The following is a 72089-nucleotide window of genomic DNA, read 5'->3' as shown; positions in this document are numbered from 1 at the left end:
ATCTCATCCATAAAACACTTCCATGTCTCCCTAGTTCTTTCCTCAAACAACGAATAATACTAACAAACCCAAAAAACTATCAAACCAACCATTGCAAGTGAAATCGAATTGATTAACACTATAAAAAAGAGACCCCCAAGTGAGTGTCAACTTACGTTTGTTTCAGTAATGAGCATTTAGCTACCACATCCAAAAAAGGCAGCAAACACGCAAATTACCTAATCTTGACATGGGAAGGTAGTAACAATAAATAGCTGCTCTTCAAGCTTAGTAATTAGGATGAGTATAATCTAATTCCTTTAACGAGGATTTATTAGAGGGCAAGTCTAATGTCAATAGCCACGATAATTCCAGCTCTAATAACTTATGTTTAAGTTATTGTAGTTGGACCTTGGGTTAGGTCGACCAGTCTGCTTTGTGGTGCACACTGGTCGGCTTGTCCCTTCTACCAAAGTAATTTGGGGATGGTTTTCCTCCCCATCCTCTCCCTATGCCTAAAAATTTGGCTAAAATCCCCTTTCTGAATGAGGCGGGAATGTGCGGATACCAGTCCCTACGAGGAAAATTACCATCCTTGATTATGAGATAGAGTTGGGTATAGTCGCTGAGGCTAGGGGTGAGGGGTAAAAGGAAATGGTGGGTGTAAGCGAGTCTATTAAGCTTGTAATAGGGGTGGGATGGTATTTTCCTTTTGTCTCTTTAAGTTGCTGGAAATTTCCTTGCTCTTTATTTTATGCAGCAAGATTTCAAAGATATGGGACCTAGTGGTACTTAGTCTATAACAAAGAAAAATAAGTGAAGCTTTTGATTTTTCTAACTAACGTCTAGGGGGAATGGGAAAATTAATTAAAGCTGGAAACATCAAGGAATGAGCAAATGAATACGGATGGCAAATCTGTTATTTAGAAGTTTGATAAGTTGTTATTCGTCTAGAATGATTTGAGGATTCATGATAATCTTATATATATTTAATTGAACTGATTATTGGGTTGTTAATTAAACTTTGATAATTGCATAAAGAGGGCTTTAATTTCTGAGTAATGGATACTCGTCTCTGTCTAGAGTCTAGAGGAGACTATCAATATCAATTGAACATGCATGATCAATAATCAAACTTTGGAAAAGTTATAAGTAAGCTTTGATTTTTCGAGCTTCGTACCATTCAAGATTCCATAAACAAATTCAGGGAGAAAATAAAAATAAAAAAAAGTTTCTATTCAGTCATAAATTTAATAGAAACTTATATGTTTCATAAATAAAAGGCACCTAAGTTTAAAAAATTAAGAACTAAAACCATAAAGATTGTAACTTCCAACATGAATAAAAAAGAATTGATTAACAAATGTGAATCATGATTCTGTTTCGATCGAAAAATCTGCTCTTGAAAGGAAAAGCCAATTAGAGCCGGAAATTTTTTTAAAACATTGAGGGTGGTTTTTGTAATATACACATATTCAGCATCTAAACTTCAGTTTATGAAAATTTTAGGCATATGTTCAACTTACGCGCAAATAACGAAGACAATAATTGACGTGGATGTGGTTCCATTTCATGGTGGAGATTGAAGAATAAAGCTCAAGTGTTGACTTGACTGGAATGAAGCTTTCAGGCATTAATGACCGACTTGTGAGGTTGTTAGATGTTTGTTTCTTAAAAGATCACAATATCAAACACGGTTTAATTTACCGATCCATCGGCAGTTTAATGTCAGCTTCGTAGCCTTAATTTGGCACTACCAATGGGTCTGATTTTTAGCATATTATGGATATCAGCTATGTTTCTTTTCCCATTTTGTTTTTTTTTAAATTCCATCCAAGGTCAATATGTTCAAATCCTTAAGAACACTAACATTTCGTGGCCAATTGATGCGAGTGGATGTAATCCTTCTATTATATTACTGTTTCACTCCATGGTTGATACAAGTCTCTCTGGAAAATGGTCGTTTGCTTGCGGCTTCAGATCCTCCTCTGACCCTGACTGTAACACTTATCTTTTCGGTATTTTTGCCTTGAATGAGGAGAGCACTCCTCCAAAATTAGTCTGGTCTTCCAACCGAAACAAGCCGGTTAGAAACAAAGCAACTTTGCTGCTAAGCCGAGATGGAGATTTGATGTTACAGGATTTTGATGGTACTTTGGTTTGGTCTACTAATACAAAGGGCAGATCAGTCGCTGGGTTAAAGTTGACAGAATCAGGGAATCTTGTGCTCTTTGACACAAACAACTCCATTGTTTGGCAATCTTTTGATCATCCAACTGACACTTTACTTATTGGACAGAAGTTATATTCTAATTCCAGCCAAAAGCTAACAGCAAGTACTTCACAAACTAACTACTCCGAAGGAGGTTTGTATTCGCTTTTTTTTACGATTATCGGTCTCTCTGCTTTTATGGAATCAGTTTACCCTTATACGGCAATTGAAAGCGAGGCACTCTATGACATGCAACCCTATGTCATTCTTTTGAATGGGAGCTTAGTTCTGTTCAGTTATCTCTCTGGAGAGCCGGTTCGTATTATTTCACTTCCCAACACAACTCCATTGCAACATGTCACGTTGGATTATGACGGGCATTTTAGAGCTTATGATTTAGTAGAGGACAATTGGCGAAGTGTTGCTGATATTTTTATAATGGATAGTTGTGATTATCCTTTGGTTTGCGGAAGATATGGACTTTGCTCGAAATCGGGTGAGGACGATCCCGCATGCACTTGTCCCCAACCAGATGATACAAAATTAAGCTATTTTAGGCCGATTGATGACAGACATCCCAATCGTGGCTGTTCTGAAGTTAATTCCTTGTCCTGTGACAAATTTAAATATCAAAAAATGGTGGAGCTGAAGAATGTCAGTCATTTGAAAGGGCTGGTTCACACTGAAAATACAGATGTCGAGAGTTGCAAACTAGATTGTTTAAAAAACTGTTCTTGCAAAGCTGCGATGCTTGATTCAGTCGGGACTTGTTATTTGGAATCACAAATTTTTTCACTCAAAAATGTTGAGCCAGGTAAGGAAGCAGACACCTTCCGCTTCTTTTTAAAAGTTCAGAATGACTCAAATGTATTGATGGATATCGAAGGGAAAAAAGGGAAGCGAGTAACCATATTAGGATGGAGCCTAGGCGTATTCTCTGGTCTTCTTCTTATCATTGGCATCATCTACATTGCTTTTTCAGCGAAGAAAAAAGATGGTGATGACTTAGAGGAAGAATACTTAAAGGAGGTACCAGGGATGCCCAAGCGATACTCCTATGAAGACTTGATAACAACGACTGATAATTTCAGCAAGAAACTCGGTCAAGGAGGATTTGGATCTGTATTCGAAGGGACTCTTAACGATGGCACCATAGTTGCAGTGAAGTGTCTTGAGGGCCTGAGCCAAATCAAAGAGTCATTTTTATCCGAGGTTAAAACCATTGGTAGTATCCACCATGTCAACTTGGTAAGATTAATTGGATATTCCACCAACAGGTCTCATAGGCTTCTGGTTTATGAAGCTATGTGTAATGGTTCATTAGACAAATGGATCTTCCATATAAACCAACGCTCTGCTCTTGACTGGCGAACCAGAAGAATGATCATTCTAGACATAGCCAAGGGATTGGCGTATCTTCATGAAGGGTGTAGGCAAAAAATATTTCACTTAGATATCAAACCTCAAAACATTCTTCTGGATGAAAATTTTCATGCAAAAGTTTCCGATTTTGGTCTCTCAAAGCTAATTGACAGGGACCAAAGTCACGTTGTAACAAGAATGAAAGGAACACCAGGTTATTTGGCTCCTGAATGGCTCAGCTCAGTTATCACTGAGAAAGTAGATGTTTATAGCTTTGGGGTTGTGGTCTTAGAAATCTTATGTGGTAGAAAGAACTTGGATCGATCTCAACCAGAGGAGGATATGCATTTATTAAGTGTACTTAAGAGAAAGGCAGAAGAGGATCAGCTTTTGGATATGATTGATAAGAAAAGTGAGGATATGATTTCAAATGGAGCAGAAGTGTTGGAAATGATGAAGGTTGCTGCATGGTGTTTGCAAAGCGAATTTTCTAAGAGGCCTTCTATGTCAGTGGTGGTAAAGGTGTTGGAAGGTGCGGTAGATGTTGAAGAAAATTTAGAATATGACTTTTCAGTTCCTGCTACGGCTAGAGCAAGTGTGATTCCAGGGCCAAAGAATGGTGCAGCTGATGTTGCTACACCAATGCTGCCATCGACATTGTCAGGGCCAAGGTGAATGCATAAAACCTCCCCAATGTAATTTTCATGGTGTGTTATAATGCAGTTGTAATTCATTGTAGTTGCAATCTGTTCGCTTTTTTTTTTTTTTTTTTTTCTTTACTTGTTGGCACTAGTTTTATTTAAGTGTTTGTCTGTTTATGGTATTATGGTGTTTAAATTAGTAGTAGGTGTAGGACCAAGACTGAATTTGAATGTAATGCAAGGATGAAGGATCTGGTTGATGACATTATATTTATCAACTGTGAGGAATAGACGATTTCACTTGCTTCTTTACTTTTTTTAATTTTTTATTGTACCAACTGAAGCTAGCAGATTAAATAAATACTCAATCCCAATCTAATTATGCTTAGAATAAGACTTTATTTTTTTATTCGGGTCAGCTTGCACATACCTTAAATAATCCCTATGACTCATTAAACACTTTATAAGTCTAATAAGTCATATAAACTACAAATGTGGTAGATGACCTTAGGGTTATTTGAATCAAAGAAGTCAATGAAGGGAGCAAACTTTCTTGACAACAGGGCTAATCCTTTTGGGGTTAAAGATGAACATCTTAAAAGCTTAGAATAGAACTTAAAATCGACATAAGACTGAGTTCTGTGTTAGGAGCCGTCGTACAATTAAAAGGAGTGCTTTCTCTTCGATTTGCTATGGTAATCATATGATCAAATGGCTTTTAATAAACAAATATTAATTAAGATGACGAATATCAATTTTGATTTAGCAATAAAACAGAATCGATCATTTCCAAAATCACAAGGAACAAATACAATATTTGATGTGGGTGCGGCTCCATTTTATAGTGGGGATTAGTGAATAAAGCTAGAGTGTTGACTTGAGTGGAATGCAGCTTCTACACAGACTTAGTATATTATTTCAGGCATTAAGCCCACTTGTGAGATTTTTTAGATGTTGGTTTTTGAACTACTCAAAATTTCCAAACACACTTTAATGAACTAATCAGGCCAGTTTAATCTCAGCTTCGTAGCCTTAATTTGGCATTAGCAATGGGTGTGATTTTAGCATATTATGGATATCTGCTATGTTTCTTTTCCCCTTTTTTTTTTTTCATTCCATCCAAGGTCAGTATGTTCAAATGGTTAAGAACACTAACATTTCGTAGACAATTGATGAGAGTGATCCTTCTAGTATATTAGTTTTTGGCTCCATTTTTGATACAAAAGTCTCTGGAAAATGGTCGTTTGCTTGCGGCTTTCAGTGCTCCTCTTACCCTGACTGTAACATTGGTCCTATTGGTGTCTTAAGCTGGAGAATGCTAAGGAAAAGAAAGTAAGAAAATGAGTTGAGAGAAAGGTTGTAATTCATTGCATTAACATTACAAATTTATACAACAAAACAGCCCACTGTTATACCAACTTTTCAGCGATATGTACAAATTTGAAATTTAAAACAAAGCTTACAACTAATACAACCTTAATCACAGCTGAGTACACCTAAACTCATCACCAAAACATATCAACTTCAGCGGCTCTTACACGGTAGAATGCAAGGCAAAAACAGGGGACCTCTTGGTGCCAAAAAACTTTCAAACTTCTAACTGAAATTCAGTTGAATTTCCAGCAAAATATCACTGCATCAACAGGTTCGACTTATCTTTTTGGTATTTTTGCCGTGGATGAGAAGGGCATAGTTCCAAAAAACAAGCCGGTTAAAAGCAATGCAACTTGCTGCAACTCGAAATGGAGATTTGATGTTATAGGATTTTGATGGTACTTTGTTCTGGTCTACTAATACAAAGGGCAAATCTGTTGCTGGGTTAAAGTTGACAGAATCAGGGAATCTGTGTATTTTGACGCAAATAACTCCACTGTTTGGAAATCTTTTGATCATCCAACTGATACTTAATTTCGCGGACAGAAGCTATATTCTGATTCTGGCCGAAAGCTCACAGCAAGTACTTCCTCAACAAATTGGTCTGAAGGAAGTTTGTACTCACCTTTTCTTACTAATAAAGGTCTGTCTGCTTTTATGGAATCAAATCCTTCACTAGTTTACTCTAAATATACGGGAATTTGGGGAGAAGGAAATAGAAGAGAGCCACTATAAGCCACTCTTTCTAATGGAAGTTTTGCTGTGCTCCGTAAAGTTTCATACATAGTCCAGTGGAGGGCAAATGTCTCACTTCCCCACGCAACTCCATTCCAACATGTAACGTTGGATATTGACAGGCATTGAGAATTTATGATTTAGCGTTATTCAATTGGCAAAGAGTTGCTGATGTTCTTCCAATGGATAGTTGTGATTATCCCTTGACTTGTGGAAGATATGCAATTTGCTCAAATTGGGGTGAGGATGGTAGCGCCGTATGCAGTTGTCCTCAACCAAAAATACAAAATTAAGCAATTTTAGGCAAACAAATTACAGGTATCCCTGTCTTGGCTGTTCTGAAATTAATCCTTGTCCTTGACAAAATTAAATACCAAAAAATGTTAAGAGCAGAATGTCACCCATTTGAAAGGGTTGGCTCACACTAAAAATAAAGATGTGGAGAGTTTCAAACTAGATTGTCTGAAAAATTGTTCTTGCAAAGCTGTCATGTTTGATTCATCAAGGAATTGTTATTTGGCATCATCAGAAATTTTTTCACTTTAAAATGTTGAGTCAGATTGGGGTGTTGACACCTTCCATTTCTTCTATAAAGTTCAGGATAACTCAAGTGAATTGTCTCCCCCATCAATTGCTGCCTCCCCTCATATCAAAAGGAAAACCAGGTAGCGTGTAAAAATATAGGGATGGATCCTCGGAATATTCTCCGGTCTTCTTCCTATCATTGGCATCATCTACATTGTTTTTTCAGGGGAGAAAAAAGGTAGTGATGACTTGGAGGATGATTACATAGATGAGGTACCAGGAATGCCAAAGAGGTACTGCTGTGAAGAGTTGATAGCAGGAATGGATAATTTCAGCAGGAAACTTGGTCAAGGAGGATTCGGATCCGCATTTGAAGGGATTCTCAGCAATGGCACCATGGTTGCAGTGAAGTGTCTTGAGGGATTAGGCAAATCAGAGAATCATTTTTATTAGAGGTTAAAACAATCGGTAGCATACACCATCTCAACATGGTAAGATTGACTGGATATTCCACCAACAAGTCTCATAGGCTTTTGGTGCATGAATTTATGTGTAATGGGTCATTGGACAAACGGGTCTTCCAAGGTAACCAAGGCTCTGCTCTTGATTGGCAGATCAGAAGAACGATCATTCTTGACATAGCCAAAGGATTGGCCTATCTCCATGAAGATTGTAGGCAAAACATAATCCACTTAGTGTCAAACCTCAAAACATTCTTCTGGATGAAAATTTTCAGGCAAAGTATCTGATTTTGGTTTGTCAAAGCTAATTGACAGGGACCAAAGTCAAATTGTAATAAGAATGAAAAGAACACCTGGTTATTTGGCTCCTGAATGGCTCAACTCTGTTATCACCGAGAAAGTAGATGTCTATAGTTTTGGGGTTGTGGTCTTGGAAATCTTATGTGGAAGAAGAAACTTGGATCGATCTCAACCAGAGGATGATATTCACTTATTAAGTGTATTTAACAGAAAGGCAGAAGAGGATCAACTTGTAGATATGATTGATAAAAATACTGAGGATATGATTTCAAATGAAGCAGAAGTGATGGAAACGATGAAATTGGCTCCATGGTATTTGCAAAGCGATTTTTCCAAGAGGCCTTCCATGTCTGTGGTGGTAAAGGTGTTGGAAGGTTTGGTAGATGTTGAAGAAAATTTAGAATATGAGTTTTCAGTTCCTGCTGTGCCTAGAGCAAGCGTGAATCCAGGGCCAAAGAATTGGTGCCACTGATGTTGGTACCTGTTATGCCTGGGAAATCAAGGGCTGACGTGGGAAGTCACGTGATAAAGTGTGACCTACCCCCGTCAGAACGGTAAGCGCACGTCAAGCCTGCCAGACGTTGTGGAGCTCCCACGTATCCATTTCCCTGCTCCAAATCGCGTGAAATCAGCTTGGGACGTGGGCAATGTGACGTAAAGCCGGATTGTGTCCTGACATTCACACCAACCCATGGATTTAATGATGATTACATGCATTCATCTCGTTATAAAAAGAGGAAGACCCCTTTATTAAGGGGATTCGGCCATTTTACACTTATACTCTCTCTCTCTTGCAAACTTTGTATTTACTTTTTCCAATCATTTGTAAGTCAGTCCGCTGTTGCGACCTGACCCACCATACTAATACAAATCAGTGGACGTAGGACTTGCTACCGTAGCTTCCGAACCACTTTAAAAAGCTCTCATTGCAGTTATTCTACATTCTCTCCATAATCACGTGTGTCCCTTGATCAATCAACGTTACGCACGTGTCGATTAGTTGGTGTTAAAATCACGCATCAACAGTTTGGCGCTAGAAGGAGGGCCTGATTTAGCGTTCATCCTTCATCAGGAGAATCTCTAACCTACTGGTCCTACAGCAGCAAATGGCCCGCCAATCTGAACCTGAGCAAGCCAACCAGCGCGCTGAAGGAGTCCCCTTGACCCAAGGGGATACCTCTTCCAGAATACTTTCAGTTCCGCAAAATGCTGCGGTAGATATCCCAGCAGCTTCGCAACTTGACCCCACCATCAGAAGCTACCTGGAGAGGTTCGACAACGCCCTCCAAACGGTCAACCAAAGGCTGGACCGTTTGGACCAAGGCGTGCCATCTAGAACAGTTGGGGCGGTGCAACCGCCAAAAACGCCTACAGGTCACGCAAAAGCGCGGCAAAAGGAAATAGCTTGTACCGCGAGCACTGCAGCGCGTAGACGCAAGGGTAAGCAAGTGGCAAAAAGCAAGCCTACTGGCTTCAAAGGGTCAGCGAACACAAAACATGCTCCAAGCAAGGTGCCAGCAAAGCTGAGACTCAGTGAAAAAGTGAATCCCGAGCTGTCCCATGCCACGTCGCAGATGAACCCAAGCAAAAGTGCCGAGCGGGATGATTCTTATCACCGCCAGTAGAGCGATCCTGATCGCTATCATGCGGGAGGTCCCCACACCTCGGGGGGCGGTTCATACCACCGCGAGGGTCGTGAAAGTACCCCGCACCATCTATCGCCTTCACACGCCTCTAGTCAGCGTGTGCCGAAAGCAGCCGGAAATGCTGGCCGAGGCGAAGAGGAGTCTGACCTCCAGACTTTCCTGAACCGTAATCGCGAAGGCCAGACTCACATGGGTGAAAGCAATCCCCAATTGGCTCCGTTACCGCAGATTGAGGAGCTACAGCGAGCTCTGGATAAGCTGAGAGAGCAGCAAAAGGAGCAGGCCCAGGTCGCTTCTACATCTCCCTTCTCTCCCGAAGTGCTAGCTGCTCCACTCCCACCAGGGTTCAGAATGCCCGACATGCGACCGTTTGATGGGAATCATGACCCGCATGATCATTTGTACGAGTTTAACGACCTGATGGAACTCCACCAGGTATTGGATCTTGCAAAATGTCGTTGTTTGGCCGTGACACTGACTTCTCATGCCAAGCGGTGGTTGAGGTCGCTCCCAGCGGGATCGATCAGTTTGTGGCCTCAGAGGAGCACGACATTCCTACGACATTTCCAAGCAAATCGGAAGTTTTCGATGCCTTTGAGCTACCTCAGCAATATAAGGCAAGAAAGAGACGAACCCCTACAATCTTACATCGACCGTTTCCACAGGGAACTCAACAAAGTGGCTCATGCCCCCGAAGAGTCCATCAGAACACTTATAATAGCTGGAGTTCGCCCGTAAACCGACCTATGGAAAGAACTGCAGGCTGAGGACGATGTTTCCCTCACCAGATTTTACAATCTTGCAGAAAAATATCTCCGAATAGAGAACTCATTGGCGGCACTCCGCCGTCGCAACCACGACACTTCAAGCAGTATGTCTGGTCGGGGAGAAAATAGGAGAGCTGATCGCAAAGGAGACATTGATGATCAGCGAAAAGGGAAGAAACCCCGCTACGAACACAAAAAGTCCTATGCTCCTATTCCTCGTCGCAACCGGGACAGAGCTCAATACACTCCGCTGAACGTGTCCATATCTGCAATCCTCGATAAATCCGAGGAGGCCAGCCTGCTCGGTGAGCCAGAACCCATGAAAACCCCTGCTACGGCCAGAAACTGTAACATCTACTGAAAACTGTACAATGCATGCATAATAATAATAGAAAAGTTGGACCCAAAGTTTTCTTTTCATTACAATTCATGTGTCTTTTATACATAAAGAGTACTGTTTACAAAAATGTATTTTAAAAGACAAAACAGGGGAAACAGTGTAGCTATTCCTCATTGCTTGCCGACGCCCCTCCGACCGCAACATCACCTAGAACCTGCATCCACAAAGGAAAATAACGGGGTGAGCACAAAATAATGCTCAGTAAGTAAAACTCTCTATCTGTCTGTCCCCGTATGAATAACTCTTAATTCTTTCCTTATGCTATCTCTGATTCTATTTCTGTTTCTAAAAACATCATGGCCTCATCTTACCGGAGGTACGGCCGGATGGCGTTCACACAGCACCATCTCACTCTCCATAACTATCGGGTGGAATTCACATAGTACCAACCCGTTCTTAGTGACTACCAAGTGGGGATCACAAAGCTCCTACTCGGTTTTCCTAACTATCGGGTGGAGACCACTTAGCACCTACCCGTTCCTCATGACTTTTGGGTAACGATCACCAAGCATTAACCCGTCTCTAGTCACTGTCGGGTGATGATCACAAAGCATCAACCCGCTTCTACTAACTGTTGGATGATGATCACAAAGCATCAACCCACTTATCTAATAACTAATCGGATAGTGATCACAAAGCATCTACCCCATTTCTATTACTCATTGGGTGACGATCACAAAGCATCGACCCATCTCTCTAAGGGCTATTCGGATGATGATCACAAAGCATCAATCCGATTCCCATAACGGTCGGGTGATGATCACAAAGCATCATCCCAACTATACTACTCTTCTAATTCATTCTATTGTAGCATTTTTCAATGCTCTCTACCCTTAGAGTAATTTTACCCACTAAGCTCTCTACTCATAGGGTAATTGCATAAACCATTTCCTTACACTTTCTTAGGTCACTTTTCCATGTACAACTAGTGCCTATGGATGGTTCATCTTCACCAATGCACTTATGAGATGCCAACATGCAATGTTGCAAGAATTAAGGTTCATTACTCACACTCAAACCTCTATTAGGCATTTCATCAAACAACTCATGTGCACTATAAAACTCTATCATAGCCATGATTCTAAAACTTTTCTTAACCATCCAAAATGGGGAAAAACCCCTTCACAAAGCCACAAAACCTGCCATAGAAAACACTTCCAAAAAGGGAATACATAATACCCCTTAAATTCCATCTCAACTACCTTGCCAAACCAACAACCCATTTCTCAAATTTGCAAGGTATAAACAATCACAAAGCATAGAAATCTCTATTTAATCCTTCATACATGCTATATTACATGCACATCACATACATACATCCTTTCTATCAAAACCCTAATCAAGAAAATTCATATATCTCAACTTGGGTTGGGTTTTACTTACCTTGTTAAGGAGAGACTTCACAAACTCTTCCTTTCACTTGTTTAGCTTGACTTCTCCTCTAATCTTAACCAAAAGAATGAAAACCCTCAAACTTCAATATGGGTTAAAACTCCCAAATCACACAACTTAAGAAGAAATCCTTACCTTAGGAAGCCTTAGGTTGCTTTTCTACTCTAAATCACTTCAAAAACCCCTTGAAAAACCTTGATCAAAAGAAAAGAGAAGTTGAGAGGAGAAGAATGAAGGGTCATGTTTGAGAAGAAGAAATGAGGGGTTTCTTTGATTCTAATTCCTTTTAATGAAATATAAACACACTCATTCCCATTTTGCCCTTGTTCTACTTTGGGAATTCCATCCAAATCCTTTGATTCATTACAAACTCACCCCTAACTCAACCTATTCTCCATGAAATATCCTTACAAATAACTCCCCACTTTTCCTGCTAATTAGGGGTAGAAAGGTCAAATTGTCCTTAAGGAAGAAAATATCTAAAACTCAATCAACCTTTTATTCGGCCTGTCACCGCGGCGAAGAAACCTCTGTCGCCGCGGCGAAACTGTCCAGGGAGCTTCCCTTGGTTTCCACTCATCTTCGCCGCGGCGAAGCTTCTTCTTCGCCCCGACGAAGAACGGCAGACTGAACTTCTTCTGTTTTCAACCAATTTTCAGGGCAAACATTCAACACAACACTCAATCAAACAATAATAACAAAACCAACTCGATTAAGGGCAAAAGAGGAAACAATAACAACGTACCTCAAGCGGGGCGTTACAGAAACAGCAAAAATTATTATTGTTTCCATCGGGATAACGAGCATCACACTGATGAATGCCGAGCTCTAAAGCAGGCAATCGAAGAGCTCATCAAGAAAAGGCACTTCAAGGAGTATATTGATGACTCTGCTCCGAAAGAGAACCAAGGGGAGCAAAAGAAAAAGCGTCGTGATCGCAGCGGATACAGCAGTGTTAACATAATCTTCGGAGGCCCGCACCTCGCGAGAAACACGTGAGGTGTACAGGAAAGGTACGCTCGCAAAGCATATCACGACCCGATCAGGGTAATGAACACTTCGTAGCGACCGCAAAAGGCTCGAAAGGAGGAGTCGATCACCTTCTACAAAAAGGAAGCAGCTCACTTGCACCATCCTCACGAGGACGCCCTGGTGATCACGCCCTTGATAGGGTGCCATAATGTCTGCAGAATGCTTGTGGACAATGGAAGCGCTGTGAACATCCTGTTCAAGACCGCTTTCGAAAGAATGAACCTAGACAAGGCTGACCTGAAGCCCACCTTGATACCTCTTTACGGTTTTACAGGGGACCACCTGATCCCTAAAGGAATGATCCAGCTACCAGTTACGCTCGGCGGCTATGACGAGGTGACTAGGGTTACCGAATTTTTGGTCGTGGATTGCCCGTTGGCCTTCAACGGAATCTTGGGGCGACCTCTATTGAGAAGCTTTAAGGCAGTCACTTCCATATATCACCTCAAGATGAAGTTTCCCACTCCAACTGGGATAGGGGAAGTGAGCGAATCGTAGAGCACATCTCGCAAATGCTACGTAAAAGCGGTACAGATGGCAGACAAGGGCATTTCGCGATGTATGCCTCGCCAGACTATGGCGACCAGCCGGATCGAGCCACAGCCTGGTCCAGCGGAGGATAACATAGACCCGCAAATCCAAGAAATCCCTCCCAGCGGCCCGGTTGAAGATCTGTCCGAGATTTCGGTTGATCCAAAAGAGCCAAGCCGAGTGTTAAGGATTGGAAGCTGTCTCAACCCTCAGCTCGCTTCCGAACTGATAAGCTTCTTAAAGGAAAATATTGACGTGTTTGCCTAGTCGCATGCAAACATGGTCGGGATCAGCCCGAACATTATTTGCCATGCATTAAACATCAACAGTGAGGCCAAACCTGTTCGCCAAAAAAGAAGAGCAATGGATCCAGAGCGGTACGCTGCACTAAAATCAGAAGTGGAAAACCTCTTCCTAAATGGGTCCATCCGAGAGGCACTCTACCCGACCTGGGTTGCCAAACCAGTCCTGGTAAAAAAGCCAAACGGCAAGTGGCGGACCTGCGTTGACTTCAGCGACCTCAATAAGCCTTGCCCAAAAGACAGCTTCCTTCTGCCAAGAATCGACCAGCTCGTTGATGCCACCTCGAGGCACGAGCTGCTAAGCTTTATGGATGCATACTCGGGATACAATCAAATCCCGATGTATGGGCCAGACGAGGAGCATACGTCCTTCATTACAGACCGGGGGTTATACTGTTACAAAGTTATGCCTGTCGGCCTCAAGAATGCGGGCGCGACCTATCAGGCTAGTCAACCGAATGTTCTCCAACCAGATCGGAAAGACAATAGAGGTCTATGTGGATGACATGCTGGTCAAATCCCAGGTCGCCTCAGAACACATTGCACATCTCGCTGAGATGTTTGACATCCTCCGACTATACAGAATGAAGCTGAACCCTCTCAAGTGTTCGTTCGGGGTATCGTCAGGAAAGTTCCTGGGGTATATGGTTAATCAGTGGGGGATAGAAATAAACCCCGAGAAAATCCAAGCTCTGCTCGATATGGAGAGCCCGACCAACAAAAAGCAGGTCATGAGTCTAAATGGGCGGATAGCGGCACTTAATCGCTTCATATCGTGGCTAACAGACCGCTGCTTACCATTTTTCAATGTTCTAAAGGCCAACAAGAAATTCGAATGGACTCCCGAATGTGAACAGGCATTCTAGAGTATAAAAGAACACCTCGGGAAGCCACCGCTCCTCTCTAAGCCTCTTCCACAGGAAATCCTGCTCATCTACCTGTCCGTCTCTCAGTTCGTGGTCAGTGCAGCTCTAGTACGGGAAGAGGAAAAGGTGCAATGACCAGTGTACTATGCGAGCAAGCGTCTGTCGGATGCCGAGATGCAGTATCCATAAATGGAGCGACTAGCCTTTGCTCTGCTGATCGCATCCAGAAAGTTGCGACCTTACTTCCACGCCCACACGATTCACATAATGACTAATTACTCCCTCAGGCAGGTCCTCCAGAAACCAGAAGCCTCGGGTAAACTGCTCAAATGGGCCATGGAATTAAGCCAATTCGACCTGAAGTACAAGCTCAGGTCGACCATTAAGGGGCAAGCTGTTGTTGACTTCATCTCAGAATTTTCCTATCTCCCAAGCGAGCAATAGCCTAGCGAAGTCATGCAGGAAAGTACTCAGAACCTGTCGACCTGGAACCTCCACGTCGACGGGTCATCGAACAGAAAAAGAGCCAGTGCTGGTCTTCTCCTTGTAAGCCTCGAGGGGGCTCGAATTCATGGTATTCTCCAATTCGGGTTTAAGGCGACCAACAATGAGGCTGAGTATGAAGCCTTGCTCGCCGGGTTGCGACTTGCCAAAGATATGGGCACAACCACGATTAATGTCTACAGAGACTCCATGCTGGTCGTCAGCCAAATTTTAGGGGAATATCAAGCAAAGGAAGAAAACATGGTCCGCTACCTGAAAGAAGCTAAGACCGCTCTTGGGTCGTTCAAATACTTTGAAATCACTCAGATTCCCAGAGATAGCAATTCTATAGCGGACACCCTAGCAAAGATAGCCTCATCGTTGGATTCAGAGGCTCCAGATAACATTCCTGTTCGTTTCGTCGCTGCTCTAACTATCAACACAGTCGAACAGGCCGTAAATGTGACTCAACCGGATTCTTGGATGACTCCCATTTTTCAGTACCTCAAGGATGGGACCTTGCCAAGCGACAAGGTCGAGGCAAGAGTCCTACGAGCAAGAACTGCTCGTTACACACTCATCGAGGAGCAACTATACAGGAGAGGATTCAGTGCCCCTCTCCTCCGATATGTAACCAGTGAAGAAGCAGACTACATCATGAGGGAAATTCACGAAGGGATCTGCGGCAATCACACAGCTGCTCGATCTCTTGCGAACAAGGTTGTTCGACAGGGATATTATTGGCCCCGGATCCAGAAAGATACACACAATTTTGTCAAGAAATGTGACAAGTGCCAGCGATTCGCGAACATTCCGCGAGCCCCCTCTCATGAGCTGATAACGATGTCTAGCCCCTGGCCATTTTCCATGTGGGGGATCGACCTTATCGGTCCCATGCCAGTCGGAAAAGGAGGGGTCAAGTATGCCATGGTCGTGGTAGATTATTTCACGAAATGGGTGGAAAGCTGAAAGACTTCGTTTTCAAGAATATAGTGTGCCGCTACGGAATTCCTCACACCCTCATTTCGAATAATGGAAAGCAATTCGATAACGAGGAGTTCAAGCAGTTCTGCGACGAGCTGGGCATCCATAAAAAAATAGCCTCAATCGACAGACCGCAAGCAAATGGCCAAGTTGAAGCTGTCAACAAGACCATCAAGCACACTCTAAAGGCCAAACTTGGGGCAGCCAAAGGAAATTGGGCTGACGATCTCCCCGAAGTCTTATAGGCGTACAGGATAACTCCGAGAACCACAACCTCAGAAACCCCTTTTTCGCTGGCCTATGGCTGCGAAGCCATGATTCCTGTGGGGGTAGGAACTGGTTCTCTTCGGAGAGACTTGTACGATGAGGTTGAAAACAAAGCACTTATGAGGGCGAGTCTGGATCTTGTTGAAGAGCACCGCAACAAGGCTTTGCTAAGGATAGCAGCCTACCAACAACGTGCCAAAAGGTACTTTAATTCAAAGGTCAGGCGAAGAGACTTCCAAGTCGGAGACCTTGTGCTAAAAGAAGTTCTCCTTGGAACCAGGGAGCCAAGTGCGGGGGTACTAGGACCTAACTGGGAAGGTCCGTACCGGGTCGACAAGGTGATCAGACCGGGGACTTACCATCTCAAAAGGTTGAATGGTTCCAAAGTACCCCGAGCTTGGAACGCCGAGCACTTCCGACCATACTATCAGTAATCCCGAACTCAGCTCATTATAAATTAGTTTTTGATTTTGTTAGTTCCCTCTTTGTTGTAAAGTATTATTCTGTTCTCTGAAACAGTTCACATTTATTCTGTTCGCTTGTAACAATTCGCATGTAATATTGCCTATGTAAAACTGAATTGTAAACTGCATTTATGTATGATAAAGCGAACAGAAATTGAAAGCAAAATGTATGTTCATTTATTTACAACAAAAATTAAGACCCTATTCCAATGGACTCGGTCTCATTGCACTATGGCTGGTCGGGGGGATCCTTCGAAGCAAGACCCGAAACCTCTGCCTGGTCAAATCTTTGGGTGGCCGCCGCTGCTTGATCATCTTCCTCCGCCAAGATCCGCAAGGTCTCTTGCCACCCCTCTGGGAGGTCGGAAATATCTAGATCTGGGTTCTTTGGTCGCAAGGTATAAATGGACCCGATTGCCCAGTCGGCGGCCTTATCCTCGATCTCCTCTGACTGGACCCGCATTTCTTCAGTCAATGAAGCAATTTTTTCCCGACTCTCCTGTAGTTCGGCCTCGAGAGCTAGCCTTTCCTTTTCGGAGGCCTCCCTTTCTTGTTCAGCTCACTGAGCCCATATGGAGGTCGTCTGGAGCTCCTGGTCCTTTTCTCCGACCTCCTTAGAGAGCCTAGCGGTTGTCCTCTGAAGCTCCTTTACTTCCTCCGCACGTCGTTCAAGCTCCGCCTTTTGGAAGTCCACCGTCTGCAAAGCGGCATCCTTTTGGTTCAGATACCTGTTCGCCACTTCAAATGCTTGCGTTCTTTTTACTTCGACGGTCTCCAGGCTCTGTTTGAGCTTCGCGACCTCCTCCTTTAGATCACTTGCCCCCTTCGCGGCCCCTAGCCGAGTCTTCTCCATGGACATCCTCATCGTAAGCAAAGCCTATGATCAAGAAGTGAATTAGAATGAAAATGGCGGACAAACATTAAGAACAGTTCATTTACCTTGCATAGATGCTGGAACGATGTGGTCATCAGGTCATCACCCGTATCGGCGAACTGATCATATGACTCCGATAGCCCACACTCAAGCAGAAAATAGACTATCGGCTACAGATATTCGAGCAGGCTCCCCAACGAGTCCAGCACAGGTGTGCCCTTCGTCTTGTCGACAACAATCGTCTCGTCCGCGAGTTCCTTGCCCGACCTCTTCCTTAAGTCCTGTCGCGACCTTAAGGGTTCCTCCTCAGACTCAGTCTCCGACTCGTCGGCCTGAATTTGCTTCCTCTTCTTTGACTGCTGGGTCGGAGCCTTCCGTCTCGGGCGAGCAGGCGGTGGCTGAGCGACCTATCCTGTCCTGGTCGTTTCTTGCTCAAGACGGGGCTGGGAGGGCGCAGATGTTCGCACCGGTTGTGCCATTATGGGGCGAGTAGCTTCGGCCCCCCTTTCTCTCCTTGATCGAAGGAAGACGAACGGTGCTTGCCGGGGCTGCTCGGACTCTTTCAGAGGAATGGTCGCTGCATGCAAGTACATTAGTAACTAGACAAAAGTTATTCTGCGACCAGAAGGGAATCAGTGTAACTTACCTTCTGGGGGCTCCAAAGACGCATTGCTACTAATGAAACCGTACTTCCTCAAGTTCGCGATCGTCACGAGCTTCCTCGGGTCCCGACTTTCCTTGGGAAGGACTCCAAAAGACACGAGCCTGTCTGGGTCAGCGAGCAGGTCTTCGCTGGTCGTCTTGTTAACTGCAAAAGAAGGTAGGTCATTATAATAAAGGAAGCGAACAGACAATGAACCTAGCGAAGAAAAACCTACTTGGTTTCTGAAAGTGGCAGTAGCCGTCATAGTAGAAAAAGAAGAACTTTGTCTCGCAGGCCCCCGCATTGCTGGGATAGCTATGTATCCCTTCGGCGATGGTAGGTCGCTGGGACAAGTAATAGGAATCCTTGTCCTTACTCTTTTTAAGATAATAGGCGATGCCGAGCTCCACCGCCATCAGCTCGCCCAAGCCACTCTTGCGGCACGCGATGTACATCGCTACGGCGATGACATACGCGTTTGGCATCAACTGCATCGGTGCGATCCCGAAGTGATCCAGGACCGACCTAATGAAAGGATGGAAAGGAATCATCCCTCCACCCTTGAATATCTCTTCGGAGATCGCAGCTAGGCCATCGGAAGGATGCCGCGACGACCAGGTATTGTCAAGGAACACCTCTGCACAGATGTCGAACTGTCTTTTTATCCTATCGAACTCTTCTCGGGTGAGAACCGAGAAGACATCAAGGGATGCGTCCGCGGGAACGTCCTGCGAAGACGAACTGGCTCCTTCCTCAGGTCTGGACATTGACGGTTCCATTCCAGAGTCTGCAACACCGACAGACAGGTCATTTAAGCCATCGCATGTTGTCCCGCACGGCGGCATGGGACAAATTCCTTAAAGCCTAACAGTAACTCGAGCCGCCATCCATGGCTCGAATCCAACGACAGCGTCGCGTCTCTGATGAAACACCAGGAGACCCAACGCCGTTGCCCACCAAAAAAAAAAAAAAAAAAAAAAAAAAAAAAAAGAGGAAGAAGGGAAAGGACCTTACCTTCTGGGGCACGTGACTGAGGACAGATCTTGTTTTGGATACCGGAGAGATGCCAATCGGAAAAGAAGAGCTTCCGGTTTGCAAAGATTTTTCGCTCAAGGCAGAAAGGATTCTGGTGGCATCATTTGAAAAATTTGGGCTTTTATATGGACTGTGAACCGACGGTTACCACCTCTTGGAATCGAAACGACAGCCTTCTCTCTCTCCGCATTAAATTCGCCCCACGTCGCATTCAATGTTGTGATAAGGGTCGACGTTTCGAATGTGTCATGCAATTAATGCTTTCAAAACAACGCCGGGTCAGCACACAATGCATTTAATGCGCCTGCCAGACGCTTTAACACGTGCAGAGGGCCTGACAGCGCGGAAACAGGCTCATTGAATCTCCAACCCTAAGGCACGGTAAGAAACATCTAATGAATCCAGGTCATTAAAACGATGACTGTCAGGTCGTTTGTGCAAAGATTGTGCGAGGTCGTGTTCGCAAAAGGCCCTGTCCCGAGCTTCTTCCATTCAGGTCGAAATTACTAGAACCTCCAATCGCGGCATGACTTAGTTTCCAAGGTTCAATCCTCAAACCTTAAAAACTAGGGGACTTCTGTTATGCCTGGGAAATCAAGGGCTGACGTGGGAAGTCACGTGATAAAGTGTGACCTGCCCCCGTCAGAACGGTAAGCGCACGTCAGGCTTGCCAGACGCTGTGGAGCTCCCACGTGTCCATTTCCCTGCTCCAAATCGCGTGAAATCAGCTTGGGACATGGGCAATGTGACGTAAAGCCGGATTATGTCCTGACATTCACACCAACCCATGGATTTAATGATGTTTACATACATTCATCTCGTTATAAAAAGAGGAAGACCCTTTTATTAAGGGGATTCGGCCATTTTACACTTTTACTCTCTCTCTCTTGCAAACTTTGTATTTACTTTTTCCAATCATTTGTAAGTCAGTCCGCTGTTGCGACCTGACCCACCATACTAATACAAATCAGTGGACGTAGGACTTGCTACCTTAGCATCCGAACCACTTTAAAAAGCTCTCATTGCAGTTATTCTACATTCTCTCCATAATCACGTGTGTCCCTTGATCAATCAACGTTACGCACGTGTCAATTAGTTGGTGTTAAAATCACGCATCAACAGTACCCAATTGCTGCCATCGACATTGTCAGGGCCAAGGTGATGCACTACCTTATATATAATTTTCTTAATTTAATTGTAAACCATCTGTACAGTGTTATGCACGAGTAACTTCTGATTATGAGATGAGTCATAAATGGCTTCTAAAACTAGAAGTTGGCAAGAAATTTAACCTAAAACATTATATTTCATTCTATTCCCTCCATAAGATAATCACATTCCATTCTCCTTTATTCTGAATCTCGTTCCGTTCATAGTGGAATCCATGAAATAAACATGGCAATAAGTGTTGACTTGACTGGAATGCCATTTCCATACTCGAGCCAACATTGTGCATTTACCACATTTACAATTTCAGATACCGCTTTAATTTACCAATCCATTGCCAGGTTGATCTCACCCTCATAGCCTTTGGCATTAGCAATGGGCGTGATCTGGACTCTGGAGTATATTATGGATATCAGCTGCATATCTTTTCCCATTTTGTTTTTTAATTTCATCCAAGGTCCAAGTGTTCAAATGCTTAAGAACACTAACATTATTTGGTGTATTAATCGGAGTTTGCTTGCAGTTTCCAGTGCGACTCTTGCATTGAGTATTTCCCTCGTCAGACATATCTTTTTTGGTATTTTTGGCACGGTTGAGGGGGTATGGGGTAGAAGAATAGTCTGGTCTTCCAACTGCAAGAAGCTTGTTAGAAACTATGTGACTTTGGTAGTAAACAGAGATGGAGATTTGATGTTAGAAGATTTTGAAGGTTTTGATGCTAAAATTTGGTTGTCCAGGTCTTGGGATCTTTTCCCACCCAGAATTCACTGTCGTTCATTCCAATTGCATGGAAATGACATGGACTCTAACCTGTAGTGCAACAACGGAGTCAAAGGGGGCCAATGAGGGTGCCACCGAGGAGAAACACTCCACACCCAAGTCAATAAATCAAATTTATATCAGTCAAAAAACCTACTCTGAACTAGCTGCTTGTGCACGGGACATTCAACTCCCTATGACACTGGAACCGTCCCCATCCCCGTCCCCGCCCAACCCCCCTTTCTTTTTTTATATGTATTTAATTGACAATGATTAATTAGAGAATATTCTTGTGAAAGCAACAATAATTATGTAGAGAGAATGGGCTAAGAGTAAGCTATTGTTTCATTACCCCTTTTACCTTGTGGAAATTTCTTTATATAATGAGTAAATACTTTGCCAAGTATTCCATTGCATTGGTCTGGTTTACCAATACAAAAGGTAAATCCGTTGCTGGCTTGAAGTTAACAGAATCTGGGAAACTTATGCTCCTTAACACAAGCAACTCCACTGTTTGTTCAATCTTTTGATCATTAAACTGATACTTATACTTCGCGGAATGAAGTTATATTCTGATTCTGACCAAAAGCTCACAGCAGGCAATTCCCCAAATAACTGGTTTCAAGGTTTGTACTCACTTTGATCTCTTACAAATGAAGTCTCTCTGCTTATGGAATCAGATCCTTCACTTTTATGCTAAAATTACGAAACCTTGGGGAGAAGGAATAGAGTCACACTGTGCCACTCTTTTGAATGGAGATTTTGCTGTGTTCTCTGGAGGTCCAAACATAATCCAGTGGACGCCAATGGTCTCACTTCCCCCGGCAACTCCAACTCCATTGCGACATGCAACATTGGATTTTGACGGGCACTTGAGAATTTATGATTTGGTAGAATCAATTTGGACAAAGACTGAGATTCTTACAGTGAACAGTTGTGATTATCCTTTGGCTTGTGGAAGCTATGGAATTTGCTCAAATTCGGGCAAGGATAATCACGCAGCCTGCAGTTGTCCCCAACCAGAGCTATTTTAGGCAAACTAATGATACCCTCAGATTTAAAAATAAAAAATAAAAAATAAAAGGCTAATATATAGGTATATAAAAAATTATTATTAATATATATATCAGATCTGTACTCAAATTTAAAAAAAAAAAAAGAAATGAGAACTATTATATATATATTTAGACCCATAAAATACTTACTACTGTATTAATATATATATTCTAAGTCAATATCATATTAAAAATTTAAAACTCTCTCCACTCTTTTTCTATAATTTTATTCAAAAAATTCTTTACTCTCTCATTTTCTCATTTCTTTCTCTTTCTCATGCTATTCGCTATTAAAACTTTTGATGACTGAAATTGTTGAAGCTTTCGCTACTTAAGTTATCACAATTAGCTCTGTTTTTTGTTTTATCAGTTTTAGATATTTGTATTGCTCATTTCAATTTAGTTTATTTTAGGGTTGAACTATGTTTCTTTTTTTTTTTTTTTTTTGGAGGTTTTTTATTCTAATTTGAGAGAAAAAGACGGGGATCTTGTGAATTTATTTTGTGTTTTGTGTTTAAGAATGGACATACTTTCCCATATTAAAACCTTAACTATATTTTAAAGGATGTTATTTTTCACCATTTACTCATTATTTTCCTACATTTCAAACGTCACCGTTCAGTTACTCAAAATTATTATAAAAATCTAAGTTATTATCTATATTTATACTAAGAAAATTCTTTTTTTTTTATTTTTTATTAATTCATATTAAAAGTCAATGTAACGTTCACTTGATTTAAGTTTTAGTTGACTTTAATTTAAGTTATGTCTAATCAAAGTCATGAAAATTTATATTATAATCTTTATAAGCCAAAAATAAAAGAAGGTTTTGCTCAAGTTTACTTAACATATTTATTCAAAATTTTGCTTCTCAGTAGATTTATTCAAATGTGAAAATATTATGTTATTTTATTCTTTTCTTCCATGCTCTTGATATTGTATTATTTTTTTTGCTTAAGGTGTGATATTTTTTAAAATTTTTACTGGTTATTTGGTAAATAACAGCGGAACCGCGGAGGCTCTCAATCAAAATACTGGATCCGCCACTACAGACCGATCTTGGCTGTCCAGAAATTAATAACTTCCTCTGGCAGATTTATATATCAAGAAATGGTAGAGCTGAAAAGTGTCATCCATTTGAAAGGTGTCGCATGTACTAAACATACAGATGTGAAGAGCTGCAAACTAGATTGTCTAGAAAATTGTTCACGCAAAGCTATGATGTTTGATTCATCCAGGAATTGTTATTTGGCATCAGAAATTTTTCCACTCAAAAATGTTCAGTCAGATTTGAGTGCTGACACCGACCCTTTTTTTTTTTCAAGTTCAGGATGAAAGGAAAACAAGGCAGCTTGTGATTATATTGGGATCGAGCTTTCGGGTGTTCTCTGGTCTTGTTCTCATCATTGGCATTATTTACATTGTTTTTTCAGGGAAGAAAAAAGATGGTGATGACTTAGGGTCTGTTTGAGAGTTTTTTTTTCACTGGTTTTAGGGAGTTTTTAATTAGACTGGTTTTGAGGTGTTTAAAAACCATTACTTATCAAATTTTTAATAGACTGGTTTTAACTGGTTTAAAAACCCCCCAAAACCAGTGTAGTGTATTTTTTAAGGATTTATAAAACACCCTAAATCGGGGTGTTTTGACTGGTTTAAACATTTTATCCCAAAAAAACCCCTTTCCACTTATAATCCCTTCGCTGCTTCTCCAAGCCATTACAACAGTAGATGCCTCTAACCCTGCATGAAACATTAGCTTCACAATCTCTATTGCTCTACACCAATGCATTAAAATTAACTTATTAACATCAACCAAAATACAGGTTAAAAGGATCTAGTACTAATTTCAATGTGTCTCTAAATATTAGAAATAACTATCAAAATCTTTCATCCGAACTATTGCAGCTGCATAAAGCCATAAATCAAAAAGGTTTTAAAAGTAATATGGAGGTGTGCGTAACCCAAACCTATAGAGTCATTCATTCTGTCAAGTTAGGGCTTTAAACACCACCTATATCATTTTATGGAGTTGGCTAGGCACCAGAGCAATTGTAAGTAAAATGCGTGGTGAATTTGAGAGTCAACTCCTTCATTCTTATGATGGTAATGGAAATCAACACAGCAAACTTCTATTCTTAAGAGCTTCATCACAAATCTTAATAGAAAGAAACAAAAATATATTCCATCAAACCAAATACAACTGCAAACTGAAACTAATGACCTACAATATCGAAACTTGTTGAAGCAATCATAACTGTCAGAGAGAGCCTCTTGTTTGATTGGAGAGAAAGAAAATAAAAACAAATAATGTAGACATTATCTGTATTTATCAAAGTTAATTCAGCAAAAGAGAGAGTATTTTAACTTTATGGACATATATGTAAATTTATCATTTAAAAAAACTATTAGAACCGTTGGAAAATAAACTCCCAATCACATGTTAGGTGTTTTAAAAACCGCTACTAAAAACCCCTCAAAACCGCTACGATGGTTTACCCTCAAAACCGCTACGATGGTTTACCCTCACAACCGCTACCATAAAACTCCCAAGCAGACCCTTAGAGGAAGATTACTTAGACAAGGTACCAAGAATGCCCAAGAGGTACTCCTATGAAAACTTGATAGCAGCAACTGATAATTTAAGCAAGAAACCTGATCAAGGAGGATTCAGATCCGTATTTGAAGGGACTTGATAAGCTGAATTATTTGAGAGTTTTTAGGGTTGTTTTGATGTTGGTTTAGTTAATCTCTCTTTTGTTTTATTTGTTTTGGTGTTAGTTTTTATTAAGCTTGAGATGTGAATGGTCAACTATTGATTTGAATAATTTTGTGTGTTTTCAGGCTTTGATTGAGTAGATTAAAGCATTAAAATAAAACTGGGACTTGAAGCTTGAAGAAATTGAGACTACCTGACATTTTTTAAGGCTACGATCATGCCTTGGTAGTTCACCATGGCCATGGTGGTGGAACAAAGATAAAACAAGAGACAAGAAAGCACCATGGCCAAGGCTGTGGTGACTTAAATTTGGCCACGATCAAGGCCGTGACGGAACCTATTATCGTGTTTTTGTCAGTTTTTCTTTCCTTTCTCACTTAAGACTCTTTAAGGTATTTAAGTATGATTGTGATTAACTGAAAAGTGACGAATTTGGCATATTTTGGAGAGGAGAAAACACATTCTTTGGGCTTAAAGACTGAAGATCAAATTTAAGAGTTTGATTTTTGTTTATTTTCAAGTCTGAATATGTTTTCTTTCTTCTCTATTTATTTTTTTGTTCTTAGGATGGAGTAAATCTTTTTTGTTAAGGAAGAATGGAACCCTAATTATGTTTTGAACAATTTTTATTCTTGATACCAGATTTACGTTTATGAATTTGTGCAAGAGTTTAAGTTTAATGCTTTAAGAATGTTGGATTGATTGAATTACCCTAATGATGTTTCGAATTGATAAGTTAGGGTTTATTGCTTAATTTATATTCATAATTATTTTATTGGAAGAACATTGCACATCATATTAAAACTAGAAATAATCGAATAGAGATTCTAGGATTAATTTGTGATCCACCTAAATCATAACCGAATAGGGCGAATTAGTTATAAGGGATTGATGAATTTATGCTTCTTAATTTCAGAGTAACTGAATAGGGATCTGTATTAAGTTGAATATTATGTCTGAATAAGGATAATTAGCCTTGGAAGAATCTTACAAATTCATAGTACAAATGGGTATTAAGAGTAGTTGTCAAGCATAATTAAGAAGAAATCTATACTCTAACTTCATTAATATTGCAAAGTTCTTCATATTGTTTATTTGTTTAATTTAGTTATTTTTAATCTATTAGTTTTACACTTTAAAATTTCATTTTCTTAAATAACGTATAAATAGTTTTAGATAATTACGAATATTTAATTTGATCTCTGTGACATGATACTCAACCTCAATCACTTTAATATTTGAGCACGATTACTGCACTTGTTAAGGTTAAGGTTAATTTACTCGTATCACTCTTACCAATGACACTAGGGTTGGAGTGAAGTGTCTAGACGGATTAGGCCGAATCAAAGAATCATTTTTTTTTCTGAGGTTTAGATAATTGGTAACATTCACCGTGTCAACTTGATAAGATTGATTTGATATTCCACCCAGAAGTATTATAGACTTCTTGTTTATGAATTTATGTGCAATGGTTCATTGAACAAATGGATCTTCAATGGGAACCAAGGCTGTGCTCTTGATTTGCAAATCATGAGAATCATCATTCTTGACAAGGGATTGACCTAAATAAGTTTACATGAAACGTTAAATTATAGAATCTTTGAAATTCAAGAATTTTACAGGTTATAAAAACAATAATAAACTTTTAATTAGAAAAGATATACTTGAGTCATGATACTATTTGATGATGATTTTTGTGATTAAGAATACTAGATCCTCTCTCCTTTCCTCTCTTTAATTTTTTAGAACTTTTGTTTTGCTAATGGATGAAGAAAATACATTATTTCTTTAATAGGCAGAGAGAGGGTCAAGTTTCTAAGAAATAAATTTCCTTCAAATATACGTTCTATCAATATGTATAACTATTAAAATAATAATTGGATAATATTTAATTTATTTTTAAACCATAATAATATTATTTATATATTAATATGCCACATATATATAATTTTATCTTACACTATCTCCATAAAGATTGTAGGCAAAAGATATTTCACTTAGATATCAAACCTCAAAACATTCTTTTGGATAAAACTTTCGGGCAAAAGTTTCCGATTTCGGCCTCTCAAAGCTAAATGACAGAGACCAAAGTCAAGTTGTAACTAGAATGAAAGGAACACCAGGTTATTTGGCTCCTGAATGGCTCAACTTTGTCATCACTGAGAAAGTAGATGTGTATAGCTTTAGGGTTGTGGTCTTGGAAATCTTATGTGGAAGAAAGAACTTCGATCGACCTCAACCAGAGGACGATATGCACTTATTAAGGGTATTTAAAAGAAAGGCAGAAGAGCATCAACTTGTAGATATGATTAATAAAAATAGTGAGGTTATGATTTCAAATGAAGCAGAAGTGATGGAAACGATGAAAGTGGCTGCATGGTGTTTGCAAAGCGATTTTTCCAAGAGGCCTTCCATATCTGTGGTGTAAAGGTGTTGGAAGGTTTGGTAGAAGTTGAAGAAGATTTAGAAATCAAACCCAAGTAGGATATGCATTTATTAAAGTGTTTTCAAAAGGCAAAACCAGATCAAAGTTGACAAAAATAATGAGGATATGCTTAATTTCAATTGAAGGTTGCATACATAGTCTTCGCAATGTGATTGGATAAAATGCCTTCCAAAATTGAATATATTACTTTTAGTTTATATTACTTAACTTTGTTGCCGTGACATTATTTAATTATTATTTTATTCGTCATGGTCACTAACATATAGAATAAAATAGAAAACTTAGAAACAAATTTGAGATAAACAGTGTTATTACTACTGTATAGTTTTAAAAGGAGACACAATAAAATTTTCTTGGTGCCTAAATCATTCCTTGCCCTCGCAAAAATTGCTGCAGCATTCAAGAAAACTTATGACCATGTGCAGCTGAATGGCCAGCAATAAGTGGATGGGTTAACCAGAAAATATTAATAAAAAATATATAACAAACTAGAACACTAGACATGTTTGAACCAATCACCTATTGCTAACAAAACCAAAATTAAAATACTAATTCAATTTTTGACATAAGTGAAATATAAAAATAAGCATCACCCATCTACAACATAATAATATCGCGCAAACAGAGATATTAGTTAATCACTAGCTCCCATTTAGAAAACTATCAACCCTAGCATTGGATTTGGCAGAAAGGAACTTCATACAAATGGGAGCATTGAGGTTGACAAGAGAGAGCACTGCAGCCGGTACACCCCACAAAGATTCACCACAGATGAGGCCTGATGCCACTGCAGGCACGTAGTCATCAGCCATTCGCTTGTTCTTCAACGTCCACAAGAAAAGAATCAAACTACCAATACACATGTCTATGGCAAAGTAACCACCAAGATAGAATGGAATGGCCATGCACATTGGGCTCGGAATAAACCTATAAATCTTGTACTTGGTCTCATACCTCCGCAGCACATGACAAACTATGTTTACAGCAATAGCAGCAATGAAAAACGCAATCGAAAGTTTGAGGCAGTTTTTTGGAAGGGTGGAGACACCTTCTACTCCAAGGATGGCAATCCCGCGATACAGTTGCGCATAGGGAGCTGGATAAGTGCCCTTAGGATCGCCTATTGGGTAAGCCTGGTAGAAGAACCAAAAAACCAGAGGTGTTATAATGCATCCCATTGTCGTGCCAATGACTTGGCTGACGAACATAGCGCGAGGAGATGAGAGGGTGAGATATCCTGTCTTGAAGTCCTGCATCAGATCTGATGCAGTCGCAACAGTGCTCATCATCACACCACAAGCAGCAAGGCCAGCGACAATCCCTCCATTGTGGAGACCAACCCAAGAGCTGAAAATGATGATAGCTATTTTGCCATAGTTGGAGGCAAGAGACCAATCGGTGAGACCACAGCCATAGGCATTGCAGAAGGCCAAAACAGGGGCAACTACAAAAGCCACAAGAATGTGATACCATTTCAATGGATTGAAGATGAGGGGTACACAAATCATGGCTAAGGCTACAAGGATAACATAGCCAGTGCAAGCTGCCCAATTGGGGATCTGATCTTTTAAGAAAAACTCAGTTCGCCTCTTAGTGTCATAGTCTTCTTCTACTATCTCAGTTATCTGCTCGTGAATAGAAGATGTAGAAACGGAGTTGTTCCTTGAATTGTGCTGCTTGAGAAGACTAAGCAAGGTAGTGATTAGCATGGAAACAACATGGTAAAGACCATCGCCAAGCATCATGGCAATAGCAATAAAAACCTGTCAATAACAATGAATCATTAATCAGATTAACCTTGCATACGTTTAGATTAAGAAACTAGTGAAAGAGAAATGGTAGAATAGGATATATACCCTATAACCTTGAATGCCATGGAGACTACTTGCAGATAGCTCCGCACTATACCAGATACCTTTCTTGGTCTCAATGATGGGCCACATGATTCCCCATGAGATTACAGCTCCCAAAAGCAATGAGACATTAACAATGTAAGGGCAAATCATTCCAACACCAACATATGTTGACGAGAAATCAAAAAAGAACCTGTGAGACATTAAAAAAATGGAATCAGCTAATCATTCCTCAAAAGCAAATTAACTAGTAAAATGTCAACTCCCATCTGCATAAGCTTATCAAACATGGATACTTCATTTATTTAATGGATTAAATGACTGAATTCCATTTAGTTTTCTCGAAACTAATAATCAAACGCAAACATTAATGTTCCAACTCAATACTCAAACAATACATTGATTTTAGCAAGCATGAGATTGATATATATATATATATATATATATATATATATATGCAATGTGATGCATTTGGTAGAAATGTACTTACTTTTGTTTAAAAGCTTGAAGACCAAATGTAGGGAAACTAGAGAAACCACAAGAATCACCTCCGGTGAAAAACCACTGGAAAAATGCAAAGACAAAGCTGAAGCCGAAGCTCTTGAACAGCACAGCAACTTGTTTCCTGCATTAATTAAAGTAACCACATGGATTAACATTCTAAACATCAATAACAATGATAGTAATAACAACAAAATTACACTAAGAATTCGAAATTACTTGGCCAGCTTGGCTCCTTTAGGTGTGTGGAAACTGTTTATAAGGTATGCAGTTGCAGTTCCACTTGGGTACGTCAACTTGTACTTCAAAATCATCATCTGGAAATTAACAATTTGGTCAAGTGTTAAAACGATTATTTCGTGTAATAAGAGAAGATAATCATAATCATACAGGGCATAGTCAATTGTATGCTAACCTTTCTGAGGGGCACAATACAGAACAGACCCACGAAACTGACAGCAAAGAGGAATGCAGTCATCCAACCGAGATGAAGAGCCTTCACATTTTCAGGGGTGTTCCCGCCATCTGCCTCAGCAGCTACCCTTGGACTCATTGCCATTAAATAGCTTGCAGTTCCGCCTTTTATTTGTTCATAATCATTTAATTAGCAAACACAACTACATATGTGACCAGCGCTTGAAAGACCACAAAAAAAAAAAAAAAAAGACAACCTTGTTTGCTACTCCGAAACCATCAATTTCTCAAAGTGTTAAGACTACCAAGATTAAGAGACTTCTCATAATTTATATCTAATTAAACTTGAGATTTTTTCATCAATTTTCTTACCATTTTATTCATTACAATGTCAGAAGTCACCATGGTTTCAGATTATTTAATGTTTCCGAATTGATCATGCAAATAGATCCCGGTAATAACCATGATTATAAAATTTAAACGAGATCTAAAACCAGTGAAAAAAACCGAAATTTGACCAAAAAATTATCAGAGTTAAGAAACATACTGCTGAAGGCAATTCCTGAGGATGCAACGATACATGTTTGGATGACAGTATTCTCTTGCCTGGTAAAGGGGTGTTTCAACATCCCAAACTTTTCAAGAAGAGTTGTCCACGACTTCACGAGAGCATAACCCAACAAACCCGCGGAAACATTAAACGAAGGTATGACACCAGTGGTGAGATTAAGTTTGCAGACGATGAAGTTGAAAACAACGCTCAGAATAAGACTCGTCCCCATTGCCCTAAACGTTATTTGCTGATGCCATTTAGGCACCGGAGTGTTTTTAAACGTATCTTCAATCATAATTTTTTCATAATCATCACCACCATCACCATCACCGTCTCTCCTTCCCATGGCTTGTATTGACTTTGGTTTTGGCTTTGATCGATGGTTATGTTACGAGTTACGACGTTAGAGTTTATTTATACAAGGGGGAGAGTCCCCGGAGATCTCAGGACTTGAAGAGTATCCCAATCGTGAAGGGTAATTACAATACCACTGAAAATAAGAGATATTGTTTGAGTGTGAAGCTGTTACAGGGTGGCAATGATAATATAATTAGTGGACATGATAAATATGAAGGTGGTTAGAGTTCTAGTTTTAGGAGGAGTGAAAGTAGTAATTATAGGCAATTAAGGAATTAATTGGTTGAGTACNACTTTGAAATATTTCAAAAACACCATCAAAAAATTACAAATCAATCCTTACAACTTTGAAAATATCATAAACCCCCTTGGAACCTAAACCGGACCAGGGAGGCTGTCAGGTCCCAATCTAACCGGTCAGGTCTGAGTTTTAAAATAGTGGTTTGAGTGTCCCTAATGGAATAGTTTCTTTTGATTGTTAAAGCACTTAAAAAAGTTAAGGTAAAGAAGTGTTTGGCATTTGGCAAAAATAAATCAGATCCCTGACAAGCACAATGTTTCGTCAACAGCCTCTACATGGAAGGAGAAGCACTCCACTGGTACTAGTGCACAGAGTCGAGGACGGCGGCAATGACCTGGATAATGTTCAAGGTTGCGTTGCTGATGTCGATACGGCAAGGAGGATCGGTGCTAGATTTTTGTCGGCGGTTTGAGGAGGTTGCAGCACTAACACAGGGAGAAAGAGAAGACGTCCTAACGGAGGCTTTTCTAAACGGGATAAAGCCAAAAATCCGGGCAAAGATTAAACTGCGACAACCGAATTTATTAACCCGACCCAACTCACTAACCCAGGTAAATGTAATGACTCTCTCTCTAGCTAATATACTAGTTTCTCCAATTGTGCTTACATGTTAGTAAGTGACAAACAAGAGTAGAGAAAGAACAGAAAAAGAATAGAGAAAGAACAGAAAGATAGAGCAGAAAAAGAATAGAGAAAGAACAGAGAGAAAGAATAGAAAAAAACAAAAAAAAAGAGAGAAGTGTGATGTAAGGAAAGAACTCAGAATATGAGCAACGGAGATAGAAGGGTAGCATAGCGGGTTTACTTACTTAGCAATTAGTGTTCACCCCGTTGTTTTCAATGTTTCTGCAGGTAATAGATGAGATGCGGTCGCTTGGAATGTCAAGATACGAAAGGGTCGGGCAACACTGTTGAGCTTCTTAAGAAATTTATTTACACTATTTTGAATAATATGAATGTCATGATGCATGTGCAATAATGCATAAAGAATGCAATTTCTTTTTTGTTTTCTACTTCTGTTCTTTCTTTCTATTCTGTTCTTTCTTTCTATGTTCTATTCTTTCGTTCTTTCTATTCTTTCTTTCCTTCTATTCTTTCTTTTCTTTCTTTCTATTCTTTCTTTCTTTTCTTTCTTTCTATGTCGATCAGACTCGGTTAAGGCATGGATTTGAAACTCTGGCCATGTGAGTAGGTATAGTCCTCATCTACATGCACTTCTATCGGACTGTACAACTCTTCTTTTTGATTCTGAGGCCGCTCACTAAAGGCAGCGTGCATGTAGGTAAATTCTGTTGGTACAGTTCTCATCCACATACACTTCTAACGAACTGTACACTTACTTCTTTCTGATTTTGAGGCCGCTCACTGAAGGCGGCATGTATATGGGACTATTCTTCTCTGTCACTCACGGGTTCCCCATCGCAACAACCTTCTCTTCTCTTATCTTTTTACAATTAATTCTTTTCTTTTTNTACAACCAGTAGTTCCAAAGTTTGATGGGTAATATGATCACTGGGCAATGCTCATGGAAAATTTCCTACGCTCAAAGGAGTATTGGGGCTTGGTGGAAAATGGTGTTCCTGCAGTAGCAGAAGGTGTTGTTCTCACTGAGGCACAGAAGAAGCACTTTGAAGATCAACAGTTGAAAGATTTGAAAGCTAAGAACTATCTATTTCAGGCATTATATCGTTCTATTCTGGAGACAATTCTCAACAAGAAATCTGCAAAGGATATCTGGGATTCCATGAAGCAGAAATATCAAGGCACAACACGAGTGAAACGTGGAAACTTGCAAGCTGTTAGAAAAGAATTTGAAGTTCTTCACATGAAGGCTGGAGAAACTGTGAATGAATATTTCGCTCGCACTCTTACCAGAGCCAACAAGATCAAAGCAAATGGAGAAGATAAGGGAAGTATTGCTGTTGTTGAAAAGATTTTAAGATCCATGACTTCAAAATTTGATTATCTTGTATGTTCTATTGAGGAGTCTAAAGATATCGATACTTTAACTATTGATGAGTTGCAGAGCAATCTGATTGTGCATGAACAGCGCATGAGTTCACATGTTGAAGAAGAGCAGGCTTTGAAGATCACTCATGTAGATTTCTCGGGAGGAAAAGGTCGTAGTTGTGGAAATTACAGAGGAAGAAGAAGAGGACACAACAACAAGTTTTTTGATAAGGCCACAGTCGAGTGTTACAACTATCACAAGCTAGGACAGTTTGCATGGGAATGTCCAAACAAGAACACAGAAGCAAATTATGCAGAGAATCAGGAAGAAATGTTGTTGATGGCATATGTGGATACCAACAAAGTCAGTTGAGAGACATGTGGTTTCTTGATTCTGGTTGCAGCAATCACATGTGTGGCAACAAAGATTATTTCTCAGACTTTGATGGTATTTTTCAAGACTCTGTGAAGCTTGGCAACAACACAAGCATGGCTGTGTTGGGAAAGGGCAATGTCAGGCTGCAAGTAAATGGTCTAATATAGATCATTACAGGTGTGTTTTATGTACCTGAATTGAAGAATAATTTGCTAAGTATTGGACAGTTGCAAGAAAAGGGACTTACTATTTTGTTTCAGCATGGCAAATGTAAAGTGTTTCATTCCTAGAAAGGTTTGATTATGGATACAAAAATGACTTCCAATAGAATGTTTGTTCTACATGCTATATCCCAACCTATAGCATGCACTTGTTTTAATACAAACACTGCAGACATTGAGCAGCTTTCGCACTGTCGATATGGACACTTGAGTTTTACAAGATTAAAGACTCTTCAATAAAGAGAAATGGTGAATGGCTTGCCGAATTTCAAACCTCCTTCAAAGCTGTGCAAAGATTGTTTGACAGGGAAACAACACAGGAACTCATTTCCTAAGAAGACTGTAATAACTGCTTTCTATTCATATGCTCATAAAATATACATAATAAAATACATGTATAATAACATAAATAGTTGGGCCCAAAATTTTTATTTTATTAAACATATACATTCTTTACAAAAAGTTAGTATCATGTACAAAAAACTATCAAAAACTATGAGGACAGTGTAGCCATTCCTCCTCGCGTGCCGACGTCCATCCGGCCGTGTCCTCACCTAGATCCTGCAAAAACATAGAAAGACAATGAGGTGAGCACAAATAATGCTCAGTAAGTAAACCCTCTACTCATTTATCCCTGTAACTCTATCACTCTAATTCTTTCCTTACAATTCTCATTTACTCTCTCTTCTATGTTTCTCTCTATTTTCTCTTTCTACTAATTCTCTTCTGTAAGTCACGGCCCCATCTTATCGGAGGCACGGCCGAGACTCGCTCCCGCTCTCCGTGACTTTTACTCATTCTCAGCCGATCGGACTCAGTTATGCATGGATTCGGAACCTTTAGCCATGTGAGTATATAATCTCTCTCCCGGGTACTCTCGGGTATAGCCCTCATCCGCATGCACTCTCACGGGCTACACCACTTCTCTCTCTCATACTCATGCCACTCTCTCAATGCAGCGTACATGCGAGAATACACTACCCATTACTCACAGGTTCCCCATCGCATAACCTACTATACTCTCTTTTCTATTTTCTTTTAGAGAAGCTCACACTCAAAGTCCTCTACTCTTTCTCTAATGCATAATGCATATGGATGATTCATGCTCATTAATGCACTCATGAAATGCAATTATGCCACGTAGCAATAATTAAGGTTCTCTACTCTTACTCATGCCTTTCTCAAACATTTCATCATACAACTCATGTGCATATAAAACTCTACTTTAACTATAACTCTTCTCCTCTCTTTAATCACCCACAAATGGAAGAAACTCCCTCATACTCTCTAGATTCCTATCAAATAAACTCACTCCCATAGGGTTTGCTCAAAACTCTCTCCAACTTCTATCAACCTTACTCAACATCATAGAAGCTCAACACTTCTCATACTCAAACATATTCAATAATCATAAATAATTACTCATCTCATCTCATCTCAATTTCTCAACAAGTATAATTCATACACATACATACACAAAGCTCTACTCAAATGAATTCTTAAATCTCAACTTAGGTTAGATTTACTTACCTTGTGGGTAAATAACTTCTCTAGCACTTTTCCTTCCCCTTGTTGTCTTGTCTTCTCTCTACAACTGTAAACAATAACAACATAAGACTTCCACAAATTATAAGCAAAATTCTCATCTAAAGCAAGAATCCTTACCGTAGGATGCTTTAGATTAAATTTCTACTAAAAACTACCCCAAAAGTCCTTAGAAAATCTTGGAAGATTGAGTGGAGAATTGAGAGAAATTAGGCAATGAGAATGGCGGTGGAGATGGTGAAGAATGAAAGGCTTTCAACACTTAAACCCTTTTTAACTCAATTTACATACCATCATTCCCATTTTGCCCTTACTCTTTCTTGGAAATTCCATCATTCTCCTTTAATTCCTTGCAATCACACCCCCAACTCCAACACATTCTCCATGAAATTTCCTTACATTTTACTCCCCACTTTTCCTGCTAATTAGGGGTAGAAAGGTCATTCTACCCCTATAGAGAATTCTCTAGAAACCTCAATAAACTTTTCTGTCGTCCCGTCACTGAGGCAAAGAAAGTTTCGTCGCCCTGGCGAAAAATTACATAGCCCACGTCGCCGCGGTGAAGACTGTAATTTAGAAATTCTCCAAGTTTTAACCAATTTCAGGGCAAACACTCCATCAACTCAACTCATACATTCAACCAAGGGCCAACCAACCAAAAATAACAACATACAAACTCAATTGAGGGTAGAACAATAAACATTCAAGCAATATAGCAAATCTTAATTACGTACCTCAAGTGGGGTGTTACAAAGACCACCTGAAGAGTTGCAGAAATTCTTCAATTGGTGCATGCAGACATTTGTGGTCCAATTAAGCCAATCTCTAACTGCAAGAAAAGGTACCTACTCACTTTCACTGATGATTTTGGTAGAAAAACATGGGTTTATTTTTTTGTGGAAAAATCAGAAGCTTTTGGTTTTTTCAAAAGTTTTAAGACCCATGTTGAGAAAGAAACAAACTATTTTCTGAGAAGTTTATGCACTGATCGAGGAGGCGAGTTTACATCCCAAGAATTTGCCAATTTTTGTGATAAAAATGGTATACGGAGACAGTTAACAGCTGCATATATGCCACAACAGAATGGAGTTGCGGAATGGAAGAATAGAATAATTATGAATATGGTTCGAAGTATGCTTTCAGCAGAGAGAATTTCGAAGTCCTTCTGGCCTGAAGCAGTTAACTGGACTGTACATGTTTTGAATCGAAGTCCCACTTTTGCAGTGTTAAACAGGACTCCAGAAGAAGCTTGGAGTAAAATTAAGCCTTCAGTTGATTATTTTCAAGTGTTTGGATGTATTTCTCAGGTCCATGTACCTGACAATACAAGAACTAAACTTGATGATAAGAGTTTCAGTTGTGTTTTATTGGGAGTTAGTAAAGAATCAAAGGCTTATAGATTGTATGATCCTGTTTCACAAAAGATCATAATCAGTAGAGATGTTGTATTTGAGGAAGACAAGAACTGGGACTGGGATAAGAAGTATGAGGAAGTCACTACATGTGATTTAGAATGGGGTGATTGTGAAGAAGAAGTAACCGAGAGTGAAGAAGAAGTAATCGAGAATGAGGAAAGAAGTGAAACTTATTCTGATCCTGATATAGAAGGCAATTCAGTAGACAGTGCAGTTGATGTTAATGTTGAAGTTACTGGGATAGGTTTTTTAATTCAGAGCACAGACAACCCTCAAAACTCAAGTGCAACTAGAAATTGAAGAGCACTTGTTTAGATGAGAAATTATGAAACAGGAGAGGGGCTTTCTAATGAAGAAAATGAAGGGGAACTTGCCATGTTTACAGCTACTGATCCCATTCAATTTGAAGAAGCTATAAAGAGTGAAAAATGGAGAACAACCATGGATGTTGAAATGGAAGCAATAAACAGAAATGGGACTTCGGAATTAACAGAACTACCTTAGGGAGGAAAGACAATTAGAGTAAAGTGGGTGTATAAGACTAAGTTGAATGAAAATGGGGAAATAGAAAAGCACAAAGCTCGGCTTGTCCCAAAGGGATATGCACAACAATATGGAGTAGACTATACTAAAGTTTTTGCACCTGTGGCACGAATGGAGACAATTCGTTTGGTAGTAGCACTTGCAGCTCAAAGAGGGTGGTCCATTTATCAACTGGATGTGAAATCTGCCTTTTTACATGGTGAATTGAATGAAGAAGTTTTTGTAGAACAGCCTTGCGGTTATGTACAGAAAGGAAGTGAGCAAAAAGTTTACAAGCTAAGGAAAGCACTTTATGGACTTAAACAAGCACCCCGTGCTTGGTACAGTAATATAGAAGCTTACTTCATGAAAGAAGTCTTTAAGAAATGTGATTATGAGCACACTCTGTTCATCAAAGTCAACAAGGAAGGTAAAGTCTTGATTGTAAGCTTGTATGTGGATGATCTAATCTTTACTGGAAATGATGAATCAATGTTTGAAGAGTTTAAACATTCAATGAAGCATGAGTTTGATATGACTGATCTTGGCAAGATGAGGTATTTCCTTGGCCTTGAGGTGTTGCAAAAGTCTGATGGTATTTTTATTAGTCAAAAGAAATATGCTTTGGAAGTACTGCACAGGTTTGGGATGGATAAAAGCAATTCTGTTTTCAATCCTATTGTTCCTCGCTGTAAACTTGGGAAAGATGAAGAAGGAATTAAAGTTGATAAGACTTACTATAAGCAAATTATAGGGAGTCTCATGTATCTCACTGCTACACGCTCAGACTTAATGTTTATAGTAAGTATGATTAGTAGGTATATGGAGAATCCTATTGAATTACACATGCAAACAGCCAAAAGAGTGATGCAATATCTGAAAGGAACTTTTGATTTTGGGATCTTCTATAGGAAGGGAGGAGATGATGAACTTATTGGCTATACTGACAGTGATTATGCTGGAGATTTAGAAGATCAAAAGAGCACTTCAGGTTATGTTTTCCTATTGAGTTTAGGGGCAATTTCTTGGTCATCAAAGAAACAACCTGTAGTGAGTTTATCCACCACAGAGGTAGAGTTCATCGTTGCAACCTCATGTGCATGTCAGGCAGTTTGGTTAAAAAGGGTGTTAAGAAAGTTGGATCAAAATCAAGGCAAGACATGTATTATTCAGTGTGATAGCAGCTCTGCTATCAAGCTCTCAAAGAATCCAGTGATGCATGGTCAAAGAAAACACATTGATATGCGTTTTCATTTTCTTTGAGATCTTACAAAGGATGGAATTGTGGAATTGATACACTGTGATACACAAGACAAATTGGCTGACATAATGACAAAAACACTCAAGCGAAACGCTTTTGTAAAGTTGTGAGAACATTTGGGAATCTGTTCTAAAACTGATGTAAATTGAAGCTTGCAGCATTCAGTTTAAGGGAGGAAATGTTGATTTATGTTTAGTGCATTGTCTAAGTGGTTAGTTATAACCACGTAAGTATTTTCCTTTTATGTTGGGATGTCTGTTGCTTGTTGATTTAGTCTTTCTACCACATTATAGCAGTTATGAAACGTGGGCTATTTTATTGCATTCAGTTTTTATTTCAGTTCTCTATAAGGCTATTTAACAGCCAAGTTTGTTATTCAATATTGAGATGATTTCCTCCAATATTCTATCTGTGCAATTTCTTTAATCTATATTTTCTTACAAGTACCACCTTACAATGGTAAAGTTTCTTTCTTTCTTTAGTTGGAAGTGCATTTACACACAAACTGTTTGACGAAATGACTAAGTCAAAATCAGTTAGGATTTTTTTTTTAATAGTCTGTAATCACTTTATAATCAAAGTTAAAATGTTTTTGTTTCATACATTGTTTTAAATAACTTGTCATTGTTTTTAAGTTTGGTTATAATATTTGTTGTTGTTGTTTTCCCCTAGCATTTGTTAATGCAATGTCCTAAGAATGTGCTGATAGACCTTTGTAGTTTTATTTTGCTTTGCTACGAGTCTTAAGGAGAGGGCAAATAATGCGTCTTTAGTTTTCCAAATGGCTCATTTGTTTGTTTTTCTGTAACTCATGAAATGTTATTTTGAAATTGTAGATATGGCTCCTAAACAACTAATGAAGTTTATTCATAGACTTGAATCTAAAGGAGGATCAAAAGGAGGATCGAGCAATTGTTCCAAAATGAAGTTGATAAATCAATTACAGACTTTTGTTTCACCTGTATCAGTGACTAATTATGTTGCACCCCCTTTTGGTTCATGTCATGTTGAACTAATTGAAGAAAAAGATGATACAACAAGAGAGGCTCCGTTATGTATGTTGATCAAGTGGCAAAAAAAAATCTATTAAACCCTAAATATGAGGGGAATCAATAAAAGTTAATCGCGGAATAAAACTTGTCAATAAAAGTAAAGGCAAATGATGAGTATATCACAACCAAGTTCAATAACTATAATTAACAACCAAGGGAAGATAAATTTAATGTTGAAGCAAATGATCAATAAATGAACTCGAGAGAGAACAGTAAATGCAACTAACATGTAGGCAATAAATATGAACTTGTTAGTTTTTAGAGTTCAATTAGCTAAGAGAAAGAAAGGTTTTTCGTGCATGAGAGAGCTAAAACAATGAGAGTGTAAAAACTACTTCTAAAAAGGCTGTATTTTCATTCACAAAACAAAGAGATATATGGACATATTGCATCACTATTACAACAACTTTTCAGTGAGAGTAGTCTTTAAATATAATACAATCTAAACTACTCTTAACTAACACAAATTGCATTGAGATATTTTGGCCTTAATCATCGGCTGTCTTCACCTAAAACATCACACATTACATTTCCAAATTAGACAAAAAATGCACTTGATAGACATCCCCTTTTTAGCTCAAATCTGGCGCCAATCCATCAAACTAAATTACAAAAATGGTTTCCAGCAAAATATCATTTACTTTAACAGAACTATAAATGCATGAACATGTGAAATAGATGAAGTTCAACCCAACAACTATGCAATGAATAATAAAGAGTTGAGAGAGAGAAATGCTTAGGGATTTATAGTGGTTTGGAGTTATATCCACAAGCCTCCTATATTCACTTCTTCAAGGCAACTTCCTCGAAGTTCCACTAGACTCGGATTTGCCAATACAATAGTTTTCACAAGGATTTTTGCCTCACACACATAGATTTACAGGATTGCACATATAGTTTTATAGGATTTCACCTCCAAGAAAAGATTCAAAGTTGTTTGTGAAGGATTGCATCTTCAATGTAGGATTATACACACAATACGAACAAGTGAACTCTCAAAGGTTTACAAAATGAGTACAAGTGAGAGTGCTTGATTTGGATCTTGAGCTCTAGGGATTATAAGAGAATGTTTTTCTGATCTCTTCTCTCTCTTATAACCTACGAACGTCGAGCTTTTATAATCGAAAAAGAATTAGCCGTTGCAGCATTTAATGCAGTTATGAAAAAGTCTACAGAACCTAGAGAAATGGTTGTTCCATAATTGTGAATGATCGTTCCTGACACAATGGTCATTTTTCTCAGATCTAGGTTAACCAGAACGATAATTCCACCACACTGTATGATCGTGCAAGGACATTACACGGTCATTCCACCATGCGGAATGATCATATCCAGATGCTCTTCCAAATCTTCTAAATCTTCCAGAAGCATGAACAACTTCTTGAAACGATGTCGTGCAAAACTCTTTCAAATACGAATGGTCGTTTCACCACAAGGAATGGTCATTCCTGCTTTGAACTTTAAGTTTTGACTTTGACCTTTAAGGTTGAGTCAAAAGCACAAAGCATTTTGAATTTGAATTATCTTGACTTTTTACTTGAGCGCATGGTCGTGTAGTCGGTCATGCGAGTGCCACTCAATTTGGCAGAATGACTAACAACCAAGAGGAATGATGTCGTGCGATATTGCACAACAACTTTCTCTTAAGGAACGGTCGTACCTTGATCGTGCACGGTCGTACCTAAGCAGAAATTTGCTTATGCATGATTGTACCACCTGAGAAACTTGTTTTGGTTTGGTTATGACTTGAGTCATACCTTTGCATGTTATGGTTAGTGTTCAATCAACTTTTTGGATAGTTTTGGCACATCAAAACACATGAGAGGCCATTAATCTTGCCCTTTTTGAAACTAAACAAAAATTGAGTTTCAAATAAGCATAATAGCATATCTTCAACATATAATCAACATGCATTTTTCATAAACCAAAACTTGAGAAGAGCTCCCCCTTAAACCAAGAACTCTTCTACTGAATATTCATTTTCTAATCATGAGATTGAGCACAAATGCTCCCCCTTTCAGCAAGCATATTCATATTCTCAAGTATAGAACACTTCAATAAACACAACACAAACAACAACAATTACAATAAATACAATATCAACACTTCAACTAAACATTCACAAACAACACAACTACATTCACTAACAACACAACTTCAATATTCTCAAAACCACATGCACTTCAATATCCAACACAACACAACAACTCAATAGCAAAAACAACAACATCAATTCAACTTCAATATCAGCAACAATAACAATAACAACATCAATTTTCATCTTTCTCTCCCCCTTTTTGTCATCGATCAAAAGAGCCATTAAACATTAAATCATTGATGACAAGAATTGAGTTAAGAAAATACATTTGCATTGATAAATATATTAAAATTTTAGTACAAAAGCAAAGAGAAGTGTCCCAGAGACACTAATTGTTTCCCATGTGCAACAAAAGTAAAAAAAATAAAATAAAATTTTAAAAACACAAATAAAACAATAAAAAGGGCTAGGGGTTGTAAGGTGGAGATGGAGATGGTAGAGGAGGTTGTGGAGGTTGAGGAGGCCGAGGAACAAGAGATAGTTGGGCTTGATGGCTTTGGAGGTTGTTCGAGACTTCCAAATCTAATTGCTCAAATAAAGATACTGATCCCTAATGGCATTGCTCAGCTTATCGAATTTGTCATCAAAATATGATGAAACTTTGTCAAGACTGTTGGAGTAGGTGCCCTAGAGCCAATCAATTATTGTGGAATTGACTCTTTATAATAATGTTTATTAATCAATAAAAGGCAATTTTCAGCTATATCATAATTGCGTGTATTGATATATGTCCTTTGGATGGTAGAACCATGACGAGGGTATCAAGTGTTTCAAATCTTGATAGTGAGAACCCTATGATCACATATGGTAGCAATTCTAGAAATGTCCATAGCCTTAGTATTATTCTGACCAAGGGCACAGATAATACGGTAAGGCTATCATAGTGTTAAACGACCCTATCGAAAGATAGTGACTTATCATACTTGTCAAGGTTGTTTGCTGATAACCTGGTGCAATACATGGGTGCTTGCTATAGGCAAGTTCACTGGACATACCCACCTGAGAATTCCATATGGACGGTAACCCTAGTGTCTATGGAATAAATCCTCTAATGAATGGTGGTGCATGTGATCCTTAGACTTGAGATCACCGGAGCGCCTTATGCACCGATTGGGGTAGTTTAACACTAGCCCAATGTAGTTCTATTCAGAGTTATCAATATGGTAGTGATTGACTGCATCAAGAAGTGTATCAAGACTATGGTGGATCGACAAAGGATTCATCACTCCCAGGTACGGGAGAAGTTATATCATGGTGCAATTCAATGAATGGCAATGACATTAAAGTTGTGGCCATAGTGGGATTGAGTTGTTGCTCAATCCAATTTATTATTTCGGTCATTGGTCCAGTAACTAAATACAAAGATATCGAGGATATCTAAGGTTGACACTATTTATGTACCTCAACCTCGATGAGATAACATACGATGAAAGGATTTGATTGCACGATAACCATATCGTTGACAGGTAGCGATTTCGCTGAATCCGAATCTATCAGGTGGCCATGATGTCTTGTTAGGGGCCAATCTTGGTCTGTGCGTAGTGAGACGATTAATTGGAGTTAATCGTGATACTACTCACCGTCGATATGATAAGGAGCCTATGGGTCACACACTTAGAAGATAATTGAAGAATCATTTTTGTGATAGGGGTATTTTCATCTTTTAGGACAAAAAGGTATTTTGGTAATCTCACAGTGCAATTAAATTTGATAAGGTTGTTGCCTGTATTTAATTTTAATATTAAAATTAAAAATTAGTGAGATTATATTTGAATATATGTGCATATATATTTAAATGGATTATTATTATTAATTAAATGTTAATATATTATTATATATATTAATTGATTTTAATTATAATAACAATTAATTAAAATTTAAAATACCAATTAAAGGGGTGTTTGTTTGCAAGGGTGAATTAGGGTTGGAGCTCATGGCTATTCCTAAGTGGAATAGGGTTTTTAATTGTTGCACTATATAAGTGCAACTTAAAATTAAAAACAAAGTACAATCATTCAATTAAAAAAAAAAAAAACCCTAGGCACCCTTTTAATCTCTCTCTCTCTCTCTCTCTCTCACACACACACCCCACTCATTGATTGAAGAGAAATATTCTTTCTCTTCTTGATTCATTGGAAACCTACATTCTTGAAGCCATCAAGAGGATCTAGCAAATCCCTTGATGGTTTTACGGATTATCTTCATGTGGACGACGTGAGTGCATTCTACTTTGAATTGGGAGAGAGATAAAATCAGAGATATTGAAGGAGCCTCCAAACGTTGGTAATGTATTTCGAATCCTTGTATGGGTTAGTCTTTTGATTTATACAGATTTTTGTTTACATTGTTTTTGTTTATAACAAATCAAGAGATTATAATCTTTGCCCGGATTTTGGGTCTTTAATGTGATGATCATATTCGTTTTGATTATTATTGTTTTATATTCTTGCTTTTTCCGTTGCACGAATCTATTCACTCATTTACAAAGACTTCATCAGCTAGATTGGGGGCATGGAACTTGATCCAATTTCAACTTTTTCTCTTTTCCGATTTGCTACCCCGTCTCCAATGGATGATTCAATGGCATCTTTATCTTTGTCTGCTCCTTCAGGTGGGATTAATACCACTAATCCATATGTTCTTATTCTAATCAAACTCATCCTCTGAAGTGAATTGTTAGAGAATAATTGGAGTCATTAGGGATAACTTCTGTCTAGAATCTTCTTCCGTGATTGGAAGATTTAGACTGTTACAAAAGAAGGTAACAAGCATACCTAAAGGAATTTCTCTATATTCCTTTTGAATTTCTTCAAGCTTCCTTATCAGAAGAATAGTAGAGTTTACTTTTGTTCCATCCATTACTGTTTCCATTAGCAGCAAACCTTTAATCGTAACTTGACCATTCGACCTTTTCCTTGCATTGAAGGAATAAGAGATGAATCTATGAAGAAGTCTCATCTTTGGAGTTGTCAGCTTTGTCGATTTTGATCTATGAGGTTCGTAATTCCCTAATCCTCCTACTTTTTTCCAAGCAATCATGGGGGACCGATTTCTTGGTGGATCTACTAATCCTTTACCATCACATTCAAGCCACTCAGTCAACGTCTTAACAAAAACTTCATGATCAATGTTTTTCAATCTAAAGAGCATTGTATAACCACTATCAACCTCAAGACTACTATAAAATTCACTGATAAGATGTTTGTAACCAGCTATCTTCAAGTTAATCAACCTTCTCCATTTCAATTTATCTATCAATTCTACTAAATTTCCATCAATTCCTAAAATTCTAATAGTAGACCAATCAAAAGTTTGACCAAGATGCATACCCTGTACGTTAATGTGCTCGAACTCCATTCTTTGAATTGGATTCTTGAATTCAACTCCATTTGGCCCATGCAAGTCTCCTAATCTCGGTCTTTGGCTTCCACTTGCAATGTTCTTTGTTCTAGACATCATGTTTGGAACAATGTAGGTGTGAAAAAGATTTTTGAGTTTAGAGGACATTTGAAAACGTTTTTAGTGTCAATGCAAAAATGAATTGACCTTTATATAGAAAACATGAGGCACGATCGTTCGGCAGTCAAGCACGATGCAATGTAACTTGATGCATGATCATTCATGATAGCTAGCACAGACGTACGTTGCTTTTAGAAATCTGCTTTTAAAACACTCAACGCGCACGATTGTTCCAATAATAGGCACGATCGTTCTAAAACAGACAATTTGGAAATTTTTACTCTAATTTGTACACTGATCAAAACATCATCAACAAACAATGTTTTTGACATTCCAATCACTTGGGGAGTTTCCATATACGAGAAAAATTGTCAAGTTTGATATCAACCACAAGATTGTATCATTTTGACTTTTCTTCATTCAAAACACTCATTCAAATATTCAAACACTTATTCGTCAAGCATGTGTCCTTCATATGTTAACAATACAAATTTAATCTTACATATGAACTGAATGTGTTCTCCATCTTCGTGAGAAGACTTTCCACTTAGTGATTCTTATGTCCATCATCTAATGTCCCTTATCGGTCCCATTTGGAGAAGCATGTATATATTTCTCCATACAGGTTGTTGCAAAAGTAGATTTTGAGTACCCAACTCATAATCCCAACCCTTTTATCTTTGCAATCCGATTGATCATATCACGAATAGGGTTATGTAAGACTAGTTGCATTTTAACTTATGCTAAGACAATCACACAAAGCATGTTATCGCAATCAACTCAAACATATGCACATAAAACATATCATCTTAACCAATTTCACATGTAAAATAATCACATAAGATGATGAATCATACCTGGTTCTCATCTATCATTCCAAGCTCTCTTCGAATAGTGTAGAATCTTTCTTTATCAAGAGGCTTAGTGAGAATGTCGGCCAATTGGTGATTAGTATCAACAAATTCAAGCACAATATCACCCTTGCTAACATGATCACTTAGGAAATGATGTCTAATGTTGTTCTAGAATTATGTACATGATTTTTAGACAAATTTACAGCACTTGTATTATCACAATGAATAGGAATGTTATGCATTTTGCAACCAAAATCTTCAAGTTGTTGCTTCATCTAAAGAAGTTGTGCACAACAACTAGCTACTGACACATATTCAGCTTCTGTGGTTGAAGTAGCAACTGAATTTTGTTTCTTTGAAAACCATGAAACTAGCATGCTTCCTAAGAATTGACATGTTCCACACTAATACTCTTCCTATCTATACTAAATCCTCCAAAATCGGCATCCAAATATCCTATAAGACTAAAAGATGATCCTTTAGGATACCATAAATCAATATTTGAAGTTCCTTTCAAGTACCAAGGCTTTTGATAGCATTCAAATGTGATTCCTTAGGACAAGATTGGAAACGTGCACACATGCATACACTAAACAATATGCCTGGCCTAGATGCAGTTAAATACAAAAGTGCACCCATCATGCCTCAATAAAGCTTAGTATCAACACTTTCACCTCCCTCATTGGCTTCCAATTTGAGTGATGTGCTCATGGGAGTATGTCAATATTTTGCCTTATTCATCTTGAAACGCTTAAGGAGATCATGAATGTACTTGGATTGATTCAACAAGCACTACAACAAAAACAGCCTACGGTAACACTGGATAGTAGCACTTTTTCTTAAAGTGTTACAGTAGACTATCAATGGTAACACTTGATGTTAAAATGTTACGACAACAATTTTTAGTTGTAACACTTTAACTTTTTATAACACATTTTATATCAATGGTAACTTTTTTTTTTTTAAATGTTACTGATATATATCTACTGTAGCAATTTTAAAGTGTTACAATAGACCTAATAATATAGTAGCTTTTTTATAATATTACCATATAATAAAAATACGATAACATTTTATAAGTGTTACCATAAACCCAATTATTTATCGGGAAACAAAATATTATTCTCGCCAACATGAAATGAGGTTTATTTTGTCTCATTTTTTTTTTTTTTTAGGGGTCAAATAATATTTTGGGGTTTACTTTGTCACTTTTCATTCATGTAGGGACCAAATTTTTACTTATACCAAAATATTAACTAGGAAAATACATTTAATACCGCCATTTTTCATTAAGGCAAATGCAAAAGTTTCCCCCCACCCGTTTTTCACTAAGGCAAAAGTTCCCACCCATTTTTTTCATTAAGGCAAAGGCAAAATTTCCATAGGTTTCTACTTTCTACTATAAAATATTAAAATATAAAATAAAATAAAAAAGCTTTAAACTTTTCATTCTCTCTACCCTAAACTTTTCATTCTCTTCAATTCTTCGTTCTCACCCGATTTTGCAAGTTTTTTTTTGTTCATTTATTTGTGCATATATGTGATGAATTTGAATAAAACATGGGGTCATGGCTGGATGATGCGTTGGGCTCCTATGAACTGGTCGCATGGTAGTCTTGGATTCAGAGTGTGGCTGATGTGGCTGGGGTGCTACCGGGTTGTGGTTGTGAGGGCTACTTGGGGTACTGGTGTGGGTGTTGGTTTAAGGGGATTTGTTGGTTTATGAATGAGATTTTTCCATTGACTCCTGTTATGTGGCAAGAGTGGCCTCGAGACAAAGCTTCTATTTCAACTGGGTGTGTTTTAGCTTTTGCAATTTGTGTTCTTGTTATTGATTTCATGATCAAATTTTGATCGCTTAGGGTTTATGGTTATCGAGAGACAGTATAAGGAGAAAAATTAAATGGATTCATTTGAAAGGAGGAAGTGTTTATCGTTAGGGTTTAAATGGTGAAAAAGATGTCGAATTAAAGTTTATGCGACTTTATCTATTGAACCTTAGCTCAAATGTTCGCTTAATTGAGTAAAAGAAATGATGTTTTGGGCTTTCTTTCTTTCTTTTTTGTGTTTTCATTTGTTGCAACTAGGAGTGATGGTTGACTTGGGAGGTTAGTTTTCTATAATTTGCTGTTTTCTAATCCTTTGTTTGTTAATAGATTCTGAGTTCCCTCTTGTCATTGCTTTAATGGACAGCCTGCTTGCCCTCTTGCAAAACTCATTTCTCTTAGTATAAGCGTATTTGTTTCTCTAATGTTGAAAATCAGTAAGTGTACCACCTGATTACAGCTACCTCCAAAGCAAAAAAATAAAAGGGTGGTCAGATAAATTTTAAGATTTTGATTTTTTCTTGTTCTACATGACTGATACTAAAGCTTTTGGATACACTTTAGTATTTTATCGCTTTGTATAGAATGTAGTTTTGTGCTGATTCTCTGCTTCAACTTTGTAGACCTGAGGCATTTCTGGGGATTGAAAAGATTTATGAAAGAGGAGTTTCTAATTATCTGGTAGGTTCTTGTTATCATTTTGGATTTTGAATTACTTTATGCATTGATTTATGGATTAAAACATAGTGATCATAAGAATTCTCACTTGTGGTATTTTTAGTTATTTTCCTAAAAATAATTTTTTGATAAAAATAAAAAGTTCAACTTGGCGGATCTATGACTTTTGACTGGCTGAATTATTCCAATAAGCAATTACTAATGACAAAATGGCCCATTAATTTCATTTGTATGGTAGAGATGTTTGTAGGCCTTGCAATTCAAAATGGATATCAATATTCTTACATTCGTGATAGTGTTTTATGACACATGGTTCCTTTTGGATGCATCATCAAATGTTTCCACCAAATTGTGTGATAGGATAAACTTTTTCAAACTTTTTTGGAATGGAAATATATTTCTTGAAGTGGCAATACATTTTGGAAGTTTCAATTGCGAGTTGTCATCTTTTTCCCTACTTTTTTGTGGCAAATTAAGTTCTTTCTACTTCTAGTCAGATTTTGCATATATGTGGAATCAGGGGATAAAAATATTAATTCCTTTCTTTGGAGTTCCTTTAACTAAGTAGTTCTTTAAAATTGAATGACTAGAACTTGTTCTGATGCAGTCTGTCTCACTTTGGTGTGACTTCTTGAGATTTGGGCAAGAATATGATCCATTTGTACGTGAATTTTCACCTGATGGTATTGCAAAGGCAAGAAATCTATTTGAGCGTGCTATAACTGCTGTTGGTTTGCATGTTGCTGAAGGCAGTAAAATATAGGAAGCATACAGGGAATTTGTACAAGCCATTCTCCTTACCATAGATGAGAACAACATTAAGGTGATATTTTATAATATATATATATATATTAGAAACTTATTAGAGAAAGTGCCTGAAGGGGATGCTGTCTATTAATCAATTTACTTGATTATTAAAGACCAACATTTACTTTTCTGGAAATAATGCAATTTGAAAGTTTAATGCATAGTTATTCTTCGTCCACAATTTGGTATATGTTTTATCCAATGTGGTTTCTATGTTTCACTTTCTTCTTAGGATTTACTTTTCTATTACTAACATTATATATTTATGCACAGGGAATGTTGTGGGCCTCTTTGCTGGCATGAATTACTCATCCAAGCGTGCTTTAGTAGACTACACAGTTAAGAAATTCGTGTTTGCCTATATTCAGGTTGTACATTAGAATAGGTAGGTGACCTGGAAACCTTTTTTTTTTTTTTTTTTTTCATATTTGTATTCTATATATTTATTACCAATTTGCTAGTGCATTCAGATTTTCTAAATTTGATTGCTATTTCTATGAAATAGTTCCATTTATTGTGCAAGCTTCTTATGGTCAGATCTTTATATCTGAAAGGCATACCCTTTTTTGGATTTACTCTTTTTGACAATATTATTATGTTAGTTTTTTTTTTTTTTAACTGTTGTAAGAGGGGTTCATCCACTTTTCTTGCCACAATAATCCTTATGTTTCCTTGTATGATTCTAACTTTGGTCGTCTTGCACTATGTAGTGAAGTAACCACGGTTTCCAAAGATGGAAAAGCTGTTTGCTTTATACTCTTTCATTGGCTAGGAATGATTTTGTGATAACTTATTCTTTAGAACTAAAATTTGATGAGCCTCTGAACTTGGGGTTTGATAAATGAGACTTTGCTGGTGGAGAAACGTGATTAACTTTGTAATTTGTACCATTGTTTGTGCCAATGATGACAATATATCATTAACGAGGCTTTAGGTTTGTTTCTTGTTTATTACAGTAAAATATGTATTTCTCATGACCATTTTTTGTGCCTATGTTGACAATATTTCATTAACAAGGCTTTAGGTTTTTCTGCTGGAACTGTTATCATAATATGCTTGTGAAGTTGGAGATTTAAACATATTCTTTTCCTCTTTGTTTTGCATTAAATATTTGGGTTGCTTTTGTATTGATCTTTTCTTGAATTTACAATATATATGTGCTGTCATCTTTGAGAATATACATGGGAATTGAAGATTTTTTTGTATTAATGGTTTTGTAGGTTGTGAAAATACAAGATTACTTTTTTGGTAAAGCACAATTTGGAATGGAAGATGGTATGCATGATGGTTTTTGTTGTTAGAATTTTTTGAATGATTGGAAGGTATTAACTATTGCTCATAGTTAATTTTTCAATCATCTAGGTATTATAATGTAAAAATGATAATATTTGTTAGGCATATATAAAACCTTTTGTATACGAAGGTTTATATGTTACAAAATGTGATATGATATATGAAGCATATTAGATTTTATGGATGTAAAGGATGTTGGGTGCCTATTTATTAGGCATATATGCAAACTTTTTGTATATGAAGGTTCACTATCAATGAAATGTTCTTTGGAATCATTGTTTATAGTTTGTATTATTTAAATAATTACTATGACAATTTTATATATGCTATAACAAACACATCGATAACATTTTCAAAATGTTATGGAAAATAATTTTGTAACATTTACTAAATGCAATGAATGATACTTTGGTAGCACTTTTAACATGTTATTAAAAACTCCTCTGTAGCATTTTAACAATGTTACAGAAAACTAAACTGTAACAGGTTAAGAAAGTTACAGAAAATTTATTTATAGCATTTTGAGAATGTTACAAAAAATTAAACTGTAACATGTTTTGAAAGTTACAGAAAACTTATTTATGGCATTTTGAAAATGTTACAGAAAACGTATTTATAGCATTTTGAGAATGTTACAGAAAACTAAACTATAACAGATTAAGAATGTTACAGAAAATTTATTTATAGCATTTATGCAGTGTTACCAAAAATCATTCGTAACTACTAATAAGTGTTACAATATACTTAACAACAGCATTTTATGACAGTTACTGAAATGATTAGTAACATGCAAAAAGTGTTACCAATGTCTGCTTTTTAATAACATGGGCTATCATAGCATCCTTATAAATGCTACGAATTGCCTACGGTAACACTTTTTGCATGTTACCGTAGGCCATTTTTGTTGTAGTGAAGATCCCTTCCTTTTGTTGCTGGATTTATAATCCAAGAAAATAGTTAAGTTCTCCTATCATGCTCACCTTGAATTCACCTTGCATCGTCTTAGAAAATTCCTAGCAAAGGATTTTATTAGTAGCACCAAAGATGATATCATTAACATATATTTGAACTACCAAAATATCATGCTTATGCCTTTTAGTGAACAAGGTAGTATACACTTTTCCTTTTGAAAAACCATTTTGAACAAGAACACTACTCAGTCTATCATACCAAGCTCTAGGAGCTTGCTTTAAACCATAAAGTGCTTTTAAGAGTTTAAAGATATGTTTGGGAAAATCAAGGTTTTCAAATCTTGGTGGTTGTTTCACATAAACCTCTTCTTGATTTAAACCATTTAGAAATGCACTTTTAACATCCATTTGAAAAAAGTTTGAAGTTTAAATGGCATGCATAAGCAAGTAACATTCTAATAGATTTTATTCTAGCAACAGGGGCATAGGTTTCATCGAAATCAATACCTTCCTCTTGAGAGTAGCTGATGCAACTAAATCAACCCTAACAAGTGCACTAGTTGTGTTCTTAATAAAATGAGGAGTTTGACCATCGTCCCATAGAGATCAAAGCAATTATAAATAAACAATGTGAAGAACTTTGCAATATTAATGAAGTTATGGTACATAATCCCCCCTAATTATGTTTGATAGCTACTCTTAATACCTGTTTGTGTTATGAATTGGTAGGGTTCTTCTAAGGCCAATTATCCTTGTTCAGGCATAATATTCAACTTAATATAGATCCCTATTTGATTATTCAGAAATTAAGAAGCATAAATTCATTAATCCCTTATGACTAATTCACCCTATTCGGTTATGAATTAGGTGGACCACAACTTAATCCTTGAATCTCTATTCAATTACTTCTAGTTTTAATGCGCTATGCAATGTTATTCCAGTAAAACAATTATGAATATGAATTAAGCAATAATCTGTAACTTCTCTATTCGAAACATCATCAAGGTAATTGAATCAATCCAAAATTTGTTAGGAAACGACCTGGTTGTGCAGCGGAAAACAAAATTTTTACAACCATGGATCGTTCCTTAGAGCCCAAAATCAAGGCACAGAAAAAATTACAGTTTATGTTTTACATCAAGAATCTGCAGAAAAACAAATCTAAAGTTTAGATTCATACCCACGTTGGAGGCTCCACCAATATTGTCTCTGAACGTGTTTGCTACCGATCCAAGTATAGGATCGAACTGTAGAAGTCCACACGAAGACAATCGCAAGGAACCAAGGAGGGATTTGCTAGATCCTCCTTGGTCTTAAGAAATCAAGAAGAAAACTTTGATTTTGGCACAAACCCAAATGGCGTGGGAGAGTGTTTTTCTTTGTGTTGTGTGTGTGTTTTCTTTTTCTCTCAAAAGGCAAATTAAAAACCTATCAAAATCACACAAACACTTTTTCTTTTATAAGCAAACTTAGTTGCCCTATTCCCATATGGAATGGGCTTGGGCTTCAACCCAAACACCCCATGTTACCAAACACTTCCAATTATATATTTTATTTAATTCATCATTATCTCAATTAAAATCAATAAATGTTTAATTAACATTTAACAATAATGATGATTTAATTAAACATGTGCGAACACATATTTAAACGTAATTTCACTTATTTAATTTTTCTTACAAATTAAATAAAGGCCACGACCTCAGCAAATTTAATTGCGCTATGAAATTACCAAAATACTCTTTCGCCCAAAAAGACGAAAACGCCATTTCTATCTTCTTGGCTCTTAAATTATCTTCTATGTGTGTGACCCATAGGCTCCTCATCATACCGACAGTGTATAGTATCGCAATTAACACCAATTAATCGTCTCACTAATACACAGACCAAGATTAGCCCCTAGCAAGGCATCATGGCCACCCGATAGATTCGGATTTAGCAAAGTAGCTACCTGTCAACGATATGGTTATCGTACAATTTGATCCTTTCATCATACTGTATCTCGATGAGACGAAGGCATAGAAATAGTGTCAACCTCCGGTTACTCTCGATATTATGTATTCAGTTTCTGGGCCAATGACCTGTATTATAAACCGGATAGAGCAACAACTCAATCTCACTGTGGCCATAGTTTTAGTGTCATGGCCATATACTGAATTGCGCCGTGAGATAACTTCTCCCGTACCCGGGAGTGATGAATCCTCTGTCAATCCACCATAGTCTTGATACACTCTTTGATGCAGCCAATCATCACCGTACTGACAGCTCTAAATAGAACTGCATTAGGCTAGTGTCAAACTGCACCAATCGGTGCACAAGGCGCTCTGTTGATCTCAAGTCTAAGGATCACATGCACCACCATTCGTTAGAGGATTTGTTCCATAGACACTAGGGTTACCATCCACATGGAATCCTCTGGTGGGTCAGTCCAGTGAACTTGCTGTGGTATATCTGCCTACAACAAGCACCCATGTGTTACACCAGGTTGTCACCAAACAACCTTGACAAGTGAGATCAGTCACTGCCTCTCGACAAGGTCGTTCAACACTATGATAGCCTTACCGTATTATCTGTGCCCTTACTTCAGAATAATACTGGGGCTACGGACGTTTCTAGAATGGCCACCATATGTGCTCATAGGGTTCTCACTATCAAGATTTAAAACACTTGATACCCTCGTCACGGTTCTACCATTCTAAGGACATATATCAAAACATATTGCAATAATAATGATTTATGCTATATATAATAAAAAGCCCTTTTATTGATTAATGAACATTATTACAAAGAGTCAATTCTACAATAATTGATTGGCTCTAGGGCATCTACTCTAACAATCTCCCACTTGCACTATAGCCAATCATTCATGTATTTAGTACCAAATGATCTCAAGTACCTTTCATGCTTCTGCTGCGACAGAGGCTTTGTCAGTGGATTTGCGAGATTGTTGTCAGTATGCACTTTACTAATCTGCACGTCTTTCCTCTCAACTATATCTCTGATAAGATAGAAACGTCTGATTATGTGTCTAGACTTCTGATGAGACCGTGGTTCCTTGGCTTGAGCAATTGCTCAATTGTTGTCATAATAGATGTCTATAGGATCAACAATCGTAGGAACCACACCAAGTTCAGTTATGAACTTCTTAATCTAGACTGCCTCCTTGGCCGCATCTGATAATGCAATATACTCAGCCTCCATTGTAGAGTCTGCTACAGTGCTTTGCTTAGAGCTTTTCCAGCTCACTGCACCGCCATTGAGACAAAATACAAACCCTGATTGCAATCGATAATCATCTTTGTCCGTTTGGAAACTAACATCACTGTATCCTCTTACAGTGAGCTCATCTTCCCCTCCATAAACCAAGAACATATCCTTAGTCCTCTTTAGGTACTTAAGAATATTCTTGACAGCCATCCAGTGATGCTCACCTGCATCCGATTGATATCTACTACAAGTGCTCAAAGCACATGAGACATCAATCCGAGTACATAGCATGGCATACATGATGGATCCAATTGCTGATGCATATGGGATCCTCTTCATCATATCTCTCTCATCTTGTGTTCTAGGACACAATTCCTTAGAAAGATAAACACCATGTGACATCGGAAGAAATCCCTTCTTGGATTCTTCCATACTGAATCTTTTCAGTACCTTGTCAATATACGCACTCTGACTTAGGCCAAGCAACCTATGTGATCTATCATGATAGATCTTTATACCAAGGATGTAGGCTGCTTCTCCTAAGTCTTTCATGGAGAAGCACTTGGATAACCAAGTCTTTACCGACTGCAAGTTTGGTATATCATTCCCGATAGGAAGTATGTCATCGACATATAACACTAGGAATGCTACTGCGCTCCCACTCACTTTCTTGTAAACACAGGGCTCATCTTCATTCTTGATAAAACCAAATTCTTTTACGCTTTCATCAAAACGAATGTTCCAGCTCTTTGAAGCTTGCTTGAGTCCATAAATGGATCTCTGCAACTTGCATACCTTATTAGCTTGACTATCAAAAACAAAACCATCAGGTTGTTTCATATACACATCCTCCTCAAGGTTTTCATTCAGGAAAGTAGTTTTGACATCCATTTGCCAAATCTCATAGTCATGATATGCAGCTATTGTAAGCATAATCTGGATGGATTTAATCATGGCAACTGGCGAAAAGGTTTCTTCATAGTCAATGCCATGAATTTGTTTGAAGCCTTTGGCAACCAGCCGTGCTTTATAAGTATGCACGTTGCCATCCATGTCAGTCTTCTTCTTGAAGATCCATTTACACCCTATGGGTTTTACCCCTTCAGGTGGTTCCACCAGAGACCACACTTGGTTCTGGTACATGGAGTCCATCTCAGATTTCATGGCTTCAAGCCATTTAACGGAATCTTGATCCGATATAGCATCTTTGTAGGTTCTGGGTTCATCGTCTTGGTAGACTAGTATGTCACCATGTTGAGTCACGAGATAACCATATCTCTCGGGCTCGTAGCGTACTCTACAAGATCTACGTAGCTCCTGTGCTACCTAAGGTGGTTCACTTTGTTCCACAAGTTATGGAGTAACCTGCTCATGATGTTCTACCACTTTCTGTGGCACATCATCCTGTCCTTCATCTAGTATATCTTGTGGTTCAAGAAATTCATCGAGTTCTACTTTTCTCCCACTAGTACTTCTTAGAAAATATTCATTTTCTAGGAAGAGACCAGATCGAGCAACAAAACTTTTGTGCTCTTCTGGGTGATAAAAATAGTATCCTTTGGTCTCCTTTGGATACCCCACAAATATACATTTATAGGATTTTGGGCCCAGCTTGTTCGAAGTCAATTTCTTGACATAAGCTTCGCAACCCCAAATCCTTAGATAAGACAAGTTGGGCTTTCGCCCACTCCATAGCTCATATGGAGTCTTATCTACAGACTTTGACGGCACACGGTTTAAAACGTGAGTCGCAGTCTCTAGGGCATAACCCCAGAACGATGCAGGTAAATCACTAAAACTCATCATGGACCTAACCATGTCAAGTAAGGTCCTATTCCTCCTTTCTGACACTCCATTGTGTTGGGGTGTATAAGGAGGGGTGAGTTGTGATACTATCCCACATTCCTTCAGGTACTCAGAAAACCCCGAGCTTAAGTATTCACCTCCTCGATCCGACCGAAGAGCTTTAATACTTTTGCCCAACATATTCTGTACTTCATTCCTGAATTCCTTGAATTTATCAAAGGCTTCAGATTTATGTCTCATAAGGTAGACATAACCATATCTACTGAAATCATCAGTAAATGTGATGAAGTATGAATATCCACCTCTGGCTTCAACTGTTAGTGGACCACATACATCACTATGGATGATGCCTAACAGTTCAGTAGCCCTTTCACTTTGTCCTGTGAAAGGAGACTTGGTCATCTTGCCTAAAAGGCATGACTCGCATACCTCAAATGACTGGAAGTCAAAAGGGGCCAAAACTCCATCCCTTTGAAGTTTTGCAATGCGAGTCTTATTAACATGACACAATCTACAATGCCAGAGATATGTTTGGTTTTGATCGCTATGTTTAGCTTTCTTGGTTTCAATATTGAGAATATCTTTATTGTTTAAATCAAGAACATATAATCCATTATATAACCTTGCAATTCCAAATAGAATACCATTCAAACTAAAGGACAACAATCCATTAGATATCTCAAAATGATACCCCATATTATCCAAAACGGATACTGAAATAATATTTCTAGAAATAGAAGGTACGTGATAACAGTTATGTAGTTCCAACAATAAGCCCGTAGGCAAAGATAAACAATAAGTCCCTACAGCTAATGCAGCCACATGTGCTCCATTTCCAACTCGTAGGTCCACCTCTCCCTTGGCGAGCACTCTACTCTGCCTTAGTCCCTGCACATCAGTACAAATGTGAGTACCACATCCTGTGTCCATGACCCAAGATGTTGAGGGAGAGAAGTTAATCTCAATCATGAAAGTACCTGAAGAGGTCGTAGCCTTGACTCTTCTTGCTTGCGAGGAAAGCCTTGCAGTGTTTCCTCCAGTGGCCAAGCTTGACACAAAAGAAGTAGACCACCTTTCCCTCCCTATGCCACTCTCAGACCCAAGACTACCTGTCCTTTGGGCTTAGCTTGGGTTTGGCCTTGGCCTTACCCTTGCCATTACCCTTTGCTTTACTAGCAGCAACCAGTAAAACAGGCTTGGACTTTTTCAAGTCCAGCTTTGGAGTCCCAGCATGTTCAAAAGTTCTGACAGGGTTTTCTCCATCATGTTCATATTGAAATTCATTATGAATGGAACATAAGAGTCAGGCAAGATTGCAGAATTAATCCATTTGTAATTCTACATCCAAGCCACATCCCAAAGTCTCAAGCCTCTCTATGTGCTCGATCATCTTGAGCACATGAGGACCAACTTGGGCACCCTCAGTCAGACGACTCCCAAACAGTGCTTTTGACACCTTGTACCTCTCATGTCGAGCATTGTTTCAAATAGCTCCTTGAGGTATAGAATAATGGAAGAACATCCATATTCTCATGCTGCTTTGCAGCATAGGTGTCATCGATGCTAACATCAAGCATTGTACGCTATCAGCATCATCAAGGAACTTTTGATAGTTCCTTAATTCCTGAGTGGCTTAGGATGAGGCTCAGCCATGTATGGCTTTTCAAAGATATACAATTTCTTTTCTGACTTGAGTATAATCCAAAGATTACGATACCAGTCTGAGAAATTGGATCCATCCACTTTTTCTTTCTCGATCTCGGTCGCAAGTTCATATGCTCATTTTGTGAATCTACAATTGCAGAAAAGAAGTTATTATAAAGTTCATTATTATTTAATATGGTCTTTTATTAAACGACGCTCCCATATTTACTCAAGCCAATAGCCCTCACTATTAACTCGGGAAAGCCTGTTGACTTTCCTAGTGGACCGAGATCCCATCCTACCCATTTCAAACCTTCGCTTTGTGAACAAGCCAAAATGAGTTGATTAGGTAGGCCAACAAACTTAATCCACACCAGTTGTATCTCCCACTATCAACCTCAAATGTGAAAAAGCCAACAAGCCAATCACACAATCCAATGGCTCCAACCATTGTCCTCAAGTGTGATTCTCAGTATCAGTAGAGTGGATACTACATGTCACCACTTACACATAATATGGTACTACTCTACTATGCCTATGACGCATTTTCAACCTTCGCTTTGGTGAACAAGCAAAACCGTCATTTTAAGTCGACCTATCACCATTAAGAAAACTCCAATGCATTTTAACCTCCACTGGTAGAAGTGTACCCTTCGCTTTGGCGAACAAGGTTTCGACGAACAGTGGTTTGATTAATCATGGATGGAAGGCTTTTCCTGACTTAATATACTTTATTAAGGTTTGTTATTTAATGTCTCATCAATTATTATCTTTGTTAGAAGACATTATTTGACATTTTATGAACATTCACCTTAGCTGGCATTCTAGCAAATTTAAACTGCCGTACATGGCCCAACTAAAACCGATTTCCTGCAGCCTAGAGGAATTGATGGTGTCACCTAGGGTCTTGTAATAAAACTTGAGTCTTCAATATGATCGTCTCTTCCTTGATCCGTAGTATGCGTCTCTTCCTTGATCCGTCTTCAAGTACATTACAAAAGCATCATTCTAAATTTATTATAAATTAATCTAAAACTAATTTTACATCAACATATTTAGAAACCTCGATTTACATTCGAGGGGAATAAGATAGAAAGAATGTACTCGGAAAAGGAGAGAAGGCAGGACACGCAGGCCTTATTTAAAATATTACAACCAACATACCCAAAAAATTTAAAACATTCACCCTTAGGTCTAAACTCATGTTCGAGCACCATGCAATATACAACACGTACATAGCATATATTTCAAAAACAATCAATTTTTGAATTGGGTGGATTTATTAATTAATTACCCTCTTAAATTGCATAATGATTATGGCTTTATAGGTTCTTAAAAAAAAACTGCAGTTCGGTCCCTCACGAAAAATAGAAAATTGGGAAAGCTACAGCTTCATCGTGGCGAAGATTTCCAGTATGTACTTCGCCGCGGCGAAGCTTTAGGGAAATCCCCAATTATACAGTTCTCTTTTTTTTTTTTTTTTTTTTGCATTTTTTTTGTGTAATATCACAACCAAATCAAATCGAATGCACAACGTTCAACCAGGATATCAACCAACCAATATAACATCCATTCACACTTATTAAACCATTTTATCATTTGAATCATTCAATCAACAGTAGATTTATAGATTTTGCAAATTTAACAAAAACAAGGTTTTCAGTAAGTTCATCAAGGCACATGTTATCAACAAACACTGTAATCAACCATTCATAAAACAGTAAAATCTAGTATTTTGGCTCTGATACCACTGTGAAACGACCCGGTTGTTCAGCAGGAAAAAAAAAAAATTTCAACCATGGATCGTTCCTTAAAACCCAAAATCGGGCAACGAAAAAATTACAGTTATGTTTTACATCAAGAATCTGTAGAAAAATAATATAAAGTTTAGATTCATACCCACGTTGGAGGCTCCACCAATATTGTCTCTGAACGTGTTTGCTACCGATCCAAGTAAAGGATCGACCGTAAAGTCCACACGAAGACAATCGCAAGGAGCCAAGGAGGATTTGTTAGATCCTCCTTGGTCTAAGAAATCAAGAAGAAAACTTTGATTTTGGCACAACCCAAATGGCGTGGGAGATGTTTTTCTTTGTGTTGTGTGTTGTTTTCTTTTCTCTCAAAGCAAATTAAAACCTATCAAAATCACACAAAAACTTTTTCTTTTATAGGCAACTTAGTTGCCCTATTCTCATATGAATGGGCTTGGGCTCCAACCCAAACACCCCATGTTACCAAACACTCCCAATTAGATATTTTATTTAATTCATCATTATCATCATAAATGTTTATTAACATTTAACAATAATGATGATTTAATTAAATATTGCGAACACATATTTAAACGTATTTCACTTATTAATTTTTCTTACAAATTAAATAAAGGCTACGACCTCAGCAAATTTAATTGCACTGTGAAATTACCAAAATACCCTTTCGCCCAAAAGACGAAAATGCCTTATATTTTCTTGGCTCTTAAATTATCTTCTATGTTGTGGACCCATAGGCTCCTCATCATACTGGCAGTGTATAATATCGCAATTAACACCAATTAACGTCTCACTAATACACAGACCAAGATTGGCCCCTAGTAGGCATCATGCCACCGATAGATTGGATTCAACAAATAGCTACCTGTCACGATATGGTTACCGTACAATTTGATCCTTTCATCATATTGTATTCGACGAGACAAGGCATAGAAATAATGTCAACCTCCGGTTACTCTCGATATTAGTATTCAGTTTCTGGCCATGACCTGTATTATAACCGGTAGAGCAAACAACTCAATCCCACTATGGCCACATTTTAGTGTCATTGCCATATACTGAATTACGCCGTGAGATAACTTCTCCTGTACCCGAGAGTGATGATCCTCATCAATCCACCATAGTCTTGATACCTTCTTGATGCAGCCAATCACCATCGTACAACAGCTCTGAATAGAACTGCATTAGCTGGTGTCAAACCTTACCAATCGGTGCAAAGGCGCTCCGGTGATCTCAAGTCTAAGGATCACATGCACCACCATTCGTTAGAGGATTTGTTCCATAGACGCTGGGGTTACCATCCATATGGAATCCTTTAGTGGGTTAGCTAGTGAACTTGCTGCGTATATTCGCTTACAACAAGCACCCATGTGTTGCACCAGGTTGTAACTAACAACCTTGACAAGTGAGATCAGTCACTGCCTCTCGACAAGGTCGTTCAACACTTATAGCCTTACCGTATTTTTGTGCCCTTACTTCAGAATAATACAGGGCTACAGATGTTTCTAGAATGGCCACCATATGTGCTCATAGGGTTCTCACTATCAAGATTTGAACACACTTGAGACCCTCGTCACGGTTCTACCATTCTAAGGACATATATCAAAACATATTGCAATAATAATGATTACGCGATATAGAATAAAATGCCTTTTATTGATTAATGAACATTATTACAAAGAGTCAATCTACAATAATTGATTGGCTCTAGGGCATCTTCTCTAACAATATTCACAAAGCATTAAACCTAAACTCTTGCACACAATTCATAAACATAAATCTGGTAAAATTGTTCAAAACATACTTAGGGTTTCATCCTCCCCTAACAAAAGAAATTTACTCAATCCTAGAACGAGAATAAACAGAAGAAAGGAAACATATCAGACTTGAAAAGAAAACAAAATCAAACTCTCAAATTTGATCTTCAGTCTTCAAGCCCCAGAATGTGTATTCTCCTCTCCAAATATGCAAAATTTGTCTCTTTTTTAATTAATCTCAATCATCTCTAATACCTTGTAAGCCACCCGCTTGAGGTACGTTGTTATTGTTTCCTCTTTTGCCCTTAATCAGTTGCTTTTGTTATTATTGTTTGATTGAGTGTTGTGTTGAATGTTTGCCCTGAAAATTGGATGAAAACAGAAGAAGTTCAGTCTGCCGTGCTTCGCCGGGCGAAGAAAGCTTCGCCGCGGCGAAGATGTGTTGAAACCGGGGAACTCCTGGACAGTTTCGCCGCGGCGACAAGGTTTCTTCGCCGCGGCGACAGGCCGAATAAAGGTTGATTGAGTTTTAGATATTTTTCTCCTTAAGGACAATTTGACCTTTCTACCCCTAATTAGCAGGAAAAGTGGGGAGTTAATTGTAAGGATATTTCATGGAGAATGGTTGAGATAGGGTGATTTGTAATGATCAAAGGATATGGTAGATTCCCAAAGTAGAACAAGGGCAAAATGGGAATGAGTGTGTTATATATTCATTAAAAGGAATATAATCAAAGAAACCCCTCATTTCTCTTCTCAAACATGACTCTTCATTCTTCTCCTCTCAATTTCTCTTTTCTTTTGATCAAGGATTTTCAAGGGATTTTTGAAGGGATTTGAGGTAGAAAAGCACCTAAGGCTCCTAAGGTAAGGATTTCTCCTTAAGTTGTGATATTTATGAGTTTTAGTTCACTTTGGTGTGTGAGGGTTTTCATTCTTTTGGTAATATTAGAGGAGAAGTCAAGCTAATCAAGTGAAAGGAAGAGTTTTGAAGTCTCTTCTTAACAAGGTAAGTAAAACCCAACCCAAGTTGAGATTTATGAATTTTCTTGATTGGTTTTGATAGAAATGATGTATGTATGTGATGTGCATGTATATAGCATGTATGAAGGATTAAATAGAGATTTCTATGCTTTGTGATTGTTTATACCTTGCAAAATGAGAAATGGGTTGTTGGTTTGGCAAGGTAGTTGAGATGGAATTTAAGGGGTATTATGTATTCCCTTTTTGGAAGTGTTTTCTATGGCAGGTTTTGTGACTTTGTGAAGGGGTTTTTCCCCATTTTGGATGGTTAAGAAAAGTTTTAGAATCATGGCTATGATGAGTTTTATAGTGCACATGAGTTGTTTGATGAAATCCTAATAGGTTTGAGTATGAAAATGAACCTTAATTCTTGCAACATTGCATGTTGGCTCTCATAATGCATTGGTGAAGATGAACCATCCATGGCACTAGTTGTACATGGAAAAGTGACCTAAGAAAGTGTAGGAAATGGTTTATGCATTACCCTATGAGTAGAGAGCTTAGTGGGTAAAATTACTCTAAGGGTAGAGAGCATTGAAAATGCTACATATAATGAATTAGAAGAGTAGTATAGTTGGGATGATGCTTTGTGATCATCACCCGACCGTTTGGGAATCGGATTGATGCTTGTGATCATCATCCGAATAGCCCTTAGAGTGATGGGTCGATGCTTTGTGATCGTCACCCGATGAGTAGTAGAAATGGGTAGATGCTTTGTGACCGCTACCCGTTGTGATAGATAAGTAGGTTGATGCTTTGTGATCATCATCCAACACTTAGTAAAACGGGTTGATGCCTTGTGACAATCACCCGATAGTGACTAGAGACGGGTAATGCTTGGTGATCGTTACCCAAATTCATGAGGAACGGTAGGCGCTAGGTGATCTCCACCCGATAGTTAGAAATAACCGAGTTGGTGCTTGTGATCCTCACTCGGTAGTCACTAAGAACGGGTTGGTACTGTGTGAACCACCCGATAGCCATAGAGAGTGAGATGTGCTGTGTGAACCCATCCGGCCGTACCTCCGGTAAGATGAGGCCATGATGTTTAGAACAGAAATAGAATCGAGATAGCATAAGGAAAGAATTAAAGTTATGCATACGGGACAAACAGATAGAGAGTTTTACTTACTAGCATTATTTTGTGCTCACCCCGTTATTTTCCTTTGTGGATGCAGTTCTAGATGATGTTGCGGTCGGAGGGGCGTCGGCAAGCAATGAGGAATAGCTACACTGTTTCCCCTGTTTTGTCTTTTAAAATACATTTTTGTAAACAGTACCTTTATGTATAAAAGACACATGAATTGTAATGAAAAGAAACTTTGGGCCCAACTTTTCTATTGTTATTATGCATGCATTGTACAGTTTCAGTAGGTGTTACATACCTAAAACGTCCTAAGTAAAAAGGAAAGAAAAACTGACAAAAACACCCTAATAGTTTCCGCCATGGCCAATTTAAGTCACCACAGCCTAGGTCGTGGTGCTCTCTGTCCTCTTAGTTATATCTTCATTCCACCACCATGGCCATGGTGGACCACCAAGGCATGGCCGTGGCCTTAAAAAATGTTAGTTACCCTCAACTTCTTCAAGCTTTAGTCCCAATTTCATTCCAATGCTCCAATCTACTCAACTCAATGCCTGAAAACAAACAAAACTATCCAAATCAATTCGAGGACCATCCACATCTCAACTACAAAACAAAAAAAAAAAAAAAAAAAAAAACTAACATCACAACAAAGAAAACAAATGAGAAATTAAGTAAACTAACATCAAAACAACCCTAAAAACACTCAAATTATGCAAATTATTAGTAGCCTTGAGCAACTAATCTTGCTTTGTTTCTTACCATAATACATTGCTCATCCATCTTGTTTTGGAATACCCATTTGGTGCCAATGATTGGATAGACTTTAGGTCTAGGAACAAGCTCCCATACTTTGCTTCTCTCAAATTGATTTAACTCCTCTTGCATTGCTTCAACCCAACTTTCATTATTAAGTGCTTCATCCACTTTCTTAGGTTCAAATTGAGACAAGAATGCTATGAATTGGCATGTATTTCTCATTGATGCCCTTGTTCTTACTCCTTGAGTGGGATCACCAATGATTTGTGCATCTTTTACTTCATCTCTCACTCTTGGAAAAGATATCTCCCTTGTTGTTCCTGGAGGTTCTATGAAGGTGTTATCTTCATGTTCAACCTCTTCTTGATGTTCTTCTCCTCTGTTCGGATTTGATGGAAATGTTTCATTATTGATCTCTAGTTCTTTCATCATCTAATTAATCTCTTCTTCATTATTATGTCCTGCATTCATAGAAGAACATTCATCAAATAACACATGTATAGATTCTTCAACTAGGAGAGTTCTTTTGTTGAAGACTCTTTACACTTTTGAATGTAAAGAATAACCAAGGAAAATTGCTTCATCCGATTTGGCATCAAATTTTCCAAGGTTGTCCTTACCATTATTAAGCATAAAGCATTTACAACCAAAGGGATGAAAGTATGCAATATTTGGATTTTTCCCTTTGAATAACTCACAGGGAGTTTTCTTGAGGATTGGTCTAGTCATAGCTCTATTAATGATATAGCAAGAAGTATTAACCGCTTCGGCCCAAAAGTATCTAGGTATGTCATGCTCACACAACATGGTCCTAGCCATTTCTACCAAAACTCTATTTCTTCTCTCAACAACTCCATTTTGTTGAGGAGTACTCCTAGGTGCCGGGAAATTATGCTCAATGCCATGCTCATTGTAATATGATTCAAATAATGTGTTTTCAAATTCTTTTCCATGATCACTTCTAATGCATGTAATTGCATAGCCTAATTGGTTTTGCAATTTACTAAAATGATTTGAATGCATCATTTTTGTGTGTAAGAGACAATACCCATGTAAAACATGAGTAATCATCAACAATCACAAAACAATAATACTTACCTCCTAGACTAGTTGCCCTTGTGGGACCACACAAATCCATATGCAACAATTGTAAAGGTCTAGAGGTTGAAACAACATTTTCGGATTTGAAACAAACTCTTGTTTGTTTGCCTTTGGCACATGCATCACAAATACGATCTCTTTTGAAAACAAGCTTAGGCAAACCATGCACTAATTCCTTTTTAGAAAGCTTTGCAAGCACATCCACGCTTGCATGACCTAGTCTTCTATGCCAAAGCCAACTATCTTCATCTTTTGTAGACACAAGACAAAGATCTTTGGATGCCATGTTACAGAAATCAACAATATAAACATTTGAATGTCTATAACCTATGAATGCAATTCTATTTGTGTGAGAATCAATAACTTCAAAACACATGGATTGAAAAACAACTTTAAAGCCTTTGTCACTCAATTGACTAATGCTTAACAAATTATGCTTTAATGCATCAACAAGCAACACATTAAATAGATAAAGACTTGTTATCAATAGAACCAATGCCGATATTTTTTCCTTTTGAGTTGTCACCGAAAGTGACATTTCCTCCATTCTTTGGCTTCAATGGTGAACAAGCTTGTCTCCCATCATATGTCTTGAGCATCCCTCTATCAAGGAACCACTTGTTTGCTCCAAATTTCATTGCTTCAAGACATACCCACGCAAAGAAAACATTCATGTTCTTTTTGGTACCCAAATGGTCTTGGGTCCATGGGAGTTAGTTCCAACCATTCCCTTATGAATCCAAACCTCTTTTATCACAAAAGGCTTGACTTTCCTAATAGAACATTTGTGTGTGCTATGACCAACATACTTGCAAAAACCACATTTTCTAGATAATGCATTAATGGGTGGCTCATGCTTTTTGTCAAAAGGTTTTTCATTTGAAAACATGTTATAAACCAAACCTTCTTTGTTAAAAGCACATTTTTGTGAAGCAAGAATTTCATCAAGTCTTTTACTTCCTAAAGTGAATTTTCTCAAAATCTCTTTTGTGTTGTCAAGCTGAATTTTCAATTCAAGATTTTCTTTTCGCAAAACATCACAAATAATCTTATAATCATCAAATTCTCTTTGCAAAACAAGCTTATCACAAGGCACACAATCAATTTCATCTTTAAGCTCTTTAACATTACTCAAAAGTTGCTTATATTCAACTTTCATCATGCATACTTGATTTTTCAACTTTTTATTCTTGAAAGGCAATTTTTCAAATTTTTCCATTAATGATTCAAATGCACATTGCAATTCATCAAAAGAATAGTGTTGAGAGTTGGTTACCTCGAATTCAGAGTCTCCTTTCGAATCATCTTCCCTGGCCATGAAACAAAGGTTGGCTTGCTCCTCATTGGACTCATCTTCATCGTTTAAGTCATCACTTCCACTCCATGTGGCGCAAGAACCTTCTTCTTGTAGAATTTGTCCTTTTTCTTCCATCTGGCTTGAGGACAATCTTGATGAATATGATCGGGCTTTTTACATCCACGGCAAGTTATCTCCGATTTGCCCTTATCATCTTCATTTCTTGGTTTAAACCGTTGGAATTGCTTTCCCTTAAAACTTTTGTTTCTTCCAAGAAACTTTTTGAACCTCTTTGCTAAGAAGTTGATTTCATCTTCTTCCATAGAAGAATCATCACCTTCTTCTTCTTCATCCACCGTCTTGAGGGCAATCTCCCTCTTTGGTTTGATCTCTTCATCTTTTAGCTTTCTCTTCAACTCAAATGTTAATAAGCTACCAATGAGCTCATCCCTTTTCATTTTGGTGAGATCTTTGGACTCTTCAATAGCGGTCACCTTCATTATCCAACTTCCCGACAATGAACAAAGGATCTTCTTCACAAGCTCAAGACTTGCAAAGTTCTTTCCAAGACCTTTGAGATAATTTATCAAGTTGGAGAATCTCTTGTACATGTCAATGATGCTTTCTCCGATTTTCATCTTAAACAACTCATAGTCACGGAATAGCATCTCAATCTTCGATTCCTTCATGAGTGGTTTGAAGAACTTCCTAAGCATCTTTAGTTGTTTCACATGCTGAAACTCTTCCAAACTCTATAGAATCAAGAGAGCAAAACAAAATGTTAAATGCTTTGGCATTTAAACTCAATTTCTTTTCATCTTCAGCCATATAGTGTTCTTGCTCAAAGTTCCCTTGCCCAACTATCACTAGTTATAGTCTATAGATCTAACATGGAGTCTCATTCTAATTCTCCATTGTGTGTAGTTTGTACCACACAACAATGAGGGTCTAGTGGTGCAATGACCCTCACTAAACAATGGTGTAGACGAACTAGCCATGTCAAACGATTGACTCTTGAAACCGTTAGGTTTTCAACACAAGAGCCCAAGCTCTGATACAAATTGTTAAACCCTAAATATGGCTAATATTCCTAGAAAGGGGAGGGGGGGGGGGGGGGGGGGTTGGTTGAATAGGAATCAATAAAAGTTAATCACAGAATAAAACTTGTCAATAAAAGTAAAGGCAAATGATGAGTATATCACAACCAAGTTCAACAACTATAATTAACAATCACGGGAAGATAAAGTTAATTTTGAAGCAAATGATCAATAAATGAAATCAAGAGAGAATAGTAAATGCAACTAACATGTAGGCAATAAATATGAACTATAAATGCATGAACATGTGAAATAGATGAAGTTCAACCCAACAACTATGCAATGAATAATAAAGAGTTGAGAGACAGAAATTCTCAAGGATTTATAGTGGTTTGGAGCTATATCCACAAGCCCCCACCATCCACTTCTTCAACGCAACCTCGTTGAAGTTCCACTAGACTTGGATTTCACCAATACAATAGTTTTCACAAGGATTTTCGTCTCATACACATACATTTATAGGATTGCACATAGTTTTACAGGATTTCACCACTAAGAAAAGATTCAAAGTTGTTTGTGAAGGATTGCCTCTTCAATGTAGGCTTATACACACAATAAGAATAAGTGAACTCTCAAAGGTTTACAAAATGAGTACAAGTGAGAGTCCTTGATTAGGATCTTGAGCTCTAGGGATTATATGAGTTTTTCTGATCTCTTCTCTCTCTTATAACCTAGGAACGTCGAGCTTTTATAACCCAACAAGAATTAGTAGTTGCATCATTTAATACAGTTTTTAAAAAGTTTGTAGAACCCAGACGAATGATTATTCCACAATCATGAACAGTCGTTCCTAACACAAAGGTTATTTTTCTCAGATCTAGGTTAACTGGAGCGATCATTCCACCATGCTGTATGATCATGCAAGGACACTACACGGTCATTCCACCATGCGGAACAATCACATCCAGATGCTCTTCTAAATCTTTTAAATCTTCCAGAAGCGTGAATAACTTCTTGAAACGATGTTGTGCAAAACTCCTACTGATATGAACGAGCGTTCCACCACAAGAAACGGTCATTCCTACTTTGAACTTTGAGTTTTGACTTTGATCTTTAAAATTTAGTTAAGAACGTGAAGTATTCTGAATTTAAATTATTGTTGTGTCATTTGCAACAACTACTAGCAAGTGTACTAGTCTTAAGTAATATAGTATAACAAAATACAGGTTATCGTACCCAAGGGATTGCGTAAACAAGTACTAAATAATTAATTAGTCTTAACTTTATCTAGATAATCAAAACTTAGAATGGTGATCTTTAAAACTAAAAATATTAAAATCTAGAATATTAGAAATGAATTGCAGTAAAACTAAAATTAAGAATTCAATGAGAGAAAACGGCTAAGACTTCAGACTCATCTATAACTTCTCAGCACCCCTCAATTTACTATGGTCAATGAATTTATTTAATTAATGTGACAATGGGATTTCCTAGGTTAACCAATATTCTTTCTCAAGCAATATTAATTCTACTTCTATTTCATAACCTAGATATCTCTATACAGATTTAATGAAATAGATGAGCATTAAGCTTTATGGAATCCTCTAACTTTCAGCACAAGTTAATCCTGCCTATGACTATTGCATGTATCAATTCATATATCTCTATATCCAATTAATCCATGGCCTATATTACTAGAGCACTCATGTGATATCTCCTCTCGGTCTCAATCACACAAAACAATTCTATCAGAAATTGATCAAGTTCCTAATAGCATTAAGCACATAATATAGACTCATCATTAGAAAAATAATTCACTGATCAAAGAGTAAAAGATTGATCACAGATCCATAAATAGACTAACTCTGGTCTTAGCCTGACAAAATTAGTTCACAATAAAAGAAACAAGAGTAGAATCCAAGAAATAAATCATATTGAAAAAGTAAAAACAAACTCTATGATGAATTTTGTTCTTGATTCTCCTTTCTCTTTTGTTACCCAATAATCTCTCTCCAAGAATGGGTAAAATTTGGTCTCCTTAAGGAGTAATCTTAATCACCCTTAAAGACCCAAAAGAGTCCTAAGTGAAAAAGGAAAGAAAAACTAATAAAAACCCTAAAAGTGTCCGACATAGCCCTGGCCATGTCCAAATGTACATCACCACAGCCTAGCCCATGGTGTTTCCTGTCCTCGTTAGTTTATCTTCATTCCACCACCACGGCCATGCTGAACCACCAAGGCAAGGCCATGGCCTTCAAACTTGTCAGCTAATCTCAATTTCTTCAAGCTTTGAATTCCGATTTCATTCCAATGCTCCAATCTACTCAATTATCGCCTGCAAACTTGTCAACTAATCTCAATTTCTTCAAGCTTTGAATTCCGATTTCATTCCAATGCTCCAATCTACTCAATTATCGCCTGAAAATTACAAAAATTCTCCAAATCAATAGCTAACCATTCATATTTCAAACTTAACAAAAACTAACATCAAAACACAGAAAACAAATGAGAAATTAACTAGAAGGCTATAAAAACAAACCTAAAAACACTAAATTTATGCAACTTATCAATTTTCTTGACTTTTTGACTTGAGTGCACGGTTGTGCAGTCTGGTCGTGAGAGTGCAGTCTGGTCGTGCGAGTGCCACTCAATTTGGTAGAATGACTAACGACCAAGTGGAACGATGTCATGTGATATTGCAGGATAACTTTCTCTTAAGGAATCGTTGTGCCTTGATCGCACACGATCGTACTTAAGCAAAAATTTTCTTATCCATGACTGTAACACCTGATATACCTGTTTTGGTTTGGTTATGACTTGAGTCATACCTTAGCATGTTATGGTTAGTGTTCAATCAGCTTTTTGGATAGTTTTGGCACATCAAAACACATGAAAGGTCAACAAAATCTTAGCAAGAGTGTGAGAATATAAAGCCTAAGCGGAATTATACACCCATGTGTGCTCAAGATATAGATAACATGGCATCCATTATTGGTAAACAGGTATATTTTTTTCTTGCAGTATTAAATGGAGAGCTGAATATGTACTTTATTTAACAGTGTGACATTGACATTTTATATTTTTTTCCTATGGTTTTTGGAGTAGAGTTTTGAGGTTTGGTCAGAAGTTCGGGAGCATTGTTAGAGAATGTGATTTCAAAATTGCAAAAAGAAATAGAAGATCTGATTTCTGAGAACCAAAAATTAGAAGAGGAGAAGAAGGTTTCAAAAGAGAGGTTAGAAAAAGTTGAAGATGACTTGAAATGTTCTCAGGAAGCATTTAAAACTATTGAACAGTCCTTTGAAAATCATGAGAAAGGAAAGGAAGTCCTAATAAAAGAAAGAAATGAATTGTCTAATGAAAATACAAAGATCCAATCTTTACTTTCCCAAGCTCAAAAAGACAGGGATGAGGCTGAAGATTTGGTGACGTAAATGTTTCTGGCCACCAGAGAAACTTGTGTTAAGGCATTCAAGTCAAAACCAAATGAAGACTCCGAATTTTTAGAAGAACTTGTGTTGAAGGAAGAGCAGATTCCTTCTGATGAAGTTGATATTAATTATGATGCTACTGGAGCTTTATCTACACCATGTAATATTACTTGTACAAATGATAAAATTGTGTGATAGTGCTGTGAAATTTTTTAACAATATTTTCTATTGAAAACTTTCAATTATTATAGAATCAATAGTGTATCTATTTGTCTATCCTATGGAACACTTCTTTGAAAATAATATTTTTCAATATGTCTTCTGGTTCATCTTGCTGTTGGACCAATCAGATTGTGATACCTTCTCTTGAAGTTACTTTTGATAGGGCAACATATAATTGTCCATGTATAAATACATGATGTTTCATGTATAATCCCATTGTTTTAACTGTAGTATATCTTTCTATTTAATTGATTGCAGTTTTTGAATGATATACTCATTCAATTCAA

At 38.0% G+C, this 72089-nt stretch overlaps 2 protein-coding genes and 2 pseudogenes across 2 annotated transcripts; 3 read left to right on the top strand and 1 right to left on the bottom strand.

Annotated features, from left to right (window-relative positions):
- The first annotated feature begins 1909 nt into the window (after positions 1 to 1909).
- Positions 1910 to 4484, top strand: LOC116137817 (G-type lectin S-receptor-like serine/threonine-protein kinase SD2-5). Its single transcript, XM_031423515.1, has one exon. It carries the CDS (start codon positions 1910 to 1912, stop codon positions 4226 to 4228), a length of 2319 nt encoding a protein of 772 aa, XP_031279375.1. The 3' UTR covers positions 4229 to 4484.
- A 2001-nt stretch (positions 4485 to 6485) lies between these two features.
- LOC116137816 lies at positions 6486 to 8061 on the top strand (annotated as a pseudogene).
- Positions 8062 to 21854: 13793 nt separating this feature from the next.
- LOC116137815 lies at positions 21855 to 27456 on the top strand (annotated as a pseudogene).
- Positions 27457 to 28059: 603 nt separating this feature from the next.
- On the bottom strand, positions 28060 to 30983 carry LOC116137823 (probable metal-nicotianamine transporter YSL7). The gene is made up of 6 exons (XM_031423522.1): positions 30734 to 30983; positions 30188 to 30351; positions 29992 to 30089; positions 29762 to 29896; positions 29275 to 29464; positions 28060 to 29181 (listed from the first exon to the last, which is right to left on the bottom strand). Exons 1-6 carry the CDS (start codon positions 30966 to 30968, stop codon positions 28060 to 28062), a joined length of 1944 nt encoding a protein of 647 aa, XP_031279382.1. The 5' UTR covers positions 30969 to 30983.
- Between the last annotated feature and the right edge of the window lie 41106 nt (positions 30984 to 72089).

Source organism: Pistacia vera, unplaced genomic scaffold (genome assembly GCF_008641045.1).
Source record: "Pistacia vera cultivar Batoury unplaced genomic scaffold, PisVer_v2 Contig334, whole genome shotgun sequence".
Taxonomy (NCBI): domain Eukaryota; kingdom Viridiplantae; phylum Streptophyta; class Magnoliopsida; order Sapindales; family Anacardiaceae; genus Pistacia; species Pistacia vera.
Note: the sequence above shows the minus strand (reverse complement) of the source record. Positions and strands in the feature narration are given on the sequence as shown.

What these genes read in the sequence shown, in the direction of transcription:
- LOC116137817 (XM_031423515.1), top strand. Translation starts at nt 1,910, where the DNA reads ATGGTTGATACAAGTCTCTCTGGAAAATGGTCGTTTGCTTGCGGCTTC.
- LOC116137823 (XM_031423522.1), bottom strand. Translation starts at nt 30,968, where the DNA reads ATGGGGACGAGTCTTATTCTGAGCGTTGTTTTCAACTTCATCGTCTGC. An exon ending in CTTCAAGCTTTTAAACAAAA is followed by an intron (nt 29,465 to 29,761) that starts GTAAGTACATTT and finishes AATGTCTCACAG; the next exon opens with GTTCTTTTTTGATTTCTCGT. An exon ending in ATGGCATTCAAGGTTATAGG is followed by an intron (nt 29,182 to 29,274) that starts GTATATATCCTA and finishes TGTTATTGACAG; the next exon opens with GTTTTTATTGCTATTGCCAT.